The sequence below is a fragment of the Solanum dulcamara genome, chromosome 2 (assembly GCF_947179165.1).
Source record: "Solanum dulcamara chromosome 2, daSolDulc1.2, whole genome shotgun sequence".
NCBI lineage: Eukaryota > Viridiplantae > Streptophyta > Magnoliopsida > Solanales > Solanaceae > Solanum > Solanum dulcamara.
Genome location: NC_077238.1, coordinates 77647161 through 77719249, shown reverse-complemented (window position 1 = coordinate 77719249; position 72089 = coordinate 77647161). Strand labels below are relative to the sequence as shown.

General features: G+C 32.2%; 6 protein-coding genes across 8 annotated transcripts in view; 2 read left to right on the top strand and 4 right to left on the bottom strand.

Annotated features, from left to right (window-relative positions):
- Window positions 1–1046: 1046 nt before the first annotated feature.
- On the bottom strand, window positions 1047–6533 carry LOC129880831 (thiamine pathway transporter THI73-like). The gene is made up of 3 exons (XM_055955049.1): window positions 6210–6533; window positions 2631–3382; window positions 1047–1541 (listed from the first exon to the last, which is right to left on the bottom strand). Exons 1-3 carry the CDS (start codon window positions 6516–6518, stop codon window positions 1154–1156), a joined length of 1449 nt encoding a protein of 482 aa, XP_055811024.1. The 5' UTR covers window positions 6519–6533; the 3' UTR covers window positions 1047–1153.
- A 15225-nt stretch (window positions 6534–21758) lies between these two features.
- LOC129880830 (uncharacterized) lies at window positions 21759–26603 on the bottom strand. Its single transcript, XM_055955048.1, has 3 exons — window positions 26130–26603; window positions 23810–24561; window positions 21759–22431 (listed from the first exon to the last, which is right to left on the bottom strand). The coding sequence occupies exons 1-3, from the start codon at window positions 26433–26435 to the stop codon at window positions 22035–22037; spliced, it is 1455 nt and encodes a 484-aa protein (XP_055811023.1). The 5' UTR covers window positions 26436–26603; the 3' UTR covers window positions 21759–22034.
- A 4062-nt stretch (window positions 26604–30665) lies between these two features.
- LOC129877624 (NDR1/HIN1-like protein 13) lies at window positions 30666–31534 on the top strand. Its single transcript, XM_055953151.1, has one exon. The coding sequence runs from the start codon at window positions 30740–30742 to the stop codon at window positions 31532–31534; it is 795 nt and encodes a 264-aa protein (XP_055809126.1). The 5' UTR covers window positions 30666–30739.
- A 7374-nt stretch (window positions 31535–38908) lies between these two features.
- On the top strand, window positions 38909–45632 carry LOC129877602 (probable trehalose-phosphate phosphatase H). 3 transcript variants are annotated; one of them, XM_055953143.1, is made up of 11 exons: window positions 38909–39059; window positions 39223–39445; window positions 40384–40524; window positions 41204–41275; window positions 41367–41462; window positions 41893–41949; window positions 42328–42429; window positions 43279–43426; window positions 43562–43632; window positions 44294–44386; window positions 45315–45632. In XM_055953143.1, the coding sequence occupies exons 2-11, from the start codon at window positions 39236–39238 to the stop codon at window positions 45420–45422; spliced, it is 1098 nt and encodes a 365-aa protein (XP_055809118.1). In that variant the 5' UTR covers window positions 38909–39059; window positions 39223–39235; the 3' UTR covers window positions 45423–45632. The 3 variants fall into 3 exon arrangements, with proteins under 3 accessions (XP_055809118.1, XP_055809111.1, XP_055809104.1); XM_055953136.1 differs by having other exon boundaries at window positions 39180–39445; XM_055953129.1 differs by having other exon boundaries at window positions 39175–39445.
- Window positions 45633–49771: 4139 nt separating this feature from the next.
- LOC129873415 (putative ETHYLENE INSENSITIVE 3-like 4 protein) lies at window positions 49772–67611 on the bottom strand. Its single transcript, XM_055948512.1, is given in 5 exon segments — window positions 49772–50106; window positions 55768–56017; window positions 56019–56038; window positions 60075–60411; window positions 67359–67611. Coding segments are annotated over 5 exon segments (1176 nt in total). The 5' UTR covers window positions 67593–67611.
- Window positions 67612–70663: 3052 nt separating this feature from the next.
- Window positions 70664–72089, bottom strand: part of LOC129877592 (major pollen allergen Lol p 11-like) — a 3461-nt gene continuing 2035 nt past the window's right edge. Inside the window, exon 2 of the mRNA XM_055953119.1 lies at window positions 70664–71201. Within this exon, the coding sequence (XP_055809094.1) occupies window positions 70870–71201 (332 nt within the window). The 3' untranslated portion in view covers window positions 70664–70869. The remainder of the gene's footprint in view (window positions 71202–72089) is intronic.

The following is a 72089-nucleotide window of genomic DNA, read 5'->3' as shown; positions in this document are numbered from 1 at the left end:
GTTAAAATTCACACAATTTAAATTTTAATAAATGAGAAATGTCATATAATTTGAGACGGATGAATAGATTTCAGTGTTGTATCCTTACATATCCAATAGCAAAAGTCTGTTTATCTTGCACAAGAAGTAAGGGTCACCAAAGAAGTTTTGTAGTTTTTGATAATATTAAATTTGGAAATAATGAAAATTGGTAAATGGGGTTGAAAATATGGGTAACTAAGTTGAAAATTGGTCGTATTATAGAAAAGTTATTTCGATAGATCTTCGATCAAGTAAAATATTTTAAAATAGGTTTGAAAACGAAATATAATAATGCATAAGTAAATAATGTAGAAAAGAATATTAACAATAAAAAATAATATGATAAACAAGGCAAAAAAAGCAACATGTAAAATAATAATTGAAGAATAAGATAATATATAGGAGAATAATAATGAAAATCCATTTAGATATATTCTAGAACAACAACATATCCATTGAAATCCTACATGTGGGGTCTAGGGAGGGTAGAATGTACGCAAACCTTACCACTACCTCATGAAAATAAAGTTGTTTTTGAAAGACCCTCGACTCAAAAGTGTCGGTCCCAATATATATATATATATATATATATATATATATATCATAATGACAAAAACAAAAAAAATGTAAATTTTACAAGAGAAGAACAATAACAATTGCAACATACTGTGATATTCAAAAGGCAATAACAACACAACTACGATAATTAATTTGGTCCATATAAAGAGGGAAAAAGTGTTTCCAAAAAGGAAGTCTATCCAAATTTTGAATGGACTAATAATATAGAAGTATTATGCAAATATAAACTCTCTTTTTTGTGTGGTTATATCAGAAATTTAATTAATTTAGATTTGTCTAGAGCAGTTTAAAATCTAAATAGAACAGCTGCAATTGTGATAAACAAGACGGTGTGTGTGGTAAAAATTTAACCGCACTCAATATTTACATTAAATTAATTAGATGTATGACATGTGTTTGTACATAAATTTATATGAATTGATGTAAACATCTAATGCGAGTAAGTATTTAGAGGAAAATAATATTATATAGATGTTAAAAAACCATTCCGAAGTTTTGCTTCTTACACAATAACTTAACTACTGAATATGCTGAAATTTCACAACTAATTTGCTTAAAGAAGTCTCTGCTCATCGTGTCTGAGTAAGGACTGTTGTTCTTCGTATGGGAAATTGCACGTTTCATCAATCAGTTGCAACCGGACACGATCCCTATCTCGTGGATATGTGAAATACAGGAAGGAATAGATGGAGCAACAAATGACCATTGGAATGCCTATTGCAGTGTACATTGCTTTGGCAAGTGAGGAAGCATTTTGTCTATCTGTTTCAATTTCCCCTGAGCTTGAAGATCCCTCAGGGATTGGCCTAAAACCGAAAACTAGTTGAGCTAAAGTACCAACCAGCAGAGGACCAAATGATGCTAACAAGGTCTCGAAACATTTATCCAGAGCATAAATGCTCGTTCGAGCTCTCTCAGGAACTATCTCAGCATATATTGGACTACAAACACGTCAAAATAGCAAAGTATCAACGACCATCTCTAAGATCAATGCAAAAAACATAAAAAGGCATTTTAATTTGCTTTTCTTCTCCACCATTTTGAGCTTTGTGAATGTACCTGACATAACAACAACAACATACATACATACATACATAGTGTAGTTCTACAAAGTGGAGCCTAGGGAGGATAGAGTTTTCGCAGACAATACCCCTACCTTAGAGGTAGAGAGACTGTTTTCGATAGACCTCGACTCTAGAAAAATAGTCCAAAACAGTCCAAAAAAAAAGAAGTAACAAAAGTACAAGAAACAACAGATAACAGAACATAAACTACAACAAAAAATACTATAATCAAAGTACTAGTAATCACCAGATAGTAATAGAAATCAAGGTACAAGAAACTACAGGAGCAATAATACAACTACTAATATGAATGTACCTAGCATGTGCTGCTTATAACATTTCAAGTGCATACATATGTCTATGTGTATATGCAAGAGGAAGGAGTGAATAAGGTGGTATAAAGAGAAAGAAGTACGCTGGAGTGGTCTCTTATTGATCTATACAAGGTATGAGTTTGGCTATAATTGGAGACAAACAGGGAAAACAAACTGGAAAAATCTGTTGAGTGGAGAATGTTTTCACAGACAATACCCCTACCTTATAGGTAGAGAGACTGTTTTCGATAGACCTCGACTCTAGAAAAATAGTCCAAAACAGTCCAGAAAAAGAAGTAACAGATAACAGAACAGAAACTACAACAAACAATACGATAACCGAGGTACTAGGAATCAGATAGTAATAAAAATCGAGGTACAAGAAACTACAGGAGCAATAATACAACTACTAATATGAATTTACCTAACATATGCTGCTTATAACATTTCAAGTGCATACATATGTCTGTGTATATGCAAGAGGAAGGAGTGAATAAGGTGGTATAAAGAGAAAGAAGTACGCTGGAGTGGTCTCTTATTGATCTATACAAGGTATGAGTTTGGCTATAATTGGAGACAAACAGGGAAAACAAACTGGAAAAATTTGTTAAGTGTTCGAAACAAATGATATATTGGTTGAGAGTAGATATACCTGTTTGTTGCTGGACCGCTCCATGATGCGCAAAATCCCAATATAAACAGGAATAAACCATGCAACAAAGCTGTTTTAGGATCATTAGGCAATAGCAGCAGCAGAATTGCAGCTAAGGGAATAGCTGAACCAGTGCTTATCTGAGAAAGCACGATCCTACCAGAATTAGGAAAGTGCTTGGCCCAGACATCCCCCATGAATCCTCCAAAAACCGCACCAAATGACAGAGAAACTACAAGCAAACTAGTGATGAGTGCTGTTGTCTTGTGGGAGAATCCAACAAGCTCCAACCACATAGTGGTAAAGGACAGTGATGTCCCAAGGAATGACCCGAAAACCCCTTGTGCAACAATTATCTTGAAGGAAGGTACTTTAATAACTGTTTTTGCTTCTTTTAGCAATTCTATCACTTGTTCTTGAAATGGTTTCGGGGGAGGCTGATCATTTGCATTGACATCTCTGTCAAGAAAGCGGGGATCTTTGGCGAAGAGATAAACTAAAAGACCAACAAGAACACTTATAATACCAACCAGGTGAAAGGAGATTCTCCATCCAGGGATTCCCATGAATGATGTTTCAGCAATTAGCACAGACATAGTCCCACCAATGATTGCACCAAGACTTCCTGTTAGTGCTAAACATCCAAAAGCAGTACCACGATTACTATCCTCAGTTGAATCAGCAACCAGAGATAGAATTGCTGGTGTGACAATTGCAAGTCCTATTCCATTCAATCCTCTAGAAATTGCTATCTGTAAAACGACATCATAAGGTGCTAAAACAAATCTTACAGCCCAAATTCAAGAAGATAACACTTTCATTCTTGTCATAGTTTAAGAGTAGGACAGCTTTGAGGGTAAAAAAAATGCAACAAATACAAAAACAACATAGCCAATGGAGTGTAATCCCACAAGTGGGATCTGGGGAGAGTGGTGTGTACGCAATCTTACCTCTACCTTGTGAAGGGAGAGATCTTATTTCCGATAGACCCCCGGTTCAAGTAAAGCATAATAAAGTCATGTAGGGAAAGGAAAATATGGTAACACAAACAACAACATATAATACTATAACCGAAGTAAAGATAAACAACATGTAATAATAAAATCAGACAACAAGATAGTATGTGAGTAATAATAACAACCCTAATAGGGGAGACTAGATATCACTCGGTTACCTACTAACCTTCTATCTAATCTCTAACCCCATATCTTTTTATCTAGGGTCATGTCCTCGGTAAGCTACAAGTGTGGCGTGTCATGTCTAATCACCTCTCCCTAATACTTTTTCGGCTTATCTCTACCTCTTCTTATACCCATGATCATCAACCTATGGCACCTCTTCTTTGGGGCGACTGTGCATCTTTTTTTTCATATGTACGAATTCTCTTAGTCTCGCCTCCCTCATCTTGTCCACCACAAGGACTACTCCCATCTTATCTCGAATAACTCCATTCCTGATCTTATCTATCCTACTATGCTCACACATCCATCTCAACATCCTCATTTCCCCTTTATATGAAATTACTTTAAAATGAAATGTATGTTTCTCCTTACTATATATGCTAAGGTGAAATCATTTTCATCATATATCCTATGAAGAGAGCAATGCTTGATCAGAAAAAACAACAAGAACTACCTTCTCAAGAAAAAAATAAAAACAAGAACTTCTTATATAAATTCAGAGATCAGTATATACTTTAGACCATTCCTCAATGATAAATAATATAACAAGTCCACACTTGAAATGCAACTTGGTAGCAACTATGTTCCTCCACTTCTATCTCAATCATCTATAGCAATCACAGAGTGCCCACGGCCATTCTAATTCCTTTTATTCTTTGGAATGTTTGGAAAACAAGGAATAATAAACTCTTCAGGCCCAATACACCTACTACTATATCCAAGACTATCCATACAATCTCCTTTCAAGCACTAGAGTATTACCATCTAGTGTACATACCCGCACATAACCCCCAAGACACACGATACCTGTTGCTTGGCAAAAACCTCCGGATGGCCATTTTAAGCTTAACAGAGATGGGTCTTTTGAACCAAATACAACTAATGGTGGCTCTGGAGGAGTAATAAGAAATCACCTATGGGAGTGGATAGCAGGTTTTGCATGTAATATAAAAGCTGACAGCACTATCCATGCTGAACTACTAGCCCTATTACATGGACTGAAACTAAGCTTTTAATGGTGGAAACTGACTCGCGGGTATTACTAAACACCTTTCATGGAAATAATTCTCTATACTCACACATTCTTACGATTGCAGGTCATTGCTCCAACAAATGGAAGAGCCAACACTGAAATATATCCCGAGGGAGACTAATCGGGTAGCTGATACTCTAGCAGGCTACGGGAGGAAATCAAAGGATCCTACAATGAGTAGAAACAAACTCTATGTTTTTGATGCATCTCCTTCCTTTGTTACACATGCTCTGGAAAGAGATACTAATGGAACTGTTTCATATAGAGCAGTTCCCTTCTGTATGAATGATCCTTAATTATAAATAAAATCCTTCCGTTTTTAAGAAGAAGAAAAAACTCAACAAAGATAACTACAGTAATATTCAAAAAGATAAATTCCTGAAGGCTAAGAATTCTTTTTCTTCCTAAAGGCTTGATTCTGAAGTCTTCTTGTCATTAGCTTCTACTAATAAACAAGAGACAATATTTAGCACAAGACAAATAACACAAAATCAAACTTTCTATAATCCAATTGATATCAAGTTATCACACACTCCACCCATAACCCTTAAGAAAACATAGGGTTACAACCTCTTGCATCAAACTTCTAAAGAAAGCAGAGTCCATTTCTTCAATTCCACAACTTCCTTTTTTTTTATAAAGGTGATGTCCAGGCCAGTTTCACGCACCTCGACTAAGAGCCTGTTTGGATTGACTTATAAGTTTTTTTGAGTGTTTGACTTACCATCTTGAAAGTCATTTTATGCTTAAAATAAGCCCAAAAAATTATTGGGTATAATTGGCTTAACTTATGTAAGGTAGCTTATAAGCTGAAAACACCTCATTAAGTTAAAAAAAAAAAAAAGTTGGGCTACCTGACTTATTTTTTTTTTAGCTTATAAAAAGCTTAAAATAAATTAAGCCAAATAGGCACAAATTTCACTAAATACCTCTCACCAACAATAGGTATCAGGATGTTCTGTCTACTGAGTCTATGATAGATGATTAGAAATAACTTAGTATATTTTCTCTATGCTTGAATTTGAACCTGAGACCTCATTTTGTTTTTCTCTTAAAACCCACTTCTTCAATTCAATACTATTAATTTATGTCCAAGGGCAGAGCTATAAGGGATAAAGGGTTCATCCGAACCCTCTTCCTCTGAAAATCACACTATATATACAAGTTCAATTTTTTTTTTGTACATATAAATAGATATTAGTGAAATTTCCGTATCCGCCACTACACAGATATACACAAATAAACCAAGAAAACCACAAAACAACACTAATTTCATGAAATGACATTTGGGGTTCAACACATTTCTCTATTTGGAAAACACACACACACACACAGTATCTATCTACAGAGGGATGAAGCAGATACCTCAGCAAAGGTAGAGGATATGGCAACAAGGAAAGTGGCAGCAGACCAAAGGAAAGCACCAAGAGCAATGACATTAGCTCGATTATGATGAGCAGCAAGAAATGCAGCAAGAGGGTAACAAATACATTGAATTAATGATCTATAGAGACTAAGTGAACCAAGACCAGCAGGATTAATGTTCAAATCCTTGCCAACTTCTCTGTAAACTCCAGGTAACACAGTTTCATCAGCCATTTCCATTACAGAAGCAAGATTTATCAATACAAGTGTTAATGTATCTGATCTCAAGTAGTTTTTGAGCTTCATCATGACCAACAAATTGCTACTACCACAACTTTTTCTTTTGTTTGTTTGAAAGACAACCTTAACATTTATAGATATTTCAACTGTGGCCAAACACACAAGACAACTAATGAATTTATCACGTTTTTTCAACTGAGGGGCTAATATTATTATTGCATCGATAGATTCAATTCAATTTTATTTATTGGTTTTTAATTTTTAAACACCCTATATTGATAATTAGCTCAATAAGATTTTTTTTATCGATTTACGATTTATCGATTTTTGATGTTTAACGGTTCAGTTTTCGATTTAACCCATAAGAAAATACTCATAAAATAATTATATGACATCTTTAATAATTTGATGACAAGACAATAATATAACTTTATAAAATACTCATAAAATAGAAACAATAGTAACTAACATGAAAAGAACTATACTAATACAACATAAATAAAAGAACTAGGACAAATATATATATATATATATATATATATATATATATATATATATATATATATATATATATATATATATATGTGTAGGGGTAAAGTATAGTAGTAAATTATTATTATTTTAATGAGTTATTCATTTATCTAGTAACTCAATATTAAAAATCAATATTAATTCAATAAAAAAAAATTAAAACTCATTAACCCAATCATAATAATCCAATAATATTTTTTTCAATTTGATTTATTGGTTAATTCAATTTTTAGGTTGGGGATGATCTAACTACAAGGGTTCTAACTATATATATTTAAAAAAAATCCACGTGAAGCTTCTTTTAATGGATCTTCCCAAGAAAATTCAATTTTAAAAAAATAAAAAAGACTTTTAAATTATGTGGTCTAAAGATATATTACCAAAATATTTTTTAATTTTATGATCATAAACATGTTGTAAAAAATTAAAATTCAAAAGTTAAAAAATAGATCAAACAAATTAAAACCGAAGAAATATTTATTAACTACTCGACACCTTCCACCATCCACCACGTACTACTCCTTCTGTTTTCCTCCAAAACATGCCGGAGAAAATGGTGTAAGGTTATTTAAGATACTTTACAATAAAAACATGAAATTTATAATATTTAAAAAAAATTAAATGTACAATCATCAATTACTAGACCACGTTGTAATCATTTACAATTTATTGAATATAAATTTGTAGAATGGTTCAATTTATATTAAATTCAAGATATATTAGTCCAAATAAATATTTTGGATTAATAAAATTGGGTCAATTATTTAAGCCTAATAAATGTGGATTTGATTAAAAAAACTAAATCCATTGATTTGGGCTATAAAGATGACTCCACTTTGTTAAGCCCAATATCATCTCATCCTAGAGGCCCATTTTTATGCCACATATCAAGGTTATGTGGCAATCCAAGTTAAATTAAATAAGCCACTAGAATTATGCCATGTGCCAAAGTTAGGTGGCAATCCAAGTCAAATTAAATAAGCCACTAGAATCATGCCATGTGCCAAAGTTAGGTGGCAATCCAAGTCAAATTAAATAAGCCACTAAAATCATGCCACGTGTCAAAGTTAGGTGACAATCCAGGTTAAATTAAATAAACCACTAAAATCATGTCACATGTCAAAGTTATGTGGCAATCTAAGTCAAATTAAATGAGCCACTAGAATAATGTCACGTGTCTATGTGACATGTTCTGACCAATCAAATTAAAACTGTTCAACAAAGAAATCTGATTGGTCAGTTCAAATCAACCAATCAAATCACACCCTCATACCACTCCCTACAACTATAAATAGGGGTCCTCATTATTCTGAAAGGGGGGGGGGGGGTTGGAAGAACAAGAAGCAAGAAGAGAGCTCGTGGATTAAAGGCCGCAAATTCTCTACAAAGCTACAAAGTTCAAGCAATCAAATTCAAGATCAAGAACGAAGACAAATATCAAAAAGTTCGAGATCAAGTTACTTGTTCATATTTATTGTTCGTCATAACCATACAAGTGTTCGTGATGAATAATTCAAATCCAAATTTGAAGACGAAGATTCAAGATCAAGCTATTCAAGCCCTTGACTCTAAATCAAATTCAAATTCAAGTTCAACGTGTTTCATATTATTTGAAGAATCAAAAGATTATTATAGAGATTGTAACCGCATTACATTTTGAAATCAAATATTATACTTTGTTACTCCAATTTTCCGATCTTGATTATTTATTTTTCTCGGCTCGAAAATTTGTTGTTTACAAATTTTGGCACGCCCAGTGGGACTATCTCTACCTTGAATCTCTTCACATCGATCATCAAACTTCAAGAACACTTAAATGACATCTAAGAAGTTTGACTCCAGGACTATTATTGCTAAGGCTACTGATTCCAAGTTTTCCTCTGAGGTGGAGAACATACTGGATGCTACTATGGGAAGTTTGGGACCCATCACTAGGAACAGAGCAAACTTGCTAGGACAACAAACACTTCAAGTGCTGTCCGCATCAGTTCCTATTTTTGATCTTCCATCTTCAAAGGGGGCAAGATTCTTTCCGAATGAATTGGAAGAAGGAGCGAATATAGCTGATATTGTTGAAAAGACGTTGGCTCAACTTAGTCCTTTTAACACGAGGAATTGCACTATTCAAGATGAAGATGATGTCTTGATCACTAAATCTGCCTCAGTCACTCCACGTAACTTGTTTCAAATAGATTTCAGTTTGAGGGAAAATCCATGCTTTGCTCCATCATCCATAACGGCCATCCAAGCGATGATGACTAACACCTCAACTGTTGAAGAACAACTGGCGAGTTTGACGAAGGCAATTGAAGGTCTAACAAAATATGTGCAAGATCAGGATAATCGAATTGTCAAGTTGACGGACAGAGTTGAGAATGTTATGGAGGGGGACTCAAGTCATGCACCTGGAAAAACGTCCAATGATATAAGAAAAGGGAGATTCAGTTACAAAGCAAATAAATATGGGTGATGAGCTGCAAGTATCTGCTGAAGGAGGAATTCCCATTCATCAACTGAAGGACTTTATTATGGGAACTATCAAAGATAAGTATGACGTGTCTTCAAAGTCATCATTCACATATGCAAAGCCATACACTTCAAGAATCGATGTTTTGAAGATGCCTGCAGGTTATCAACCTCCAAAATTTCAACAATTTGATGGAAAGGGAAATCCAAAACAACACATTGCCCATTTTGTTGAAACCTGCAATAACGCTGGAACATATGGAGATTATCTGGTGAAACAATTTGTGCGCTCCTTACAAGGAAATGCTTTTGACTGGTATACGGATCTCGAGGCAGGCTCTATTGATAGTTGGGAACAACTTGAGCATGAATTTCTTAATCGCTTCTATAGCACAAGGCGTACTGTGAGCATGGTTGAACTCACAAATACACGTCAATGGGAAGATGAACCCGTCATTGAGTTCATCAACAGATGGAGAAATGCAAGCCTCAATTGTAAGGATAGGCTTAGTAAACTTCCGAAATAGAAATGTGTATTCAAGGAATGCGTTGGGGACTTCGTTATATCCTACAGGGTATTAAACCCAAACCATTTGAAGGACTAGCCACACGTGCTCATGATATGGAGTTGAGCATGTCTGCAAGCGGGATTGAAGGACCAATTATTTATGGGCCTCGCAAGAGAAAAGACAAAATGGAGGTAGAAAAAGGGGGAAAATCGGCACCTAAGTTTGGAAATAAGGAGTCGATGAGTGTTAATGCCGTACCTTTAAAAGTGGCTATAAATCTAAGCAAGAATCAAAGGGTGAAGACCACAACTTTTCAGAATAACGCTGGTAGAAAACTGACTTTGAAGGACATGCAGGCAAAAGAGTATCCTTTCTTGGACTCAGATGTTCCAGCAATTTTCGAAGAGCTTCTGGCGTTAAAACTCTTTGAGCTACCTGAAATGAAGCGTCCAGATGAGGCTGGGAGGACTAATGATCCAAATTACTGCAAATATCACCGTTTGATGGGCCATCCTATTGAAAAGTGTTTTATCTTTAAGGAAAAGATTATGGACTTGGCCCGTGAAGGAAATATATTGCTTGAAGATGAGAAGGAGAGTTCAAATCAAGTCTCTGTCACTTTTGGTTCACTTGACCCCATAGTTCTTTGCAACTTTGTCGAAATACATGATAGTGGTGATGACCTAGCCACATCACCATCAAAGATGATTAAATTTGATGACTTCAAACCAATAAATGTTAACGTATCATCGCTTGTTCCTTTGATGAATAAAGTAATATGGGAAGATAAATCTCTAGAGGAAAACCAATCTTGCGGTGCTAATACTGATGATGAAAGATGGATTTTAGTGACACGACGAAGACGTCGTAAAATGAGCTTGCAAAGAGAACCAAATAAGCAAGTGACTAGAGCGAAGATAAGAACAAAGTGGTGGCATCCACCTACCCCTAAAACTCAAAGGGTAAAGAAGAATGTGAAGAAGTCAAGAGTCGAGGGAAATTACTATCAAAAGCAACGTCCTCCGGTAACATTAGAGGAATTCTTGCCGAGTTGGTTTCGTGTAAAGATTTCTCATCGTGATACCAAAGCCTCGTGTTGTAACATTGATAGAGAAGAGACGATGGTAGAAATCTCATTACCATCATTACCTCCATCACATGAAGTCCCTATAAAGCCTCACTCTGAAGAAGTGGACACTTGTGATGCGAAGTTTACATTCACTAATGATGATCTTTTATTGGGTGAAGTGTTGCATAATCGTCCTTTATATATGGTAGGTTTTGTGCGTGGACATAAATTAAATAGGATCATGGTGGATGATGGATCTGGTGTCAATATTCTCCCTATTCGTACTGTGAAAGAACTTGGAATACCGATAAATGAACTGTCTGAAAGTCGTCTGATGATTCAAGGTTTTAACCAAGGAGGGCAGAGAGCCATTGGTGCTGTCAAATTAGATATAACGATGGGGGATATGCGTTCGAGTGCATGGATGCATATTATTGACTCAAAGACCTCGTATAACATCTTGTTAGGAAGACCATGGATACATGAGAACAAAGTAGTACCGTCCACCTACCATCAATGTTTCAAATACTTTGAAGATGGGGTTCAAAAGAAGATAGTTGCTGATGATGAATCTTTCACCGAGATGGAGGCGCACTTTGCTGATGCAAAATTCTACTTAAAGAATCATGTTTCAAAAGAAGTTAAAGTTGATAACGTGATACCTGCTGATATCACGAAAAGGGTATGATGTCAAGCAATTGCGCGAAGGCCTGGGTTACAAACAACCGTCACCAATCTGAATCTCTATAAAAAGGATGAGCATCAACTACATTACCCCTGTAGAAGAATCGATGATGTTCAACAAAAAGCCCTCTGTGTTTGATCGACTTAGTGGCATGACTCTTAACGTTTCTGCATCTGATCGACTAATAGAATCAACTCAAAAAATTTCAGTATTTGATTGATTGGGACCAATGAAGAAGAAATACAAGCGCCAAGGAGATTATAGAACAATGGAAGAACGGGTATATGCTCGGGAGCATAATTCACCCAAGAATTGGCCCAGTTTGATCCTTTCTAGAATGAGGCGAGAAACAAAACTTGTAGTTTCATGTGGAGATGTTCTGAGAGCAAAAACTCATACCATAGTTCACACTAGGGAGCGAAATGAAGATGAAGAAAGTGTGGGATCATCAAATCACATCACAATTTGTGACGAAGAAAGTACTCCACTATATGCAAAAATTGATGACGGGTTTGTTGATATTCATGCATGTCATCACATATCTTTTAATGATGGTGATCCTCAAAAAGATGAGGATGCTGAAGATGCGCCACCTGAACTCAAGAAAGGGATAAAAAATACTGTTGATGCATTGAAGGAAGTAAATCTTGGAGTTGATGATGATATAAGGCCTACATATGTGAGTGCTTCACTGGATGGCGATGAAGAGAAGAAATATATTGAGCTGCTTATGGAATTTAGGGATGTATTTGCTTGGAGTTACAAAGAGATGCCAGGGTTAGACACTAAAGTTGCAGTTCATCGTCTTGCTGTAAAACGAGGTACTCATCTTGTTAAACAAGCACAACGTTGCTTTAGACCTGAATTGGTTCCTTTGATCGAAACTGAAGTTAACAAGCTCATTGAAGCAGGTTTTATTCGTGAAGTCAAATATCCTACATGGATTTCAAGCATTGTACCTGTAAGAAAGAAGAATGGCCAAATACGAGTTTGTGTTGTCTTTAGAGATCTTAATAATGCATGCCCTAAGGATGAATTTCCTCTTCCAATCCATGAGCTTATGATTGATGCTACAACTGGATACGAGGCAATGTCCTTCATGGATGGTTCATCTGGATACAATCAAATTCGCATGGCACCAAAGGATGAAGAACTTACTGCATTTCGCTCTCCTAAAAGTATATATTGCTACAAAGTGATGTCTTTTGGTTTAAAAAATACTGGAGCCACTTATCAACGAGCCATGCAGAATATTTTTGATGACATGCTTCATAAAAATGTTGAGTGTTATGTCGATGACTTAGTAGTAAAATCAAAGAAGAGTGATGACCACTTGAAAGATCTGAGAATGGTGTTTGAACGGCTTCGAAGATACCAACTCAAAATGAATCCTTTAAAATGTGCCTTTGGAGTTACTTCGGGAAAGTTTCTCGGTTTTATTGTTCGATATCGAGGAATTGAGATTGATCAAGATAAGATAAATGCTATTTTGAAGATGCCTGAGCCAAAAAATATTCATGAGTTGAAAAGCTTACAAGGAAAATTAGCATATCTTAGGAGGTTTATCTCAAATCTGGCTGGGAGATGTCAACCATTCAGTCGCCTTATGAAGAAAGATGTTCCTTTTGAATGGGACCAAGCTTGTACCAATGCTTTTGAGAACATAAAGTCTTATCTAATGAAACCTCCAGTACTTGTAGCTCCTATACCTGGAAAATCATTGATTTTATACATTGCAGCACAAGAAAGGTCAGTAGGAGCACTTCTCGCACAAGAAAATGATGAAGGGAAAGAAAATGCCCTATATTACTTGAGTAGGATGATGACACAAAATGAGATCAAGTATTCACCTATTGAGAAGTTATGTCTGACACTCATGTTCTCAATTCAGAAGATGAAGCATTACTTCCAGGCTCATATTATACAACTTGTCTTTAAAGCGAATCCTATTAAGTTTGTCATGTCCAAGCCTGTCTTAAGTGATAGGCTAGCAAGGTGGTACCTCCAGTTTCAACAATTTGAGATTGTGTATATATCTCAAAAGGCAGTGAAAGGACAAGTGCTAGCAGATTTCTTGGCCAATCATCCAATTCCGAATGATTGGGAGTTATCTGATGAATTACCTGATGAAGACGCAATGCTAGTAGAAATTCAGCCACTTTGGAAGATGTATTTTGATGGTGCTGCACATCGTGAAGGAGCCGGTGCTGGAGTGGTATTTGTCACTTCCCATGGAGAAGTTTTGCCATACTCCTTCACTCTAACACAAAACTGCTCCAATAATGTTGCTGAATATCAAGCACTCTTACTTGGGCTTGAGATGGCCATTGATATGAAACAATTGCAACTACAAGTTTTTGGGGATTCTAAGTTGGTGATCAATCAAGTCTTGGGTAATTATGAAGTAAAGAAGCCTGAGTTAATCCCATACTGCAATTACGCTCAAAAAATGATAGGGTGGCTTGGAGAGGTGACTATTCAACATGTCCCAAGAAAGGAAAATAAAAAGGCTGATGCATTGGCAACTTTAGCTTCTGCATTAGTATCTCCTGATGAAATACAAGTTGTGGTTTGCCAAAGATGGATAACTCCATCTCCAAATAAGCATGAAGAAGAATTTCAACAAGTTATCGCCACTTCGGAAGCTGAAATTGACGATTGGCGACAACCAATAATAGATTATTTGTGTTATAGAATATTACCAGAAAACCTTCGAAGAAGAACGGAAATACGACGACGAGCCCCTTATTTTCTTTATTATAAAAATACACTTTATAGGCGGTCGTTCGATGGAGTTCTCTTACGATGTTTGGGGGCAAATGAATCTACTCAAGCTATGCAAAAAGCGCATTCTAGAGTATGTGGAGCGCATCAGTCTGGACCAAAACTTCATTTTCACATAAAAAGGATGGGATATTACTGGCAAACCATGGTGAAAGATTGCTTGGATTACGTCTGAAGATGTAAAGCTTGCCAATTCCATGTGAATTTTATACATCAACCCCTAGAAGTATTGCACCCAACTATTGCCTCATGGCCATTTGAAGCTTGGGGTTTGGATGTTGTTGGACCATTGCCTAAGTCCTCTGGTGGACATCTGTACATCCTGGATGCAACTGACTACTTCTCAAAATGGGCAGAAGCTGTTTCTCTTAGAGAAGTAAAGAAAGAGAATGTCACCAACTTCATTCGAGTAAATATTATCTACCATTTTGGTATTCCTCGATACATATTGACAGATAATGGCAAGCCATTTGATAACAAGTTAATGAAAAAGATTTGTGATCTTTTTGGTTTCAAGCAACGTAATTCCTCTATGTATTATGCGGCTGCTAATGGTCTCGCTGAAGCATTTAACAAGACACTCTGCAACTTGTTGAAAAAAGTTGTTTCCAAGTCTAAGAGAAATTGGCATGAAAGAATGGAAGAGGCTATTTGGGCATATAGGACTACGTATCGCACGCCAACACAAGCGACTCCCTACTCTTTTATTTATGGAGTTGAAGCAGTTCTTCCACTTGAACGTCAAATACCGTCATTGCGCCTTGCCATTCAAGAAGGGCTCACTGATGAAGAAAATGCTCGGTTGCGCCTTGAAGAATTGGAGGCTCTTGATGAAAAAAGATTATAGGCCCAACAAAGTCTGCAATGTTATCAAGCTCGTCTAGCTCGATCTTTTAATAAGAAGGTTCGTCTTAGATGCTTCCAAGTGGGTGATCAAGTTCTTGTTGTAAGAAGGCCCATTATTACTTCTCGTCGGTCTGGAAGCAAGTTCTCCGCCAAATGGGATGGACCATATGTGGTACAAAAAGTATACTCAAGTGGCGCTTACAAACTGGTTGACTCAGAAGGATTGCGCATTGGCCCCATTAACGGAAAGTTCATAAAGAGATACTATCTTTGAAGAAAAGAAACACACTCCTTAAGGTACGAGTATAAACTGCATGTTACTCCTGGCCCGCAAGAGTATAAACTGTGCACGGCACCCCATAAAAAAAATATCCGCTAGGTTGAAAATCTCAAAAAAGGCGGCCTAGGCAAAAGTTAGGACCAAAAAAAAAATCATTCTCTCAGAACTACGTTATGACTTGATCCTCTTCACTGAGGTACGTAGGCGCTTAGAATTACATTCTGAGTTCAGTCGCATGAGTGTCCAAAGAACCCATAGTCTCTCTTGACCCTCTCCACCCGTGATCCGTGAGTTACATCCTAATTTTAGTCTCATAAGCTCAAAAGAAATAGGGCACACTATTATTTGAGCATCACAATGTTCTTGTATATTGTCATATATGACGTGTGAATTAAAGAGGGCCAATCAAAACAGAATTTGAATTGACTTCAAAGAAATATTCGTACAAATTCATAAAGCTATTAGCTGTGATTATTATACATGTTGTAATTTTTTAGATTCTCTACGCTAAGATACAAATATTTTCTTCATGCGAATGTGAATCTATCAGTTTTTCTGTATGTGAAATTCATTTTTGAAGTTTGCTTAGAACTATCCTGCCAGACTTAAACTATAAATTTTGGATATGTTAAGAAGTTTGGTTTCTGATAAATTGAACCTCTCCTGGATTTGGTGCTCTCATACAATGATATATCTCTTGTACTATTGAAACACAAAAGGTATCGCAACTCTGAAGAAGAGAAAGTCAAATCTCTAAGGTAAACCATGATTCAATTTGTAAAAAAAAAAGTGTTAGTGCTTAAATTAGTAATTTAATAATCATGGTAATGAATCTCAATAATGAACTATTATATTCTTTGAGCAAAACCTATGTCTGACTCAGACGGTGTAAAGTCTTTACCACAAATCATGTAAAGTCTTTGCCTTAGACGGTGTAAAGTCTTTAGCTCGGACTATGGAATGCCTTTTCTTTGCCACAAATCATGTAAAGTCTTTGCCTTAGACGGTGTAAAGTCATTAGCTCAGACTATGGAATGTCTTTTCTTTGCCACAAATCATGTGAAGTCTTTGCCTCAGACGGTGTAAAGTCTTTAGCTTGGACTATGAAATGCCTCTGACTCAGACGATGTAAACTCTTTGCCACAAATCATGTAAAGTCTTTGCCTTAGACGGTGTAAAGTCTTTAGCTTGGACTATGGAATGCCTCTAACTCAGACGGTGTAAAGTCTTTGCCACAAATCATGTAAAGTCTTTGCCTTAGACGGTGTAAAGTCTTTAGCTCGGACTATGGAATGCTTCTGACTCAGACAGTGTAAAGTCTTTGCCACAAATCATGTAAAGTCTTTGCCTTAGACAGTGTAAAGTCTTTAGCTCAGACTATGGAATGCCTCTGACTCAGACGGTGTAAAGTCTTTGCCACAAATCATGTAAAGTCTTTGCCTTAGACGGTGTAAAGTCTTTAGCTCGGACTATGAAATGTCTTTTCTTTGCCACAAATCATGTAAAGTCTTTGCCTCAGACGGTGTAAAGTCTTTGCCACAAATCATGTAAAGTCTTTGCCTTAGACGGTGTAAAGTCTTTAGCTCAGACTATGGAATGCCTTTTCTTTGCCACAAATCATGTAAAGTCTTTGCCTCAGACGGTGTAAAGTCTTTAGCTTGGACCATGGAATGCCTCTGACTCAGACGGTGTAAAGTCTTTGCCATAAATCATGTAAAGTCTTTGCCTTAGACGGTGTAAAGTCTTTAGCTTGGACTATGGATTGCCTTTTCCTTGCCACAAATTATGTAAAGTCTTTATCTCAGACGGTGTAAAGTCTTTGACTTGGACCAATAGAATAAAAGTTTATTGCATATGAAGTAATATTTTCATTTAAAATAATAATAATAATAATAATATATATATATATATATATATATATATTAAAAAAAATGTACCTCATATGTTGATGAACTCAAGAGGATGTGCAAAAAGGAGTATCAAAACTGTCAATACCAATGATGAAAATAAATAGAAGGAGAGAGTCTATTTATAGACAAATAGTGATGGTAAGAGAGTCCTTCTTCCAAAGTAATTGTAATTACTTTTTTGGTAGAACTCTAGTAAAATGATACAAATTTATTCTCTCCAAATTCTAATTGGATGTGAAATTGTGAAAATTTGAGCTATCCATATTTTAAAAGAAGTGTGTCATTTCAGAATTCTAATTGGATTTGGAAGACAGAATAAAGGGTAGGCATTTGCAAAAAAAAAACGTGAAAAAAAAACGTGAAAAAAATAAATAAATAAATTATCTAGAACGGTCATGAAAGTATTAAATTCTCAATTTTGGATATGTTGTAAATCGAGAAGTCTAGTTTCTAGAAAATCACACCGTTCATGATTCTTACGTATCTACAATAAGATATGAATTTTCTACGACAGACATGTCAAGATGAGGAAAAGGTTGTTGAAAATCAAAGAAAAGAAAGAAGAAAGTACCACGGCGCTGATCGTCAAGCCACATTGCTGCAAAACAATGAAGGTCAGACATCTATTTATAAAGGTTTATTAGCACCTATTATAATTAGATTCAAACTTGAATTAGGCTTCTACAAAATTGACTCCTAATCGGATTCCAATTAGTGGTGGAATCTTGCATGACAAGTAAACACCCAAAAAAAAAAGGCAAAAAAAAAACGTGAAAAAAAATGTGAGAAAAAAAAATCATTTTTTTCTTCTCTTTCCTAATCATCATTGGATATAACTAATTTGCTACATTCCGACAAGTGAGGATTGCTCAGTTGGTTAAGCACCTCCACCCACGACTAATAGGTCCTGGGTTCGAGTCACACTGGAGGAGAAGTGTGGAAACACTATAAATCCTCCAAAATGGGAAAAAAAAAGAAAAAAAAAATTTGCTACATTCCTACTCCAACAATGATGAAGGGGTGCATCAATAAAGTATGAATTAACGGTACATCTCAAAATAAATGGCATGTCATTATCCTGCAAGTAATATTTCAAGCCTAGTCTTCAAAAGATAAAATATCTCGACAAGACTTGAAGCAGGGGGCATTTGTAATCATTTACAATTTATTGAATATAAATTTGTAGAATGGTTCAATTTATATTAAATTCAAGATATATTAGTCCAAATAAATATTTTGGATTAATAAAATTGGGTCAATTATTTAAGCCCAATAAATGTGGATTTAATTAAAAAAACTAAATTCATTGATTTGGGCTATAAAGATGACTCCACTTTGTTAAACCCAATATCATCTCATCCTAGAGGCCCATTTTTATGCCACATATCAAAGTTATGTGGCAATCCAAGTTAAATTAAATAAGCCACTAGAATTATGCCATGTGCCAAAGTTAGGTGGCAATCCAAGTCAAATTAAATAAGCCACTAGAATTATGCCATGTGCCAAAGTTAGGTGGCAATCCAAGTCAAATTAAATAAGCCACTAAAATCATGCCACGTGTCAAAGTTAGGTGACAATCCAGGTCAAATTAAATAAACCACTAAAATCGTGTCACATGTCAAAGTTATGTGGCAATCTAAGTCAAATTAAATGAGCCACTAGAATAATGTCACGTGTCTATGTGACATGTTCTGACCAATCAAATTAAAATTGTTCAACAAAGAAATCTGATTGGTCAGTTCAAATCAACCAATCAAATCACACCCTCATACCAGTCCCTACAACTATAAATAGGGGTCCTCATTATTCTGAAAGGGGGGGGGGGGTTGGAAGAACAAGAAGCAAGAAGAGAGCTCGTGGATCAAAGGCCGCAAATTCTCTACAAAGCTACAAAGTTCAAGCAATCAAATTCAAGATCAAGAACGAAGACAAATATCAAAAAGTTCGAGATCAAGTTACTTGTTCATATTTATTGTTCGTCATAACCATACAAGTGTTCGTGACGAATAATTCAAATCCAAATTTGAAGACGAAGATTCAAGATCAAGCTATTCAAGCCCTTGACTCTAAATCAAATTCAAATTCAAGTTCAACGTGTTTCATATTATTTGAAGAATCAGAAGATTATTATAGAGATTGTAACCGCATTACATTTTGAAATCAAATATTATACTTTGTTACTCCAATTTTCCGGTCTTGATTATTTATTTTTCTCGGCTCGAAAATTTGTTGTTTACACACGTTGTGAGATTTCAATGGGTTGTTGTTGTTGTAGTCATCAATTAATGTTCATTTACTTTACATACATTAGAAAAGGTTGATATCATTTTTTAAGTAATTGCAAACGTTAGTCTTCAATTTCTAAAACAATAATTATTTTAGGGTAAACTTTTGAGCTAAAACAATGATTAAAATAGAACGGATAAAATATATATGAGTGTATTATCTATGAAGCAATAATATAAATTTAAGGCTTAAGACATTTACGGCCCTTTAAAGTTGGTACTTGAACCTAGACTTATACCTATTAAACACCTTTATCCTTCTGAATTTAAATCTTTTGAATATTTTTTTGCCTACATAACACATTATTTGTGATACTTTTTTTTTTGGCCTCATTGTTTTTAGGGTTGGTAGCACCGCTACAATCGTTCTTGTTTTGATCATCACTGTCATTTTGCTGTCTTTGCCATTCTCGCCACCCTTTTGAGCAGATTTTTTGGAAAGTTTCACATTGAGGGATAAAGCGTCCTAACAAAGGCGATTTCGTATCATGAGAGACTCAAACTCGAGACCTTTGATTGAGAATGAAGCAGTACTTACCACTCCGTCGTAACTTTTGTTGGTCATTTTTTTTTTCTCACCATGTTAATTTGTACGGAGCTTGAAGTTCAAAATTTATTGCTCTGTTGTTAATGTAGTATTTTGGTGTTAGATTGATGAATATTTGTGTGAATGTATGAACTTTCAATTTATTAAATTAATCATTTCTTTTGAGAGAGGTTGGGCATGAGTTTAAAATGGAATGGGTCATTTAAAAGAAATTGGGTTAATTTCGGTTGATTTGGGGATTTCCGTCAATGCAAAGGTATGGGTATAAAGTTTATTAACGGTGATGGTTCAATAACTTAAAAATCTAAGTAAGGGTAAAGTCAATGAATAAATGAAAGTTGAGGGATATTTTTGATCATTTTCCCTAAATTAAATCATATTTTTCACTATCATCCTTTTGTTTATTCCTAAGTAGTGCAACTTATCTCGTAGAAATATAAAACTTCATTGGAAAAAACAATTGTGAATTTTTTTTAAATATTTATCTTGAACTTTAAAAAATTCAATTATTTTGAACAATGAAAAAACTCCCAAAAATTTACTTAATATGGAATAGACGAAGTAGTTTTATTCACATATATATATATATATATATCCTTTATGCATTAATTGTTATGAAATTTAGTGATTTTTCTACTTAATTAATATATCGCTTATGAAAAATCAACTATATATTGGCGACCATTTATTTACAAAAGTAATTATTTTTTGGGGTAAACAACATAAATTTCACTAGTTTAGGACATTTATATATCTTTTTGTGAGTTTTCGAAACTACCATTCGTGGCAGATTAATTTGTTCCATATACATGTATCTCAGATACATGGTGTCAAAATCCACATGGATTCGCATGTATCTGACTCTCTCACTCGCCTCTCTCTCTCTCCCCCTATGTATCTGTATTTTCAGAATGTATCTGGTCTCAAATACATGTATCTAGTGTAATTTGCATATATTTGGAATACACAAACTTTCTCGCTCGCCTCCCTCCTACCTTGCTCGTCTTTCTCTTTTCTTGTGCACTTTTCTTTCCTATGTATATATATTTTAAAGTGTATATGGTAGTAAAAATACATGTATCTACCATCTGACTTTAAATATGGTATAAAATTATTAATTAGTAAGATAATATGTAATTATTTCAACCATAGGAAGAATTAGTAAATATAGTAGGAATATTATGTAATTAGGTAGTTTTTTCCTTTTTTATTGGCTTCCAACCTTGAAAGTTAGTTTACTATTTTGCTAACTTTCACTATTTTGCTCCACCAGTACATCATCATATCACATATGTCCTCCATGAATTAAATAAATTAGTTCCTCATAAATTACTATATTTAATCAAATTTATGAGAGCCAACCTCTTCCTAAAAGCATAATGGTAGAATTCTAAAAATTGTAAAAGTAATTAATATATGATTAATCCTATTTATTTAGGAGTATTATACAACTCATATGTCTCTTGTAATTTCCACTTGAAATTAATAAGCATATACATTTCACAACACAAAATCATATCCTTGAATAAAGAATTCAACATTTTTTTTTGCCAATTCAGCATTTGAAGTATCTGTAGTAATACAATACTACTGGCAATAAGTCAACAAACATAGAAGCGAATTTTGTGCCTGTTGGATTCCATGTACATATGTCTGATATCTTGTTGGAAGATTCAACTAACCGAAAGAAGTCTTTCCTCATCGTTCTCAAGCAAGGCTTGTCGTTCTTCAGATGGAGCATTGCCTGTTTCTTCGGTCTGTTGCAACCTGGCACGATCCCTGTCTCGTGGATATGTGCAATAGAGGAAGGAGTAGAAGAAGCAGCAAATCGCAATTGGGATGCCTATTGCTGTGTACAGTGCCTTAGCTAGTGAGGCAGCATTGTGTCTATCTGTTACAATTTCCTCTGAGCCTGTTGATCCCTTTGGAATTGGTTTAAAACCAAAAACGTGTTGAGCTAAAATGCCAACCAGTGGAGGAGCAAATGATGATATAATTGACTCAAAAGAACGATCCAGAGCATAAATGCTTGTTCGAGCTCTCTCTGGAACAATCTCTGCAAATATTGGACTGCATACATATCAAGGATGAGTACTTTTAGTGAATCTGTCGGGTAAAATTTCCCAACAGATATTAATGATGTAAATTAAGAAAGTCAAACTAAGATGTCAAAGATTAAATCATAAGTGCATAGTCATGTTTGCTGTTAGTAATATAAGTATTGTGATTTGTGAATGCACCTACAAGTACTCCTTAGCACCTCTGATGGGCACACAGATGTCTAAAATTGTCTATACGAGAGAACATAATCAGGAAACGAAGACAGAACGTGGCATTTTCAAAAGGGCACAAAGAAGAAGAAGTGGTAATGGCTTGACTAAATAGATGAATAAACAATGTTTAGCTGAAAACTTGTAAAACCACAAATGGCTAGTCCAGCAATCCTCGAAACAAAAGATTTCAATATTAAGAAGAAACAAATATTTGAACTTGATTCAAATCCAAACTGCGGTCGGGCCCTTCCCCGGATCCTGCGCATAGCGGGAGCTTAAGTGCACCGGGCTGCCCTTTTATTCAAATCCAAACTGTAACCGTAATTTCCCCAGGCCAGGAGATCCATATCTGCTAGATTTAGAAATAACTCAATCTTAAGTTTCATTTCAGGTCATTTTCCCCCAATATTACGAGTATAGCACTCAGAGAGACCATCTCCTCTGAAACGAAGATCAAGAGAAGGAAAATGATTTTTCTCTTCTTCTAGATACAAAATCTTGTATATTCCAATTAGCGTCATAGCGTGTCACCTTAGAGTTGGCAATGTCTATCTAATATATTGTTGTTAAATATTTCCCTTGGTTCCTAAACAAACATTAATGTAATAATATTTGATAAAATATGATAATGGCCAAAGATTGCACGACTAGGTGAATTCGATGTCCATAACTTAGACACAACCTAAAACACTGAATCTTTCAGTGCACATGAAAATGATCTGCAATGAGTAATTCTTTTGGAGCAGATAAAGATAGAGCCAAAGATATTTGAAAGAACAGAAAAACAGGTTGGAAGAGGAGATAAGTAGCAAGGAGGGAGCATTCCCACTGGTGTCATCTATCAACTAGTTTAGAATTTGGAGTCACAACTTCACAAGGGTTATTTAAGTAAAGCAACTCCCAGATTTAATTCAGCTGTAGAGCATGTCACGAAATTATACGACTATGTGAAGTCAGTTCATAGTTTGTTTAGATACTAGTGTTAGTAATACACTATTTATTTAGTTACTAGTTTCATGTTATGTGCCATTCCCATATTTTCAGCCTTCAAAGGGCAGCTCCACCTTCCTACTTCACTTCACTGAACCCCACCCCACCCCATCTGCATGCAAAAGGGAAGAGAACAATCTGCTAAGTATTCTAACAGATGATACAGTGGACACAAGGAGACATACTTGTTAGTTGCTGGGGCATTCCACGATACGCATAATCCCATGATAAACATGACTGAACCATGCATCAGAGCTGTTGAAGGATCATAAGGCAATAGCAGAAGCAGAATTGCAGCTAAAGGAACTGCTGAACCAGAGCTTATCTGAGCTAGAATAATTCTACCAGAATTAGGCAAGTTCTTGGCTAGGACATCCCCCATTGTACCTCCAAACAATGCACCAAGTGACTGAGCAACATTAAACAAAGTCCAGAGGAGGGCTGTTGCCTTGTGAGAGAAGCCAATAAGCTCCAACCACATAGGGGCAAATGACAATGCCGACCACGGGAATGACCCCGAAATCCCTTGGGCAATAAGTAATTGAAAGGAGGGTACTTTCATAACGTCTTTTGCTTCTTTTAGCAGTTGTCTCACTTCTTCTTGAAATGGTGGCGGTAGAGGTTGATCTTTTGCATTGCCATCACTGTCAACAAAACGGGGATCGTTGGCTAAGAGACAGACCAAAATTCCAACAGCAACACTTATCATACCAACCAAATGGAAGGAGATTCTCCAGCCTGGTATCCCCATGAATGATGTTTCGGCTAACAGCACAGATATAAGCCCTCCAAGGGAGGAACCAAAATTTGTTGTTAGTTGTAGCCATCCAAAAGCTGTACCCCGGTTACTTTCATTAGTTGAGTCAGCAACTAGAGATTGGATTGCTGGAGTGACTATTGCAAGTCCTATTCCATTCAAACCTCTAGAAATTGCTATCTGTCAAACAACATGAGATTGCTAGAGTGTAACCATACAACTCAAATTCAAGATAGATAACACTTCTATCATCGTTCTTCAATTAAGAGCAGCAAAACTATAAGGGCAACAAAATGTTAATATTTTCCCCTTCAAGAGGTGGAGACTCTAATCATCTGAAGTATAACAAAGTGATAATCATCAGCAATAAATTAAATCTGCTTGTCCCATTACTAGGTCAATGTGCATCATATATTGTATGAAGAGAACAGCAACAAGAAACTTATGGACTGACTGATATAGTTATGTCCTAATCCACTTTTTCCCACAGTCCACTACAAGGCCAGACAAACAAGAAGATCGAGAGAGACAGAAGCACAAATGCTTGACCAAAACAAACAACAACTGCTTATATATATATATATAAATAATTTCAGATCAGTATTATATACTTTAGACCATTCCTCAATGATAACTAATATAACAACTACACACTTGAAATTTAACATGGTACCATTTTACATGGTACTTTGACAAAGATAACTGATGTTCAAAAGTATAAATTCCTAAAGGCTACTGATCAGAAATAGAAACAATCATAAGCCATTCCAAGGAAAGCAATAGAATCCTTCACACCCCTCTCACCACCACCCCCACCCCAAACATCAAACTTTACGTTCCTAACTAAAGCAGAGTCCATTTCTGCAATTCCCGGAAATTTAATTCAATCCAATCAAACTTCTACTTCCCAACCACATCAGTCTGCAAAAAAAAAAAAAAAAACCTTAAATTTTGAGTTCCCCGTTTTCAAGTCTCTTAAAACTCACTTCTTGAATTCAACAGTCGTGTTGTCATTAGCTCCACTAATAAGCCAGACACAAAATTGAGAACATGACAAATAATGCAAACCAAAGTTTCTATCATCCAATTAATATCATGTTATCAAATCACTCCAAGCATAGAATCCCTTACATCCCTCACATTTACCCCCTCCCCACAAACTTTCCAACAACAACAACCCAGTGTAGTCCTACAAAATGGGGTCTAAAGAGGATAGAGAGCGTCCACAGACCTTCCCCTACCTCAGAGGTAGACAAGTGTTTCCGATAGACTTTTGGCTCAAGGAAAAACAGTCCAAACCAATCTAGAAAAATAAGTAACGAAGTGCAAAAAACAACAGATAATAACAAAAAACAGCATATAGTAACGGAACAGAAACTATAATAAAACAATACAATAGTCGAGATACAAATAATCCTCACCAACTTTCCAGTTCTAAATAAAATAGACCCTGTTTCTGTAATTCCCCAAATTCAATGTCATCAGGTTTTTAACTCCCAGTCACACCAGTCTGCATAAATCCCACCTTATTCTTTTCCAGTTTATTGACTACCTGAATTTTCACCTCGTTGGTGAGACTTTGATACCCCACCTTGTAATCCCCTCTCCCATTTCCCCTTCCCCTGCCCCAAATTTTTCAAAAAAAAACAAGAAAACCCCCAAAACAGCACCAAATTCATGAATTATCAACTGGGTTTCGACTCATTTCTCTAATTAAACACGATATAAAAAGGGATTGAAGCAGAAACCTCAGTAAAGTTAGCGGAGATGGCAACAAGGAAAGTAGCAGCAGACCAAAGAAAAGCACCAAGAGCAATGACATGAGCTCTATTGTAACGAGCTGAAAGATAGGCAGCTAATGGGTAACAAATACATTGAACTAATGATCTGAAGAGAGTAAGAGAACCAAGACTAGTTGGGTCAGCATGCAAGTCCTCTCCAACTTCTTTATAAACACCAGGCAACAATGTCTCATCAGCTTTCTCCATTATACCAGCAATATTCACCAATACAAGAGTCAACGTATTTGATCTTAGGTTCTTGAGCTCCACCATTTTTTCCGGCGAGTTTGTGTAGATAATGATGGCCGGTGCAGGTTGTTTGACTAGTTTTAGAAACCAAAAAGGCGTCAAGTTTTAGAAAATCTGGGAAAAGAGACTCCACGTGTAAATTTATGAAATGGATATGTAGGACCCGGGGCGGAGCTAGCAAGATCGAGAGGATTATCTTGTCATAAAAATTCAATATGTGTGTACTCTACTTTCCAAAAAAGTCTATATAGTTGACAAAGTGGACAATTTGTACGTACTATCTTGTCAAAATTTTATTTGAAACCTATCTTAATAAAATAATGATTGATATAATAAATTTATTATTTTATTTTTATTAATTAATTGAGTTTTGAATATATTTACTCACTACAGTTTTTAAAGATATTAACTTAATGTTCATAAATTGAGAATATAATAAAAAGAAAAAAATTATCCTTTCTTGATTTGTTAAAATTGACAAGTAAAAAGAAAAATTAAATTAGGAAATATTTGATAAGTAAATAGAAAACGAAAGAAGTATTGAATATCTCTACCTCTTCGAATTCAAACTATTTGAATATTTTTTTGACAATCTGCTAACAATACAAAATGAGTGAACTATATTGACAGTGACATGATAATTTGATTCTGAATTCTTTAATCCAGATTAAAGGGGCTCGCTTTTTCCGTTAAGAGTAAGTAACCCGTTTTCTGTCTTTGTTTCTATTGTATTCTATCTCATTGCATCACATTCTGTTCTGCGAGATTAGAAAATGCTTTTTTATACCATTATTTTTCTGCCAAACCAACTAGTTCGATCCAACCCAGCGGACTAGTGAAACACTGGATTTCTTATCTCATGTCTGTTTTTCGTGAAAAAATACCAATTGAAGTGGAGGGTTTCTTCAAACAACAAGGGGTTGGGTCAACTATTCAATCAAATGATATTGAGCATGTTTCCCATCTCTTCTTGAGAAACAAGTGGGCAATTTCTTTGTAAAACTGTGTTCAATTTCATTTGTGGCAATTCCGTCAAGATCTCTTCGTTATCACCTGTTTCTGGAAGAAATCGAAGAATTTCTTGGGAATCATATAAGACCCGTTCGTTCTTTTTTTCTCTGATAGATAGTTAGAACTTCATTTGGGTTCGAATCCTACTGAGAGGTCTACTAGAGATCAGAAATTGTTGAAGAAACAACAAGATCTTTCTTTTGTCCCTTTCAGAGAATTGAAAAATAAAAAAATGGTTAATATATTTAGGATAATTACGTATTTACAAAATACCTTCTCAATTCATCCTATTTCATCAGATCTGGATGTGATATGATTCTGAATGATCAACCGGATATGTTTCCTCATTTCAGATTATGTAAAGTACCTAAGGGCATAAGCCTTTCAGCTGGTTTAAGATGCTGAGAAAGAAATGAAAGGGATCCCGTAAAAACGTCTTTCAAGGGTCTGATACTATCACTTGGATCTGGAACCTACATGTTGTTGCTCACAATTTCGATAGCTATACCAGTGATTTGGAGGAGATCTCTCCAAAAGTATTTAATGCACATTTCGATCAACTCTCCGTCATCTTTCTTTGGCTAATATGTGTTATTTGAGTTCAAAATATTATTTAAAAATATATTATAGAATAATAATTAATAAAGAAAAATATTTTTAAAGTAAAAAAAAATGTAACTCACCCCCGCCCTCAAACACTCCCCTTGCTGAGCACAGAACCCATCATCCCCTTCCCCTTTGTTTTTTCTTCATTATACGCAACAATCAAATATAAACATGAAAATCCTCCAACAAAGAGAAATAAAATCAAGGAAAAACTATAGCATGTAGAAAATATTAATATATATTTAATATAAATAATTATAGTTTATTTTTTTATATTTTATGGATATAATTAAATATTAAATAACAAAATTAATTATACACAAGTAATTATTTCTTTTTAATTGTATATGTAATTAAGCAAATGTTTAATAGCAAAACAATTAATGCACACCTAATCAATTAATGAATTTAAATTTATTGGGTTGTCTAGTGTATCAATTTTTTGTTTAACAATAGGGGTATTCACATATATATGATATAGGTGTATTCATAAGGCTAATGTATTTAAATTATTGTGTTCATATGCTAGATTGACATACTTTACCTTGTTTGATATGTTAAAATATTAACTATATGTACCCTTGATATATTAATACATTAAGCTATATAAATACTTGTTTTCATTTGAAATCAAAGTATTCATATGTTAGTATATTTGAACACAACTGGACACTATTTTGTGTTATGTTCTATTTTTTTTCTTTTTTTGGGTTGTCCAATGTATCAATTTTTTTTATCTAATATCAAGGGTATTCATATGTACAATGTATTGCTGTATTCTTAAGGGTATTTAAATTGTCGCATTGTACATTAATATATTAAGTTTCTATAATGGGTTGCATCCTTGATATTTTAATCGGATATGGCAAATTTTAATAAGAACAATTGAGACAATAGAAGAAGAGATGTATCCCAAATTTTTCGTTAATCTATTTAGATTTCAATCGGATATGCCTTCAATAGGTGAATAATAGTTGTTAATTTAATAATGAAAGTTGAGAGTTTTAGAGACGTAAATAATGGAGTGTCAGTTATTTAGTGCATTATATTTATGACTGTATTACTGTATAAATAAATAAAAAAATATATTTATACAAATATACAGGTAGTTATAGAGAAAAACTATATTCATTCTTGGTAAATTACAGAGAGACCGTTTGGATTGACTTATAAGTTGTTTTCAGCTTTTTTTGAATGTTTGACTGGTTAATTTAAAGTCATTTTATACTTAAAATAAGACCCAATAAATAGTTTGGTTTATTTGGATGAACTTATTTTAATCAGTTTATAAGTTGAAAACAGCTTATAAGTCAAAAAAAAGTTGGTCTGCACCTACTTTTTTTTTTATAACTTATAAGCAGTTTTCAATTTATAAGCTGCTTAAAAACAAGTCAATACAAACAGGCTAATACTTATATCTATTCAAATTCAATAACCCTATAACTATAGCTATTTATGTAAGTTGCTCTATTTTTTTAAACTTATAAACAACTTTTAACTTATAAGTTACTTAAAATAAGTCCATCCAAACAGGCTACTAGTCTTGCAAGATGATCTTCGCTAATTCACACGAAATTCCATGTGCCCAATACATATTACTTGAATCAGAGTCTAAGCTAGTTATGCTTTCGGTATATATATATATATATATGGAATATGAAAGTGCAGCCCCTGCATCCATGTGTATGATATTCACAACATTTCGATTTGAATTTACACCAACCAAATGAGAGATTGAGTCAAGATGGCTTCCTTCTTTGGTCTATAGTACTATAAAGTATAACTTTAATTAGAGCAAAAATTAAGTTTTAATCAATCAACAGAGATCAAGACATTATTCTTCTTAAGACAAGATATAAACATGATACGTTTCATGCTAATATTCACACTAAATCACCATAACTTGTTGTTAAGGTAAGTCTCGACCAATATCAAATAAGAAAATCTGAAATTGATAAACTTTTGCTTCGAAATCCCTCGAATCACCATAAGTCATCTTGACAACCGTCAGGAGCATGCTTTCAATTTCTACTGTAGAGGCCATTTTCCCAAAAGTTAAATTTCTTAACGAGTTCAAAATTTAAATAATGGCACCAAAAGATCCTATTTGTGCAAATCACCCAAAACTCAAATGACAACTCTTGGTCTTAACACCTCCACCTTAATTTTTAGTAATAATGGGTCCAAATAAAAGATTCATCAGATAATATGGAGTACACTGCAATAAATAAAGGATTTAGCATCAATTATTTAGTAACAATAACATAATTATCTCTATATAGATTATATTTAGCGGAAATAATAATAAATATGAATATTTATAGCCAATACTCTATATAAATACCACTAAAGACTTTAGCGACTCTAAATATAATAACATTAACTCAATTACCATTTAATGCTTGTAAATATTGCCGCTAAATTTTTCTTTTATCGTAGTGATAGACATTGCTGACTCAATAAAGTTCAAAACAATAGGATAAGAAAAATATGAGGCACAATTAACCTTTTCTCTTTCCTCCTATAATAACAACAGCAACATCAATAAAAAAAATGTTTCTTCAAAGAACCACCAAATCATCTCAAGCGACCTTCTTCTATCACAATGGCCAACTCCAAATTTCCATGCATGTAACCATACACTATTGTTATATCATCACATTTCTTTTTGTTCTTCGATTTCTGTTACGTCCACCCCTCCTTTTTTTCGGATGGAAGGGCGGACCCCACCTACCGAGAATAGGAAAAACAGCATTAAACTTTCTTCGGCAACATCCCTCCGGTTAGCTTCCCCTCCCGGCCGATCATCAGATACATTCGTTGTCCAAATCCCTAAAGATCAAGTTTATCGTGTGCCACCACCAGAAAATGCAAAAATTGTGGAAAATCATACCCCTAATGATAATGTTCAAAGCAAGAGAAAAATTGGACGTCGTTGTTGTTGGATCTTATTAGGGCTATTAATATTTGGTATCATTATAGGTGTTACCATCGCGATTATTCACATGTTGTATATCCCTAAATGTCCTAATTTTTCCATCGTTGGTGTCAATTTCAAGAATGTAACGGACCCTAATAGTCGCGGCCATGGCCAAAAAAATCAACAACAAGAACATCCAAAATTCGAGTTTGATTTGAAAGTCAGTAATGTAAATGAAAGAATGGATGTTTCATTTGGTGATGGGAAGACTAATTTTGTTTTCAAGAAACAAGATATAGGACAAGGGAAATATCCCTCAAATTCACAAAGAGCGTCGGGTTCAAATAATGTTCATTTTAATCTTGATGTTGGCTCAAATGGGAAATTGCCTAGTGATTTGTTGAAGACACTTGAAGATGACAAGAAGAAAATAGTAATAATGTCATTGATGATTCATGTGCCAATGGAAATCAAAAGTTGGGTTAAAAATTTGAAGAAAGATTTGACAATTACTTGTGATTTTGATGTGGAAGATTTGACAAAGAAAGCCAAGATTATGCCTAATGAGTGTATAACGGATTTCTAATACCTTAAAAGGAGACAGGTTAATCCATGGAAATTTAATTAATACCTAGTAATTAAATTTCTTAATTCATGGTTAATAAGAATGGATTTTAATTATCATGCAATAATATATATTACTATCATTGTTATAACTTGTATCCTTTTTAATTATTCTTTATTTGTTATCACTTTTTGTCTCATCTCCGCATAATTTTCCTCATCCTTTCCAAGTTTGGTTTCATTTCTTGTTGGCAAGTCAAATAAGGAAAGGTTTGTTTACTTATTTGTCTAGAAATAAGTTTTCGGCCTATCTATCGATTGAATCAGAGATTGAGTTTTTATCAACTGACATAAAAAATGGGTAATGTATCTCACTTGATTTCTAGATTCACTAGATAATGTTAATTGCTTTTGAAGCATATAGTATTTTTCTTCGTCAAAGAATTGATCATTTGACAATAGGATCGTCGAATTAGGGGCACAAGGAGGTTCATCTGATGAACTCCTTATACCTTTTATTGTATATAAGATTAAAATTATATTTTATGTGTATATATAATGAATGTTGAATTTCTTTGATTTCTTATGTGTTTATTTCTTTATATTTTGAATTCCATTGAAAATTCTGGCTCCATTACTATTTGGCAATATCTTTAAATTGTAAGATTGTGCATGCATATGCTTTCTTTCATTGCATTGTTTAATTTCTTGTAACAAAAGCTTACTCTTTGAATGGTATTTCTCTAAATCAATCTTTTGAATGGCTTTTGGACATACATGTTAATAAAGTTTTGGGCCAACAATAATAGTGTGCTAGATTAAAAGATAAAGAGAGTTTAGCTATTTCTTTACTTGTTGTCCAGCTATTGTTGCTAGTGTATTATCTTGATTTTTCAAAAATGATAAGTAAAAATAAAAATAAAAATTAAAAAATATTTAACAAATAAAAAGAAACAAAGGGAGTATTTCATTAAGTAAAATATTTTAAAAATTAATGAGATTAGACAACCAATTCATTGACAATCATCCATTGTCCTTGGTGGTCATTGGAATCAACCCTCTTTAGGCTGCTCCATAGGTTAAATGTGTGGGCTTCTTACGTATGTTAGATTCTTCTTTTATTTTTTAATTTTTCACTTATATTAGAGTCTGACTAAATTTGAAATTATGCATTGTCCACAAAATACTTTTTTGAGAGGTAACATTCTCAACGATTTTTTTTTTAATTTCTAATGACTCAAATCTAAAACCTCTAATTAAGGATATTTTTATTTTATTGTTCCCCATGATTCAAAATGTGAATCATTTTGATTAAATAATTTGATATTAAATATTTAATATTTTCTTAAATTTTGTATCAAGTGGAACATGCTCAATAGACAAATACGATTGGAATAAATGCTTACATACATAAACACAAACACATAGGTAGCATAAGAATTAATACTCATTCATTGAATGTTTGAAAATTCCTTGTCATTATAGTCGATTATCTACCACTCTTTTTCCTTAAAGGATCTAGGGCACTTTGAGCTGCCTTTTTATTTTTTCTTTCCAATTGATTCACTTTAGACTTCAACTTTATTTAATCTTTTGTTTTGCCAACTAGCTAGTTCTAACTGCCAAACTACCTGAATTTCCTCAAAAGAAAGTTCAAAGAGGGATCTAAATTAAGTTTGAAATTCTAGGTTGAGTGTGAAGCTCATGACGAAGGACGGGTTGAAAAGATGGATTATCAGACTTTTAGGCTGACAAACTTTCACGTGATATGTGTGCTTTAAAATTAACTTCTGTAAAATTAACTTTTAGGCAGAATCCCACATTGTTTCTTTTCACTATAATTCTACTATGGATATATTGATCAGATTTGCTCAAAATGGTGCATTCAATATTTTGAGGATCCCATATCAACCAAATTCTCCCCTTTGTTGAATATTCATAATTTGCTTCCCTTTTCTATCATTGTGCTAATTTTGAGACTATTCTGCTTGCTAATTGCTCCTTAACTAAACATCTTTAGTTCTTTTTGTTTATGAAGTTTATTTATTCCCCTTGTTTTCCAAGTAACCAGCTTCACGTAATTAGTGTTTGACTACTGACTCCACTCCCTTCATCTCTCTATTTCCACTTGTAATGCCTTGCTCTAGTATTCTTAGTGGTTTAAAACCATTTTCACCCTCATATCTTGTGTCCTGCTGTATGCCAGTTATGCTCTTTTAGTTGATGCTCTAGGAGCTAATTGCTGTCATGTCTCTACATCACTTTGCTTGCCTTGTGTGTTATCATTATTTTCATTTCCAGCTTCTATGTATTTTCCCACTATAGTAGTCACTTGTTTTTGAATCCATTTACTTCCCATTTTAGGTATTACTCTAGGTCTATTGAGCATCAGTATGGCATGATAACTGGATGGAAATGGAGAACTTGTACATCATTACAGGAAAAGACTATGAATGGGAAGATAATTACAAAAGAGTTGATGAATTAGTGAAGGGGAGAAAATGGGACATAGAAGTTTTGAATGATATACTGCCACAGAAGCTAGTAGAGTATATTAGTCATAATATTCAACCTCTTAAACAAATCATTGAGTCAGATAAGCCAGTATGGATGATGAAGAATAAAGAATTTTTTTTTGTGAAATCAGCTTGGCAGTATATAAGGCATAAAGAAAGAGAAAATAAAATTTATAAGTGGATCTGGACCAAATACATCCCTTTTAAAGTGGCATTTATAATGTGGAGATTATGGAAATTCAAACTACCTATAGATGATAGAGTGAGAAGATGGAGACTGGAAGGTCCATCTAAGTGCTGGTGTTGTGAAAAACCTACTCAGGAGACACTTGCTCATGTGTTCCTGAGATCTTTTTTAGATAACAGGACTTGGTCTTATTTTTGTTCTTTTGCAGGTTTTAACATTAAAGGACTGCACTTGAGGGAAGTGATAATGCTATGGTGGGAGACAACTGTTAAAAAAGGAATGAGACCATACTATAGAGTTATCCCTAGCTTTATAATATGGGAACTTTGGAGAAGGAGGAATAGAATGAAGTATGAGGGAAAAAAGACATCAATTCAGAGAGTTATTCATAATATTACCAGAAACATTTTCATGATGATACAAATGTGGAAGCCTAATATGAAATGTCCTAGTAATTGGCCAAATATGATTAAAGAATTGGAAGGTTACATTTTCAAGATGAAGGTAACAAGAGTATTATGAAATTTTCCATCAGTAGGCTGGCTAAAATACAATACACATGGGGCTTCGAAGGAAAATTCATGTATAAGCTCTTATGTCTTTTGTTTGAGAAATGAAAGAAGAGATTTATTGTATGCAGAGGAAGCTACTATTGAAAATACCACTAACACTGTAACAGATGCGAAAGCGATTCTAGAAACATATAAACATAGCAGGCAAGAACAATACTATAATATAATCATTCAAACAGACTCTATGATATTATACAAGATTCTAGAAGGAAAATTGTCATGTCTCTGGATAATCAGAGAGATGGTGATAGAAATCAAAATATCCTTACAGGACAAACAACATACATTCCAGCACATTCTTAGGGAAGAAAATCAACTAGCAGATTACTTGACAAATATTGCAATCGATAAAGGAGGTACAACTACCAATATTTCAATAGTTTGGAAGTAGCAGGATGAAAAATCATTAATAGTGATAAACTAAAATGTCACTATGAGTAACTCCAGCAAAGGGATAGAGGGGATAGGGATGTTCAAAGTGTTAGGTGTTTTGTTTTTGGTTGTTTGTTTATTTCTTTCCTAGTCAATTGGGACATGTAGGGAATAAACTTTACCCGAGGTGGTGTAAGGTGATGTTTATACTTATTACTTCATCAATAAAATACAAAAATTTAACAACAACAAAAAGAAACCTCCTTAGCTTGACATTTGTGTCCTACCTGCATGCATTTAGTACAAATTTCTGGCACCCATTCATAATATACTGCTTGTTTAAAAGCTCTTCCATTTGGATCTTCCACTTTGAGTTTCTTAGGTAGTTCCCTAGCTACATCCATTTCCACTAAAACTCTAGCATAGGATATTCTATCAACCTTAGTAGTGTATTCATCTGCATACAAATGAACCCCTAGGCCACTACTAATTCTACTCAATGAGTCCATACTCTAACAATTAAGAGGCAGATTTGGGTATTTCACCCAAATTGGGACTGTCTGCAGAACCTCTTTATTGAAATCAAAATCAGCACTCTATATCTTCACTATAATAGAACTGTTATTCAGCATATGAGGCCCCGAGTACAACACTTCATTTCCATCATCTAGATTGGCAAACCTAACTAGAAAATAACCATTATTGTGATAGTATACCTTAGGTTTGCTTAGAGCATGTATAGCGATGTATCGTTCAATTGTAGCGATTGTAGGAGAATCCCCAATCATATACAGAATTAGGGCTTGCTTCCACATCTCAGTTGCTTTGTCAATTTCATCCCTTTTCAATTCAATGACCTTCTCACCATTATTCATTACTGGATTTATATAGCTCAAACTCATTCCCTTTACTGATAATCTGTTAGTATCAAAGAAATTCGCTCATATCTAGCTTTCTTTGTGCAGTGCCTCGTGTGATATTCTCCTTCTCTTGAATCTCCACTAGATTCATGCTAGGTCCTGTGAGAGGCTTACTACCAAAGCTAAATTTGGTTGTACTATTCCATTAGTGTGAGGGGTCACCTGTGAATTCTCCAGATCCATGCTTTCCATCCCTAGGGGTGTCATCGCCGGCTTACTGACTTCCTTTTTCTTCCTTTCTCGTGCCATTCTGATGAGAAGGTGCACGTTAGCAATTTACGCAATCATGCACCGAGAAAAAACTATAATAGGCTAGTTATAAATATACATATTATATTATTATCGAAAGAAAAATTATAATATTACCGCTAAATAATTTCTGAAGAAAATCCTCCAGTTGTAGTCAACTGAAGTTAATTGCTTAAAGCTACTACTTTAAGATAATTAACTAAATTGTATGTGTCCTTATCTCAATAACTACTTTAAGATAATTAACTTAATTGTATGTGTCCTTATCTCAATCCCCCTTCAGTCTACTTGGTTAAAAAAGAACATTCAAAAGAAATTCTAGTGAAATGAATTTTTATTTTTTTAATTTGTTCATCTGATTTTAATTTGATATAAATTTTTTTTAAAAAATAATTTTAAATTAAAGATGCAAAATGCAACGGACTCACCAACATGGAATAAAAAATAATTCATTTTTTTATGACAAATCTGGCTAAGTGATTTTGTAAGAGAAAAGTCATAAGTTGAATGATTTTATTGATACAAAACTAAATTAAGTGACTTTGCTTCATAATTTTTCATAATTGAATGATCTTTTGAGAAATTTACTCGCAATTTGACTAATTTTCGAAGTTAAATTAAAATTTGATAAACTCGATATTTTAGAAACTAAAATTAAAATATTCAAAAGTTATACAGAAACTATTATAAATTGTCATTCTTATCATATCATATGAAAATAAATTTTAAAATATTGATCAAAATTTAATAATTTGAATCTCCAAAAGCAAAAATTGACATATAATTTGGTACAAAAAAATATAATTTTATTGAATATTCCAAAGAGTTATGTCCAATTATTTTTTGGGGGAGGGGAAGCTTGACTATCACAATTTCGAGTATCAATTTGGGAATTTTAGAATAAACACGTAGCTTTTTTTTTTCTTCATATAATATAATTTTTGCATATATTCCTTTCTATTAAAAAAATGATTCATTACAACGAATAAAAATTACGAGAGCCATGAGAGCGAAATGTGACGCAATATAAGTAGTAACTAACTTAAGTGGTAAGAAGTAGACAATATAATGTGAATAATTTTTAAACTCCGATTTATTATATTATAATAAAATAATAGTTTTAACATTAACTTATATATGGTAACATGGTAAAGAATTTTTATATTATTAAGGTGTTTTAATTTATCGTAGATAGAAGTCAGAAGATATATATTTTAGGTTATCAATTTGATATGAGAAGTTTTCAAGCTGCACTGAATCTGATAAAAATAAATTTTTTTACCTAGGATTACACAAATCCTATACTATTAAGACTTAATTACATTCTATTCTATTCTACTCTTTTTCAAATTACAAAATTCCTGGAATTCATATATTTCACATAAAGTGATGTATCCGATCGAAAGATCGCGTAAAGTGATATATTCGATCGATATATCGCGTACATTAATATATCAGAGAATATGAGAGAGTAGAAATTTTTGTAATATTTTCAAATAATAGAGAATCTTAGAGAATATGATAAAATAAGTTATGTATTTAGGTATTTTTTCAATTTTTTATCTGGGGATGAGCTTATTGTGTTTTGGGCTAAAGATTTATTGTAAGTTATGAACTATAATTTTGCAATATAAATTAGGTTATTATATTTTTCTGAATTTTTTTCTTTTATTAATACTCAGTTAAGATTTAATTTTCTTTTTATTACTTTTTCTCTCTTAATTTATATGACAACGTTTGAATTTTAAAAGTCAAATTTATTAATTTTAATTATGAATTTAGATTTTTTTTTTGAATATATCGTCATGTATTCGTGTGACTCATTACAAAAATATTAAATGGGACCACTTAACCCTATGAAGTGGAGCCCACTCCAAGACATTGAACCATGGTGGTCCCTTCAAATTTATAGCAATAAATAATTTTTATGATTTATTTAGATACGATAATAAATTTTATTTTTTTCTTTTAAAATTATGTGGTCAATCTAACATGCTCACGTAAATTGAAATAGAGGATATTTGTTTTTCTTCAATGCGTCTCTAAAACTTTTCTTTCATAGTTCTTTTCAAAAAGACAAAGGAAAAATTGAAAATAAAAATTTATCCCAATTTATTCAATTTAAATTAATCAAATGTTATAAATTATACTTTCTCGTATAGTCTTTTTTTTTTCAGTTCAATAAGCCAAACATTTACCAATAACAATATATTCACTAAATAATTATGTTATTATTTAATTCACGTATTATAATAATCATTATAATATGAGATATCTTATTCTCACCCAAAAAACCCACGGATGGTAGCTAGTAAAAATAATAATTTATTCATGCATTTATTTATGTATAAATTATACAATATTTGGTAGATAGTTAGGATATAAGTTATTTATATATAAAATTAATATAATATTTAATTTTATAATTTAAAAATCAACATAATTAATATATGTGTAAATTATGAGGAAATTAGTATATTATCTTCTACTAGGTAGAAAATAAAATAAATAATATTTACATCATTAATATTTATATTACTGATACTCGCATAATTCTAATGAAAACGGCCCCATAATGTCTGGTTCCAACTATAAAATAACTAAAAACCACCCCAAATCTCTCTCTCACACACTCTTTCTCTCACCTCTTTGCTATTCTTGTTCAAGAATCACAATTGCTCTGAAGTTCCACTCTTCTTTGGTTCAAGATTTTACACTATTACAAATTTAGGTAAAAAAAATTGTATCTTTTCTTTGTTTTGCGTAATGGATATTTGAGAATTTTTATTTATTTATTTTGCAAAAGAAATTGACCCTTTTTTCATTGATTTTTTTTTTATGTCTAGTTAAGTTATAACAATGACTAAACAGAATTTGTCCGATCCTAAATTCAGTATCGACCCTGCCATGTTCTCGGTGGAAGTGACGAAACCGCCTCCGCCTCCGCCACCGCCACCGCCGCCGGGAAGTTGCATCAATAATTATTCAAGAAAGACACTTGTTGAAATAAATGGTGATCCAAGAATAATTAAATCTTGGGTTGATACAATGAGAGCTTCTTCTCCTACTCATAATCAAATGTCCAAAAATCTCTATGAAGACAAGACTTCTTGGATGGTGAGGATTCATATTATCTGTCAGTTGTCGTGATTTCTAAAAATAGTTATTTCAAATTATTTGTTATTTTAGAAGTTTAAAGTATACATTTTTCATACTTTCTCCGTTTCATATTATATGGACATCTTACTAAAAATGTTTGTCCCATATTACTTGATATCTTAGTAAATTAAGATATAATTAATTAAATTTTTTCTATTTTACCCCTACAATTAATATGACCTTTTGAATGTAAACAATTCTCAATACTAGTTATTTCTCTACTCTATGTATATTGCATTGATATAAACAAAGGAAAAAATAGTAAATATAATCAATCTATTAATGATTTTTTAATCACTCTGTAAAATAGAAAATGTCAATCTAATATGAAATAGAGGGAGTACTTTTTTCATATTAACCTTAGTATAGTAATTATTTTTGAATACTAGGAATCCCTCAATTATAAGGCGATGTTATGATTGTTCAAATATCAATGAAGGTTAAAATACACTTTCTAATTAATATTTTTTAAAGAGAATGTAAAAGGAAAACTCCACAGGTAATTAATTTCAGACTGAGTGAGTTTTATGTTAAAACACATGATTGATAGCGTAAAAATTAGAGACGAAGCTAGAGTTTTAGCTCGGATTTGGCGGAATTATTCATTTATTCACCGAATATGTATGTACATATGATTCATCTATAATTCAATAAGCTATCATTTCTTTAATTTAGAATTTATAAACTCAAAATTTTGTATCCGTCGCTCTGATAAAAACTAATTCTGGCATTTTAAATACTAAAAGAAATTTATGACTACTATATGTATTTTAATTTTTATATTTGTTTTCTTACATTATGTTGTTTTATTGCCCAATGATGTAATAGATGTCGACATTTTGAGATCATCAAGATTAAAAGAAATTAAATTATTCATGTGTTGATAAATGAAACAGGTGCATCATCCATCAGCAGTTGACATGTTTGAAGATATAATAAGTGTTTCTAAAGGGAAGAAAATTGTAATTTTTTTAGACTATGATGGAACCCTTTCTCCCATTGTTGATGATCCTGATCAAGCTTTTATGTCTGATCCTGTAAGTATATATTATTAACTTTTTATTAGTAGGTTGTTTAATATATATTTGAAAATTGACATGGTGGATTCAGGATTTTTATGGGGGTTCGAAAAATAAAAATGTAGTGTTTGAGATTTGAATTTAGAACCTCAAGGTTATGATGTTCGGACTCTTAAAAAATGTCATCAGTTGTGTTGGATCCTTCAAAAATAGTGCATTTTTGAAGGATCTGATACGGTTGCGGCAACAGTTTTGGAGAGTCCTAGCAACTTACCCTCAAGGTAAATTTTGAACCCCTCAACCACTTAGTCAACCTTAAATCTTATGTTTAGGAGGTTCAAAATTTATATATAATTTTTTTTTTAAATACTTTATATATACCGTGTAATTTTATGGCGATGGAGTTCATCGGTATATCTCTAAATCCGTCCTTGCATGAACTAAGCACATTAAATTCCCTTTTGATAATGGATAGTGAAAGATTCGAATGCATGGACTTTTTCTGTTACGATATCATATTGAAGTGTGAGAGTGACTATTTCATTTAAAAATTTAAATCGTTAGAAATTGCATTTTTATTTATTCAATTATATTTTAAAAAAATTGTGCACACAACTTAAAAGTCTTCATTTTCTTCTATCTAAGTATTTTGATTATTTATTCCAACTCCCAATAATCCATTCTTTATGTGTAACAGATGAGAGGAACAGTAAGAAAGCTTGCTAGATATTTCCCTACTGCTATAGTTAGTGGGAGGTGTAGAGACAAGGTACATTTATTTTTATTTTTTTGAAGGTTTATATAGTGGTTTTATTTATTTATGTATTTTCTTTCTCATTTTGAGTTTTGAATAATTATAGGTATACAATTTTGTACAATTGGCAGAGTTGTACTATGCTGGAAGCCATGGGATGGATATAGAAGGACCATCAAAAGGTTCTAAATATAGTAAGAAAGTGAGTGAACTTGATTGATTTTTTCTTTGTTGGTGATTCAATCAAAATATCCGTAAAAATAACCATTGAATATTTTTTTGTAGGAAATATATTTCAATAGGAAAATAGTGATATTTTAGTAGTGTTAGAGTCGGTTATGGTTCACGTAAACCTAATAAAGTTTACCATATATATATGTATTAAGAAATCTATTAAATATCTATAAATATTTGATTATAAATCTAACCGTAAATAACATTAATTTTAAATCGATATAAAAACTCATAAATTTCAAATTGTAATTCTCTTGTTGTAATGGACTATTAATACTTATTATTATTTTTAGGTATATCCTGATTGTATAAATTATTTTTTATACCATCGAAATATTAATATATAAAAATCAAACTTTGGTTAATATATATTTTCATTTTCATGTTTAAAATTTCAGGGAGCTCAAGCTGTTCTTTTCCAACCAGCAAGTAAATTTCTTCCAATGATTTTTGAGGTCAGTCCCGTCAAAGATTTCATGAATTGATACGAAGTAAATGGGGCGTTTGGCCATGTTTCATTATAAAATTTGAAGAAAAAAATTGTTTTCAAAGTGAAAAAAATATGATATTTGAAAATTAAGTTGTTTTTTTAATCATGAATACAAATTAGAGTTGTTTTTTGACTTGTGAGTAATTTGGAGCGAAAAAAAACCCTACAAAAAAGTGAAAAAATTTCATAGCCGAATGCAGGCATTTGGTCATACAACAATAATAAAACATCCAATGAGATTCTCAAATATTTTCTAATTTATTCGGAATTTATGAAAATAAAATTACATTTGATTATATTTTTTTCATAGCCAAATAATGTTAATTTACAATGAATTTTTCAGGTTTACAAAGAATTGTTGGACAAAACAAAGTCTACTGAAGGTGTTAGAGTGGAGAATAACAAGTTTTGTGTCTCTATGCATTTCCGTTGCGTTGATGAAAAGGTATAAACAAGTTTCACATATTATTTTTCAAATTTTTTTATTATGTTTCTCGTACAACTAACACAAATAAATCTCTTGATAAATATATTAGTAACGAATAACCTCGTAAAAATAATAACTTACAATTGCAAGTTAATTCGTATTGAAAAAAAAAACTGTAAAACTAGCCTCATTAACACTTTTAGACGTTGTTTGTAAAAGAAAGCCATTTTCTTGGAGATGAAACTCCATGACTCTATATATCTTACTTGTAGAAATTAAAACATCAATAAAATAACTATTTTTCAATTATATAAGCTAAAAGACAACTATTTGTGAATTTTCCTCAAAAAATCATTGCATTCTGTATATATATTAATAAGGGATAATTACAGGCCATTCATTCAAAGTAATTATCAAAAAATGGTCATTCGTTGTATATGCATGCATAGTCAAGCTATATGCAGTTTTTGAGTGTATCATAATATATATTCAGTGTATAACTCATGTATAAGTAATCTATATTGTATAGTCAATGTATACTTTCTATCACTTTTGGCAAACTATATTGTATAGTCATTGTATATTTTCTATGACTTTTGACTATTTTTTGTGTAAATAAAACATGACTATATTGGTTGTAAACTAATTAGTTTATTGTATGTATTTGAAATTGTCCCAAAATAATCCGGCCCATTTAAAAGTATAATTAAATAAAAATAAGCATCATCTTTTTATAGTTTAGACAAAGCACAAAAATGTTATGGCTTTTTTTTAAAAAAAAAAAAAGACTTGCAACTTTAAAAAAGTTTAAGAAAATATTTCATTTGATTTTATAATGAGTTATTTACTATTATTATTATGTAACAGAAATGGGGTGAATTAGCACAAGAAGTAAGGTCAGTGCTAAAAGAATATCCAAAGCTTAAATTATGCCTAGGAAGAAAAGTATTAGAGATCCGTCCTATTATTAAATGGGACAAAGGAAAAGCTATTGAATTTTTGCTTCAATCACTTGGTAAGAATATTCTAGTTTTTGAATATTAATAATTTTTTTTTATTTTTTTATTATCACTAAAATAAAATATTGAGAAGAAATTACATTAATTATTTAATGCTAATAATTTGATGATTATTAATCTTAATTCAACAGGATATGCTAAATGTAATGATGTCTTTCCTATTTATATTGGTGATGACCAAACAGATGAAGATGCTTTCAAGGTTTTATATATTTTTCTTTACCCTTTTTTTTATTATAAAAAATTACTAGTATATTTTATTTGTCCCAAAAGGTTATCTGCCTTGATTTTTTAGGTTACTATAAGATGACTATTTATAAGGATTTAAGTTATACCACTACTAAAAAATTATGAAACAAGATTCTTTCATCGAATCAAGTTTACTGAAAAAATCCATGGCGAAAAATAGATTCTCGCTGAAATATTGTGAAACTTTCTAATTTTTTCATATGAAAATACTACTATTCCCCCCCCCCCCCTCCATTAGATTCAATCAAAATATATGTGGAAACAGACACTGAACGTTTTTTCCGTGGAAAATTTTAATGGAAAAATAGTTTTAGTAGTATACATACTAACAATGTAATGATTTATTTATATTATCAGTAAATTTTAATTTGTGATAGTAGATTCATTTACTATTTTTATAATACTACTAATTAGTGTTTATCAAAAGATTTATTATTTGTAATAACCTAAAAAATTACATGCTTGCATAAATATATATGTTTCATTAGAAAATATAACTTAAATTCTAGTTATAATATCTTTTAGATAGATTTGATTATATACAATTATTTTATACTTATGAGAAATTAAACTATTTCTTAATTATTAAACCAATTATATATGTTGTATAATAGGTGCTTAGAGAAAGAGGGCAAGGTTTAGGCATTCTTGTCTCAAAAACTCCAAAAGACACACATGCATCTTATTCTTTACAAGAACCTTCTGAGGTGAGAATCTTTAAACATTAAGTTTCTTTAATTTTTGGAACATTAACCAAAGTACATTAGATCTTGTACAAACTATTAATAAAGGGGGTCTATACTCATTTTGTTTTTGATTAAAGGTAAACATTTTTGCAACTTATGGATATTGGATAAAGTGATCATTAATAATATTTCTTTAACTCTTAAGAAAGTACTAGTTCTGATACCTAAAATATTGTCTAAACTTCTTGTATATCTTTTCCTAATTAAATTGGATAAGACTCTAGATGTTGATTTTAATTGAAGTGGATTAATCATCTCATTTAAAAGTTTAAATTGTTTGAGAGAGAACATTTTTACTTTTTCTTAATTATTTTTTAACACGCCCCTCAATGTTGTTTGAGAGAGAATACTTTTATTTTTTCTTAATTATGTCTTTATCGTGCCTCTTTCCATGCGAGCCTGAAGAATAGACAAGCATATAAGTAGATGGTCTTGTTGATAATGGATGGCACTAAGACTCTAACCTAGGACCTCTTTGTCTACTCTAATACTATATTAAAATGTGTGATCATCTCATGTAAAAGCTAAACGGTTAGAAAAAGCATACCTTTTTTTCCTTCTTAATTATGCCTTATAACAGTTTCTCCGCAACTCTCCCCCCTCACCCACCCAAAAATAAAAAAGAAGAAGAAAAGAAAAGAAGCATGGATTTATGTGGTCTCAATAAATTCTTGTATAGAACATTATTCTCTTGTAAAACAAATCCAATTGTTTATTTTTTTCTCACTTATTTCCATTTGTTATGTTGTTATTATACTATAAAATTAAACTTTGATAACGTTTTCTTATATATATATATAATTATCTTGAAATGTGATCATTCTCCAAATCCTGCTAACACCAAATGTTTTGTGCATTTACCTGTCTTTTTTTTCTTTTACTTTGGCAGGTTATGAAATTTCTACTACTCTTAGTAGAGTGGAGAAGATTGTCTTTAAGGAGACATTCTAGGATCCAAAAACAACTTGAGGACAAAAAAGCATCTCTAAATTACTGAGAATTGTCCAACTAGTGCATATGGTATATGCCTTTGTTGTATATAAATAACTAACAAGGTTAGAGAAAGATTAAAAAAAAAAGAGTAGATGGAATAGAAAAGAAGTATTAGTCTTTTCTCATTAGCTTTAAAGTTGGCAATTTCAGGCCATATTTATAAAACCAGTCTATTTAATCCATGTATTTGGAATAGAAAAGAAGTATGTCTTTAAGGCCTTGTACATGTATTGGAAGTTCTCCATTACTCTCTATCATATCATATCTATATATTTAACGTTTTTATGTAGTCGATGAAAAAATATTTTCACTCACTTAACTATATAGTTTATAATCGTTGATAGTGTATGTTTATATATTTAGTGTAACGAGTATACAATGTTTTTATTTTATGTTCATAACTTTATTTCTCAAAAAGGAAACACACATCGGTAATTAACCAAGGAACATAAAGGAATTAGATGAAATGATCTCTCTAACTATAGCTATGATCATCACAATCCAAATTACAAATAGAAATTGCAACATCTTGTGATGGAGTTTTATTTGATGAGTCCATGTCTCCATTAGTTGTTGTATCATAATTCAACTCTTCAATGACATTTTCTGTTAGGAGGAGGAAGCACCGCAATTAAAGTTTGATATGACAATTAATATGAAAATAAATTGGACACGAGAATTTTACGTGGAAACCCCTCTAACTGATAGAGGGGAAAAACCACGGGGTAGAAGGATCTCACTATTAAAATATGGAGTACACTGCTCTCAAATACAAGGAGAAAACAACAATTAACACTTCTCTCTTGTAAAAGAAACAACTACTAAAGAGGACACTCAAGACTAAAATATTTATCTTGGTGTATAACTCTCTTTGTATTCTTACTTGTCACGCCCCGAGAGGGTACCCTAGATGTGACCGGCACTCAGAAACCATTTCTGACTCTCAAGTGAACCACATAGCCTGATCACACATCCGTTCATTCACTCAATCAGCGGAAAGTTTAAAATAAAGGATAATTTGGCGGGCAACTCCAATCGCCAATCTAACTCAAAGAATAAAGACCATGGGCCAACAAATCAACTCCAATATTTGTCATAAAAAAATATATAGTTTGACAAGAATAATTCAAGGAAAGAAATACTCAATCGACCCATCACTATCTAGTCTATGAAGTCTCTATCACTACTATCTAATTGGTGCCAATGACATGTTCATGGCTACCTCAAATAAAATGGAAAGGGCTAACTCAATGCAAGATTACATAGCAGTGTCCTCCGAATGTAGGAAATGACTCACCAATACGCTGAGTGTGTATAGATCCTCCATGGTGCTCCTATTGACGATCTCTTAAACCTGTCTCTGCATCATGAAATGATGCAGGTCCAAATAGACGTCAGTACGTGAAATGTACGAGTATGTAATATGGCAGAATGAAACATACCTCAAGGAAGAATAATGTCGATTCAAATATCTCAAATCAGCAAGGTAGGAGAGACTCACATAAGGCGTCATAAGTCTAAAGTAAGAATACATTTCTAGACAAAGACCAATCACACATCATACAATCCAATCCAATCATACATCTTTCCATTCAACCCAATCAACATATCATCTAATCCAATCCAGTCCAATCGTACACTATCAAATCACAATTCATCTAATTCAATCCGATCATACACAATTAACTCAACAATCACCTCAAAGGAATCAACTCAATAAATATGCAAATTAAATTATGCAATGTTTTACCATTCAACTCAATTCTCTACAATCACAATCAAACCAGTCATATCAAGCACAATCCATTCAATTGGGAGTTTCTCTAACCGACAACCATCACCATATAAGCGAGTGATAGTACAACAAGCCGACGTTGTTTCCACGTCCGTTCATACCTTGTCAGGGTATGAACGAATCAACCAATCATGGATTCAATCCAACCAAGTCCTATAATGTCAGGACAATAAAATGGGAAACATCCGACTTTAACGATTCAATTCCCTCCTACGTTTGGCGACGTAGTTTATTGGTTCGAGTATGGACTATACTCTTACCCAATTCGGTGCTCGATACTCCTCCCAAGACTCAATATGCTCATATCTATCAAGTGAGTAAAATACTCAAAATACTCATTTAGTCTCACTGGACTCTTTCAAATCAACTCATTTAGTCTCATTGGACTCTTTTCAAATCGACTCATCTCGAATCATCAAACTCTTTTCTTTAAAATTTATAAAATCTCAACTCAATCTCAAAAAAATCAACATTTTAAAGTAACAATACTCAACTCACTTATACTCAAAATACTTGTGTTCAAAAATAATTAAAAGACTTCTCAACTCAACTCATGCTTAAATTCTTTTTAAATCATAGATGAAAATAATTACTCTTTAAACTCAAAATAGTGTATAAATAGTTTATGCAAAAATATTTTCACAATTATTTATTTTCAAAATGTTCATAAGACTCCAACCACATCAAATTAGGAAAATCACATATCACATAATCATATTAGACTCCAAACCATTTCATCACACAACCTCCTCATCAACATAATCTCTTCATCAATCATTCTACATATATTAAATAATCACCGTTCACATCATCATTCACACCATCATCAAAACATCATCATTCACATCATCACTCACACTATCATCAAAACATCATTATCAATTATTATCATCACCTCATTGTCAAATATCATCATCACATCAATATCAAACGTCTACTCCACAAATCTTTATTTTAGTCCTATGTTCAATTTATAGAAGCAAAAGGACATTCTTAACTATCCAATTCATTCTTTTCATTCCAATCAATACATATAAACACAAAACCATCCATCTCAACCTCAAGACAATTATGACAAAGAAATCTCATCTTGGGTTCATGTGAATGAAACATAAATCCATACTCCCAACAAAACTCAACTCAAGAATACCGTTAATACCTATAAATCTATATACAAAATACATTTGTAGTCAATAATATGAAATTTGACTATTTAAGAATCAAGTCATGAAATCATCCATCGATTTCTAGTATATAAAGATATCCTAGGGTTTAGGAATAATTTCAAGAAAACCTTTCTAGAAGGTTCAAATCTTTCACAACTCCTATTCAACACATACATGGACATATGAAAGAACCCAATTCATATTTTAGGGTATCCTTACATATCTTGTGAAGACTTTGAAGAGACTTTGATGTTAGGCCTTTAATGGGAGGCTTGAATCCTTGAAACTCTTTAAGGCACCATTTGTTGGAGATGGATTTGGAGAAGAAGAAGAAGAAGAGAGGAAAATCTCTAGGGCTTTTTAGAGAGAGAGGGAGGACAGAAAAATGGTCCAAAAACATCCAAGGATGGTGTATATATAATTAGGAAAAAGTCCAAGTTGCCCCTCTTCAAAAATCTGGAAAACTAGGCAAAAATCTTGCTGGCGCTATAGTGGCGCCTCTTGAAGCCAAAATAGGCTTAAAACCCTGCACATCTAATAGTGGTACATCGCGCCAAGGCCCAAACTACTGAGGCTGTTTTCTGGCGCTATAGTGGCGTCGGGCGCCACTGGAGCGCCAAGCCTATATTTCGCCCAGGTCTGAAATTTCTACAGTACTAGTCTGTAGTAAAATAGTCATAACGTTTGACTAAGAACTCCAACAATTGCAATCTTAGTGGATTTGGAAAGAAGACTCAAAGACCTTTAATTTGGTAGGTCGTGGTTCACCCAGTTCATTATATTCTAGGAGATATGGTCGTTTGAAGTTGACCCTTATACTAACTCGTCCGAAAACTTAATCGATTGGAGTTCTTTGGACTCGACTTGGTGTTAGAGATTCCTTATGACCCCTAAACACATCTAACATACTTCAAATACTTAGGAATTAATCCTAACTCATGTGTAAAATTAAAAATCCCTCGGTTCGAGTCTACACACACGTGAAGAAATGTTTGAGTTTTTGCGAAAAAATTTTCGGGGTGTTACATTACTCTCTCTTTCTGCGATGGGATAAAATAAGGGCACGAGGCCCTCTATTTATAGGTGGGTGAAAAATGCATAAGAAATTACGCGTTTAATTTTCTACGCATTTTCTGTCAACTTTTTGCTTTTCAAATGCATATGCATTTTTCCTTCTTTTCACCTTTTTGACTTTTGCATTACAATTGCTGCTTTCCCTTTGGTGCAGCTTTTGTTGAATTGTTGAAATGCTCCCTTTGTTGACTTTTCATTTTTCATTTTCATCATCCCAAAAGTTTCCAAATTTTTCCACCACTCCATGATGAGATAATATTTGTGCATGGTAGTTTTCAAAATCTTGTTGGATAGTGATCTCCATTCCTTCTTGTGGCTTCATTTGTCTAGAAAAGTTGCCATAGGTACTTTCTTGGTAATCTTGATCACTTTTTTTTTACCATAAGGACAACTTGATTCATGTTCAATTCTTGAATTCTTGTCCATAAATCCCAAGCCTAATTCACTTTGTGGGCAATTCAAGTTTTGGCATGCATACAATACATCCTCCATGTTAACATCATTCTCAAAGATGGACTTCCTCTTGTCATTTTTTTTCAACATTTGTTGAACAAAAGCAAGATCTAATTCATTATCCTTATTTTCTTCTTCTTTGGATGTTGTAATCTTGAGAGCCCAAGTGAACTTGAGAAGGGCTTCTTCTTGGTTAACAGCTGTTATATCGAAAAAAGACGGTTTAAAATTAATTTCAACTTTTTAGAGAAAAAAATCAATTTTAGAAAAAAGGAGTCGCCACTTAATTTTTTAAAGAAATTAAGAAAACTTAATTTAAAAGACCCTAACAGATTTAAGTCTTAAAAATTCAGAGAAAAAGGTACGAGGTTCTTATTTCCACTTTGAGAAGGTGTTAAGCATTCAAAGTGGCCGCTAACGCGCGGTTATCCGACGATTTGAAAATTATTTGACTAACTTTTGAAAATATTAATTTAAAATAAAAATGAAGATTTAGAATTATTTTTTTTTTTTTTGAAGAAAAAAAAAAGATTAAACTTAAACATTGAAAATAATATAAATGTATATATAAAAAGTAAAAGTTTATCAAATAACTAAGTAAAGGTAGAAAATCATTTAAAGGGTAAAATTAACATGAATTGGTTTATCTTTTGGGGAATCTAATTAGGTTAAAACAAATTAAAATTAATATCTAAGAAAGTATAACTAACATAAGTAACTAAATTATTACAACCCGAATCAATATAAATACAATAAATAATACATGAACAATAATAATAATAACAACAATAATAATAATAAGAACACCAATAATAATAACAAGAACAACAACAACAACAATAATAAGAACAATAATAAGAACAACAACAAGAACAATAACAATAATAATAATAATATTAATAATAATAATAATAATAATAATAATAATAATAATAATAATAATAATAATAATAATAAGAACAACAACAAGAACAATAATAATAATAATAATAACAATAATAACAATAATAATAATAATAACAATAATAACAATAATAATAACAACAATAACAACAACAACAACAATAATAATAATAATAATAATAATAATAAGAACAACAACAACAATAATAAGAACAACAATAATAATAACAAGAACAACAACAACAATAATAAGAAAAATAATAATAATAATAATAATAATAATAGTAATAGTAATAGTAATCAACAACAACAGTAAAAAGTTTATCAAATAACTAAGTAAAGATATAAAATCATTTAAAGAGTAAAATTAACATGAAATGGTTTATCTTTAGGGGAATCTAATTAGGTTAAAATAAATTAAAATTAATATCTAAGAAAGTATAACTAACATAAGTAACTAAATTATTACAACCCGAATCAATATAAATACAATAAATAATACATGAACAACAATAATAATAATAAGAACAACAATAATAATAACAAGAACAACAACAACAATAATAAGAACAATAATAATAATAAGAACACCAATAATAATAACAAGAACAACAACAACAATAATAAGAACAATAATAAGGACAACAACAAGAACAATAATAATAATAATAATAATAATAATAATAATAATAATAATAATAATAATAATAAGAACAACACCAAGAACAATAATAATAATAATAACAATAATAATAATAATAACAATAATAACAATAATGATAATAACAATAACAACAACAACAACAACAACAACAACAATAATAATAATAATAATAATAATAATAATAATAATAATAATAAGAACAACAACAATAATAAGAACAACAATAATAATAACAAGAACAACAACAACAATAATAAGAATAATAATAATAATAATAATAATAATAATAATAATAATAATAATAATAATAATAGTAATCAACAACAACAATAAAAACAACAATAATAATAACAACAACAATAATAATAGGAACAAACAATAATAGTAATAATAGTAATAACAATAATATCAAACTACTTAGAAAAATAATGGACAAAACTAAGTGCTTTCATGAAATAATCCTAACATATTCTAGATAATTAACTCTAACACATGCTAGCTAATTAATCCTAACACATGCTAACTATAACAAATTTATATCATTAATCTAATTATTCTTATATACATACTAACTAAAAAAAATAAGACTATGAATCAACTAAATATAAAACATGAAATAATTAAATAAAATAAAACTGAAAAAAATATTTTACCTCTTTCAGAGCCAAGATTGAAAACGATTAGCAGGACAACTTCACCATCACCCAATAGCTTGATGAAACTCCAATCTACAAAACAAAGAAAAAAGATTTTTAAAAAAAAGTTTAGACTCGAACCTTCGTGGGTTCTTAGCCTAAATTTCAACTTCAATCTCCTATTTTCCGTGAAGAAAAATATAGATTGAAAGCTAGAAATTTTCACAACTTTTAGGCTGGGGACAAAAGTCCAAAATCCTAGCCAAGTTAAGAAAATTTCTAACTTTAGGGTGGTTAAAAAACCTCCTCCTTCTTCTTCTTCCTAATGAGAATATGAGTCTTTATATAGGCTCCAAAAACCCCAAATTTCCCATGTATTTTCGATGTGGGAGAAGTGCATTTTTTTTTTTTTTATTTATTTATTTTTTTTTTTTTAGAAAAAACTAAAAATTTCAAAAATACAAACCATAATTAAACTAGCCTAACTAAAATTGTATTTAATAAAAATAAAATCTTTTAAGATAATTTTTGAATAATCACATAAATAGTAATTAAAAATATAGTTATATAGAAATATGTATATTATACTAAAATTTATAAAAAGATAAAAATAGTTAAGAATAATATGAAAATATTTTATTTTTTTTATAAAAGCTAATTGTTTCAAAATGTTCGAATTCAAAGAAACTCGATAGCTAATTTGCGTTGTGGATGGTCAAAATTGGGTGTCAACAGCTGTCCCTTTCTTTGAATATGATTGATAAAAGAGATCATGGACAAAGAAAATTGACAAATCCAATTTTGGCCCACTCCATTTTCATCTTTCTGAAAAAGGGTTGGTACGAGTTTTGAATTATGAATGAACCCCGAAATAACCACACGCCTTCCGATAGAAATGTAGTTTATTGTGGTGGAAGTCGTTTCCTTAGCTCATGTCCTATGAGTTTGACATTATTCTTTGGACTGTGTTCCAGTTCGCTGCTAAAAGGATTCTACGTTGTGCTGCATCCTTTTTGATGTCGTTCGCACTTTCTTTCATCCTCTTTGCATGTTGGAAAAATCCTCATTGATTCGTTGGTAGGATAATGCTGCACTATCGGTAGGATGGTGATCCATTGATAGGATACTTGAAAAAATAACTATCTGTCCATCGGTAGGACAAATGAAGATCCATTGGTAGGATATGTTGCATGTCCATTGGTAGGACGAATGAAAATCCATTGGTAGGATATATGCAATGACCTTCTTGGCAATGAATATGCAATGACCCTTTTGGCAAATGAAAATGCAATGGCCCTTTTGGCAAATTGAAATGCAATGACCCTTTTGGCAATGAATATGCAATGGCCCTCTTGGCAATGATGAATGCAATGGCCCTCTTGGCAATGATATTACCACCTCCGGTAATATAATATGAGTAAAATAAAATATGAATGGCCCTCTTGGCAGATGAAAATGCAATGGCCCTCTTGGCAATGATGAATGCAATGGCCCTCTTGGCAATGATGAATGCAATGGCCCTCTTGGCAATGATATTACCACCTCCGGCAATATAATATGAATGCAATAAAATATGAATGGCCCTCTTGGCAAATGAAAATGCAATGGCCCTCTTGGCAATGAAAATGCAATGGCCCTCTTGGCAATGATGAATGCAATGGCCCTCTTGGCAATGATATTACCACCTCCGGTAATATAATATGAATGCAATGGCCCTCTTGGCAATGATATTACCACCTCCGGTAATATAATATGAATAAAATAAAATATGAATGGCCTTCTTGGCAAATGATATTACCACCTCCGATAATATAATATGAATGCAATGGCCCTCTTGGCAATGATATTACCACCTCCGATAATATAATATGAATGCAATGGAATATGAATGGCCTCTTGGCAAATGATATTACCACATCCGATAATATAATATGAATAAAATAAAATATGAATGGCCCTCTTGGCAATGATGAATGCAATGGCCCTCTTGGCAATGATATTACCACCTCCGGCAATATAATATGAATGCAATAAAATATGAATGGCCTTCTTGGCAAATGATATTACCACCTCCGGTAATAATTATTCTTATTATTGTTGTTGTTGTTCTTGTTATTATTATTGTTGTTCTTATTATTGTTGTTGTTCTTATTATTATTATTATTATTATTATTATTATTATTATTATTGTTGTTGTTGTTATTGTTATTATCATTATTGTTATTATTGTTATTATTATTATTATTGTTATTATTATTATTATTGTTCTTGGTGTTGTTCTTATTATTATTATTATTATTATTATTATTATTATTATTATTGTTCTTGTTGTTGTCCTTATTATTGTTCTTATTATTGTTGTTGTTGTTCTTGTTATTATTATTGGTGTTCTTATTATTATTATTGTTCTTATTATTGTTGTTGTTGTTCTTGTTATTATTATTGTTGTTCTTATTATTATTATTGTTGTTCATGTATTATTTATTGTATTTATATTGATTCGGGTTGTAATAATTTAGTTACTTATGTTAGTTATACTTTCTTAGATATTAATTTTAATTTATTTTAACCTAATTAGATTCCCCTAAAGATAAACCATTTCATGTTAATTTTACTCTTTAAATGATTTTATATCTTTACTTAGTTATTTGATAAACTTTTTACTGTTGTTGTTGATTACTATTACTATTACTATTATTATTATTATTATTATTATTATTATTTTTCTTATTATTGTTGTTGTTGTTCTTGTTATTATTATTGTTGTTCTTATTATTGTTGTTGTTGTTCTTATTATTATTATTATTATTATTATTATTGTTGTTGTTGTTGTTATTGTTGTTATTATTATTGTTATTATTGTTATTATTATTATTATTGTTATTATTGTTATTATTATTATTATTATTGTTCTTGTTGTTGTTCTTATTATTATTATTATTATTATTATTATTATTATTATTATTATTATTATTATTATTATTATTATTATTATTATTGTTATTGTTCTTGTTGTTGTTCTTATTATTGTTCTTATTATTGTTGTTGTTGTTGTTCTTGTTATTATTATTGGTGTTCTTATTATTATTATTGTTGTTATTATTATTATTGTTCATGTATTATTTATTGTATTTATATTGATTCGGGTTGTAATAATTTAGTTACTTATGTTAGTTATACTTTCTTAGATATTAATTTTAATTTGTTTTAACCTAATTAGATTCCCCAAAAGATAAACCAATTCATGTTAATTTTACCCTTTAAATGATTTTCTACCTTTACTTAGTTATTTGATAAACTTTTACTTTTTATATATACATTTATATTATTTTCAATGTTTAAGTTTAATCTTTTTTTTTTCTTCAAAAAAAAAAATAAATAATTCTAAATCTTCATTTTTATTTTAAATTAATATTTTCAAAAGTTAGTCAAATAATTTTCAAATCGTCGGATAACCGCGCGTTAGCGGCCACTTTGAATGCTTAACACCTTCTCAAAGTGGAAATAAGAACCTCGTACCTTTTTCTCTGAATTTTTAAGACTTAAATCTGTTAGGGTCTTTTAAATTAAGTTTTCTTAATTTCTTTAAAAAATTAAGTGGCGACTCCTTTTTTCTAAAATTGATTTTTTTCTCTAAAAAGTTGAAATTAATTTTAAACCGTCTTTTTTCGATATAACAACAGCTTTAGACCAAACAGATGTTTCTTTAGCTGTCATCTTGTTTTGCAAGTTCTTGGATTGCTTTACTAATCTCCTCATCCTGCCTAAATCAGGAGACATATGTTTGACAATTGCAGCCAAAACACTTACTTTCCATGCCTTCTTCAAACCATGGGCCTTCCTATAAGGTGGTGGACCTTGTTCTTGGGCCAACCCTTGATCAAATTCCAAAATCCATTTCGTCGTCGCTACCCCACCAAAGTTCATTTCCTGTCACGATAGATTCAGAATTTTAATTTGATGATTTGGTTATTAAAGTTATGAATTTTTTCAAAATCATGAGTTCAAAACTAATATTTATATAGTACTACTCATTTGTCCCAATTTATGTAATGCATTTCACTTTTAAGTTTGTCTCTATATTTTTAGCAATAATTTCAATTTTAAATTTTCTATGTTATTCTTAATGAAATTATTTATAACTATACAAATATCTATAAGTATTTTAGTCCATAAATTTCAAAAGTTTTTATTTCCTTTTTAAACTCTTTATACATATTTAAATATTTTCATTGTTTCAATTTGTATATCTTACTTTTCCTTTTAAATCTATTTCAAAAAAAAAATATCACTCTCCACATTTAATACCTCTTTAGCTCCAATATTCTACATGGTTAATACCACGGTATTCAATGACATTTCTTTATACATTACACATATTTTTAATTAATTTAAGACCACAAATTTGAAAAGGCATTTCTTACTTATTTACTTAAACACTGTGCTCATTTAAACTAAGACATATAAATTGAAACGGAAAGAGAGTGTGTGTGTGTGTGTGTATATATAGTGGCGGAGCCAAAATTTTTATGAAGGAGGTTCAAAAAAAATTAAACACGCTAATCATATCCATATATAAACGGGTCGGGTCAAATATACCTGTTTTGCAAGAAGCAGGGGTCTTTCTACAAGTTTTTCAGTTTCTTTTGAATTCTCTTTAACTCCTGAAAGTGCAAATGAAGAGAAAACATAAACTTTTACATTTAAAAAGACTTAAAATAAACACCAACTCAAAGTAAAAGCACTCTTCCTCCACAAAAATATTGACATAAAATAGCTTCAAAACAATACAAAAACACCCTGAACAATAGAAATTATTATATCTTGATATGTATTACAAAACATAGTGATAATTACACCACCTTGCCATTGAAGGGGGATTAAGAAACCAAACACACGAATAAGCCTATCAAAACATTGTTTTACAATTGAAATTCAACTACATACACTATTACAATTGTATTCTACGAGGTTTCATATCTTGAAATGTCTTAATAATAGCATCATTAGAAATACTATCAAATACATTTTTTTAAAATAAGGAACCAAACAACCACTAAAAAAATCATCACTCATTTGACTCTGCAACTCATTCTTGATAAACTTCATTGTCGAAAAAGCTCTTTCAACGGAGACAGTGGCAACTGATAGAAGTAGAGCAAGTTTCACTAAGCGGAGTACCAAAGGATAAGTATAATGTTTCTTTGTCTGAACTAATATTTTGGAAAGATCACAAAGCCCATTTAGATCGGAGAACCTTTCATCAACATTACGAACATCAACAACATAACTTGCAAGTTGATTGTCAAGAGCACTCATATTAGATTCATCAAAGTCATCCGGATATAATTTCGCCATTCTCATTACTTTTTTGATGTCAAAACTTTAAAATGAGTTAATTGGATTTAAACAAGCAATTCCATGGAGCAAATTGGTAGTCATCTCATCAAAACGATCATTAAGTTCTTGAAGTTGCCAATTAATAATATTGCAAAAGACTTCAACTCGATAATGATGTAAGATTGTATAGTTAGCAATCTTTCGTCGTGATCTTAAAGAGCTAACATATGGCTCCTCAAAGTTAAGTATCAAAACATCATGTTTGATACAAAATGTAGATACCTTAGCATTAAGAGAGTCCCATTCATCATCCCTAAAAACTTGCAACCTTTTCTTTGTTACTTCAACAAGTAGCATGACATTTGCAATATCTTGCTCCTTTTTTTGTAAGCATTTATTAAGCTCATTTGTAATTGCTAAGACATCTCTCATCAAATGCAACATGAACGCAACCTCATATGTTCGGCAAGCTTCAAGATGTCCCATTGCCTTAGCTCTTTCATCCAAATTTTGTGCATCAAGAACAAGTAATTCAAGAACATCAAGAATAGAGCCAAATATAATAATAAAATTATTAAAGGATTTATAATGAGATCCCCAATGAGTGTCACAAGCTCTTGAAAGATCAAGTTGTTGATTCAAGCTCCTACCGGTTATAAGTTTACCCATATCTAATGCCTCTTTAATTATTTCTTTTTGAGAATCACGTAATTCATCCATACGTTTAAAAGAAGATCCAATATATTTAAAATATTTGAGACCAATATTACAAGTTTTCCCACTTCAACACACTTTTTAGAGACCCCAACAAGAGTTAGTTGAAGTTGATGAGCAAAACAATGAATGGATGAGCCGATCTACTTTCTTTCCTAATCAATATTTTAAGGCCATTGATCTCACCTTGCATATTGCTTGCCTCATCATAACATTATCCACGCACACTTGATGGACTCAAAGAATGTTGAGCAAGTAAATTAACAATTGTCTCCTTTAGAGATGAAGCACTAGTATCTTGAACGTGAACAATGTGATCAATAAGTCGCTCCATCACAAATTCCTTTCTATCAATATATCAAAATACAATAGCCATTTGTGCCTTGCGTGACACATCAAATAATTCATCAACTAGCAAGGCAAAGTAATCACCATTTAATTCCTCAAGAATAACTTTAACGGTCTTTATTTTACATATACTCACAATATATTTTTGAATCATTGGAGAAATCATTTGATCATTTTGAGGAGCATGTTCTAGTACATAATCATAAATTTTATCACATTTTTTTGCATACCATGAGAGAATTTCAAGAAAGTTACCCCTACTAAGTGATGATTTAGATTCATCGTGACCTTGAAATGAAAATCCTTGAGTTATGAGAAGTCTTACTACATCAACCGAAGTACTTAAGCGAATCCAATATCCATACTTGAGTTTATTAGATTGCCTCTCAAATGTAAATTGAATAGACTGCCGTTGTCGTAATAAATCTTGACATTTCTTTTTTGATTGATTATGTATGCTATTTGGTAGACCAATATATTTGTCAAGACTACTCTTTTTATTCCAACTCTTAAACCCAACACTTGAAAATACTTCACCTCCTCCTTGATAAATGTTATGGTCTTTAAATAGATAACAATACAAATAATAGACTGCATCTTTACTAACACTATACTCCAACCAATCATGATATACATCATCAAACCATTCATGATTAAAATGACGTATTGATCCAGAAATATTTATTTGAGGATACTCATGCACCGCTAGACGAGGTTGGCAAGGACCTTTCAAAAGCTATGCTCTTCTAATAATATCACGATGATTTGGATGATAGTTCAATATTGAGATTCTTTCACCAAGATCAAACATTAAAGAACCCAAATCAAATTCTTGAGAAGAATATAATGATACTTTCGAATAATTAACATTTTCTTCTTGGTTAGATTGACTATGACTATGAGAGACTAAAATTGATTTCTAAACTTTGATGAAATACTTCTTCATTGAAGCTTGAAACTGAATCGTAAAGAGCACATAAATAAAACAATAAATACCATTATACCAAAGCCAAAGACATATAGAATTTTGAAAATTTTTAGAATAAAAAAAAAAGCAATGGGCAGCGGCAATGGAGAACAGACAGCAGCCAGAGCCAGCAGCAAAGAGCAGCAAACAGTCAATTGGAGAAGAGAAGAGTTGGGGAAAAAATAAAATAATGAAATCCCTAGAAATTAGAAAAAAAAGGTTTTTTTTAATTTGTTGACTTTTCAATTAAAGATTTAAAATTTTAAAAAATTAATATGTTAAGAAGTCATTTTTTAATTACCATTTAATTCAAAAAACGCCAAAACTAAGCCTAAAAACGTACCTAAAATCAGAAAAAAGCGTAGTTATTCGGATTCGAACCCGCCAGCTGAGACAAGCTAAGGCGAAATATTGAACCCTCTTTGCGACTGAGCTAGTCATTTGGCTTATGCTCAGGAGGTTCAATATTAAATATATACATATAAATTAAAAAATATATTTTATATATACATTGTAATTTTTTAACGAAGGGAATTCGGATGAACCCCTGAAGCCAATGTAGATCCACCCCTATATATATATATATGATGTAGCTACCTGTTGGCCACCAAGGTGGGACTAAACCTCTCTCCAAAGGGAACCTCCTTTGTGGAGGGATACAATGTTGCATTAGAGCTGAAAGAATTGAGCCAAAAGTAGTGTCTTGCAATTCTTCAAGAAGACATAGATATGAGGAATTAGGATCCAAGATGGTCTCATCCTCTACTAGTTTGGGTAAGGTTTCAGCAATGGCAATAGGGGCATTTTGGTCATATCTCACTTTCTCCTTCCACCATTCTTTCAAGCTATCTAAAGAGCCACTCACCAACTTCCCCTTCTTTGATACAATACCATACACAAACCCTTGACCTTTGCAAACCTCCATGATTTTTACCTGTTAATCAAACAAGAAAAGGCTTTGAGGTGTAAAAACGAGCTATAAATTTTCATTTTAGTGGTAATATTTATTGTCGTGAAAAACATTCAGTGACAATTGAGTTAATGTCATCACATCCAGAGTTGTTAAAGCTTTTAGCAGTATTTATATAAAGTGTTGGTTATAAATACTCATATATATATATATATATATGATATAACAACAGCTAATTATTGTCACAATTTTTTATTTGTAGTAGTAACTAGTGTCTAGTAGGGTTGTACAGGGCAAACTGATAAACCGCACCAAACCGACAAACCAAACCAAATCGGAAAAAAAACCCGACTAGTGGTTTGGTTTGATTTGGTTTGGTGTTCGAAAAAAAAAACCCGACCATTATAGGGTTGGTTTGGTTTTAACTAAAAAAAGTCAAACTGAACCCAAATTGATCCAAGCGAAAAAAAAGGAGCAGGAATAAGAGGTTGTTCTCTCCAACCAGTCAAGTGGCTTTCCGCTGCAGCAAAAAAATATTTAACCCAACAAGTGCTCTCGAGCCCTTTTTTTGATTTGGAAGACGGGCATTGCGTTCAGTTCGAAAGGGTTTTTCGAGCAAGTTTTGAATGACTTTCTAGTCAGATCGTTCTTGCCCGAGCTTGGATGGAACTAAACAAGATTGGGCCCTCTAACTTCCAGCTATGTGCTGTGCAGCTCCCGCAAAGCGAATGAAGGGAAGCTCTTCGAGCTTCCGCAAGCCCCTCCCCGGCCGGAGAGCCTCCAGGACAAGGAGGCGGCGATCAACCACCCGATCGACCCGACTTTCCCAAATGCCAGATAAGGGAAAAAGGCTCGAGAAAGCGTTCTTGGAAGGGTCGCCATTTCCGGACCTATCAGCAGACAGGCGGGCCGTGCCTGAATTTAGACCGGACGGTTTGGTCCTCCGGGAAGAAACTCGGCCGGTATACACCCCACAAATGATCAAAAGAAAAGTATCATTTCTCTTTCTGCCCAAAGAGAAAAGTTGGCTTGATGAGCGCAGATGAGGAAGCGGGAGCAACAAAGATAGGCGTGTCAGGAAATAATGTGAAGTCACCTCTATTTCGCTGTCTAGGGAGCGATTCCCGAGAAACTCGGTGATCTCGAAGTTTTTCGAAGCCTGGTCAGCTCTTTACCCTCAAATTCAAACATGTGGGCGCAAAATACACCGTTAGGGAAAGGTGAAAAGAACCCTATTTAGGGAGTGCACCGCCCTTTTAAGGCGGAAGCTGCGGGTTCGAGCCCCGTCAGTCTCGATAGCAGCTTGCCAAGTGGGAGAATGAGGACCGTCGGATCAACCTGCACCCAAGGAAAAGTACTACCATACCTTATCAGCATATTGACTCTGGTGTGCTTCCTGCTCGCAAGGAAAGAAAGAAGAGCGACAGGGTTCAGTTCAGTCTCTGACTTGGTCTTCGAATCCTAAGTCTCAGCCCCTTCCCGGTTTGCCTCGCTCTCAGGTTGGTGTCCAAGGACTTTTTTTCTTCTTGGCATCTGTTATTTTGGCAGTTAACTGATCTGATTCAGTTTTCGCATCCCGTTAACGCCAGACTCCCTGTGCTGTGATGGGTTCTGCCATGTGAAAGTTCCTTGCGGAACTTTACCAAAACCAACCCTCACTAGAAGTCAGTTTTCCCACGTCTGTTAGACTTTCTTTCAAAAACCTTGACTAATTGAATAGTGAGAGATTATTGGTTTTCTTGCTCCCGCTTCCTCATCTGCGCTCATCACCCTCCACTTCAATTGGTATTTTTTTACGAAAAGCATGAGACGAGGGCTATTCCCCACTCCATGGCATGACACCTTTCGCTCATCCATTCCTCTTATAGATATATTATTTTTAAATTATATTATACATAAAAGTATTTATTAAAATATAATTAATAAATATTATTTTTAAGTTTCTTTCATAATTTCTGTCTAGATTTGGACTTGAGCCCAACTAATTAATATGTAAAACAGGCCCAAAAGAAAATGAAGGTGAAGCCCAAAATCTTCTCCAAAAGACCAAAACAATCAGATATGCATATGCTCCTCTTTCACAACCCTAGTTTCCTTTCCCTTTTTCTTTCCTCTCTCAACACAATATTCCTTGACCCTTTTTTGCTTTCCTCTCAAATTAGCAACAATCAGATATTTTGTACTTTTTGGCTCGTGGGTGTGTAGAGATCTTGTTGTCTCTTTTATGAATGTAGGTATATATCTCCTTCATCGTTTGTCTGCTCAGTTCTTTTGGTTCTTCGTTTAATCGGTCGAATTCATTTTCTTTTTGTGCATCTTCTGTATGTTTTCATATTTGAGCGAACTGAATTTGGAGGATTTTTGGTTCTTTGTAGGCGCTTATTTATTGGGGCCTAAAGCCACTGCTGATTAGAAGCTAGGGTTTTAGATCGTTCAGTCTCAAATCTCAGAAGCAAAAATGTTTTCAGGAATGTTCATGCGTAAGCCTGATAAGGCAGCTGCTTTGAAGCAGTTGAAGACCCACATCGTTCTTTTCGATACTTGGGTCGCTATGATTAGGGTCACCCTATACATCAGCCACTATTTATCCGATCAGAAAGAAGAACACAAGCTGGAATTCTAGATTACAAATTCTCATTGCTCCTCTTTTTCTCAGTTTATCTCGATGAATGGAAGAGGAGCAAATACTTCTTGCTTGTCCTTTCATTACCATATATGTCCGTGCTTTGAAATTTGTTGACATATATTTGGAGAATGGTCCCTAGTTGTTTGAGATAAAACTTGCAGTTAGTGTGCTGTTGTTATTGCTAAGTTGTTTGAAATCTGGCATGATGAAACCTGCAGCATTCCTTATATACTAAGTTGTTATTGTGCTGTTACTTTATTTGTTGTGTTGCCTTATTATCTGTTGTAATATCTTAGAAACAGTTCCATTCATCTATGTTAGTTGTATCTTAAACATTTATTACAAATTATAACCTTTTTTTATTATATACATAAATTGTCTTTCTCGATGGAAGGTACAACTTCTGGAATTAAATCAATAGTGATTGACAACCACCATCCGATTGTGCCAACAGAATCTACACAACAAGAAGGTAAGAACATTCCTCATCTACGCACTCCTAAAAAGCAAAAAAGAACCTCTCCTAAAGAACCTTCTAAATCTGGGAATAGTGGTAGAGAGACTTCTGAGATTTGGGATCACTTTTCCAAATTTAAAGCTAAAGGAGGTAAAATTAGGGCAAAATGTAATTACTGTCCAAAAACATTTGCTGCCGAAAGCAAGAATGGGACTACTACATTATGGTCACATCTAACAGTTAAATGTAACAAATCTCCCTTTAGAATCGTTGATAAGAGACAAACAATGTTAAAATCTATTAAAGAAGGGTGGACAGAAGGTCTTTTGGATTCTAATGAAAGGGTAGTGTATAATGTGGATGAAATTAGAAGGGCCATTGCTGAATTTATAATTATTGATGAGCAGCCATTTAGAGTTGTAGAGGGAGAAGGCTTTAGGAAATTAATGACTAAAGCCTTACCAAATTTTGAACTACCTTCTCGTGTTATTGTTGCAAGACATTGCTTGAGGATTTATCAAGAAGAAAAAGATAAGCTTAAATATCTTATCAAGGACCAACGTATTTGCCTTACTAGTGACACGTGGACATCACTCCAAAATTTGAGTTATATGATTGTCACTGCACATTGGATTGATGACCGATGGAATTTACAAAAGAAAATTCTGAATTTTTTTACAACACCAGATCACAAAGGCGAGACTATTGTTAAGGGAATTAAGGAATGCTTATTGGGTTGGGGCATTGATAACTTGTTTACAGTAACCTTAGACAATGCGACTGCCAATGATGCTGCCATTAAGCATTTGAAGGTGCTAATGGATGATTAGAATGTGGTAATACTTGGAAATGAATTTTTACATGTTAGGTATAGTGCTCACATATTGAACTTGATTGTAAAAGAAGGGTTAGATGAACAAATTGAACCCATTTCTCGTGTAAGGAATGCGGTAAAATATGTTAGATCTTCTCCTTCAAGGTTTGCTTCTTTTAAGTCATTTGTTGAAAAAACTAAGATAGACACTCATGGTCTTGTGAGTTTTGATGTTGAAACTAGATGGAACTCGACATATACAATGTTAGATACAACTTTAAAATTTGAAAAAACCTTTACAAGAATGTATCTGGATAACCATAAATACCAAAAGTATTGTTGGGAAATAGGTGCATTAAGAGGAAATCCATCAGCAACTGACTGGAAGAATGTGAGAGTTTTTGTCAAGTTTCTTGATCTTTTCTACTAGACCACTTTAAAATTTTCAGGGACTTCGTATGTAACTTTCAACTGTTTCTTTTGTGAATTTTTTAGTCTTCGATGTTCTATTAAAAAGTATTCTAAATGTGAAGATCTTATTTTGGTTGATATGGCCGACAGGATGAAAAGTAAATTTGAGAAGTATTGGAGAAATTTTGAGAATATGAATATGTTATTGCTTGTTGCTGTTGTGTTAGACCCTAGATTTAAGATGAAGTATGTAAACTTCACTCTTTCCAAAGCATATGGTCCTTTGTTAGGAAGATTAAAGTCGGAAGATGTGGCAAGTGTTTTAACGCGTTTGTATGATTCTTACAAAAACTCTGTCGTTGATGCTTCTTTTAATGACAATATTGGAGGTGATACTAGCATGCATGAAATCGATGATTTGTTGGAATCTGAGTGGGAGAAACATTTGGCAGACGAGGGAAATATTTCCAAAAGATCTGATCTTCAGATATACTTGATGGATGATGTGGTGAAGAATAAAGATTTTGATATATTGTCTTGGTGGAAAGTTTCGTCTAGTAAATATTCAGTTGTTTTAAAAATTGCGAGAGATGTTTTTGCTATTCCTATTTCTACTGTTGCATCTGAGTCGGCATTTAGCACAAGTGGTCGAATTCTTAATTCTTACCGGAGTTCTTTATTGCCAAAAAGAGTAGAAGCTCTAATTTGTACTCAACAATGGCTACGATCACCTTTTAAAGAATACAATTTTTACGACAGTTTAGAAGAAGTCCAGAACATCGAGCAAGTTGATGAATGTATTGTTAATTGATTTATTGTTTATTCTATAACTTTGGCATTGCTTAGTATAAAATCAACAAACTGCTGACTAACCTTTCAGCATCAACAAATTTATTGCAAGACTGCTGATTTTGGGGAATACAAAACCAGCAGTTCCATATTGGTACAGCTTTGATGATACACAATTTCAGCAGTGAAAAGTACTTCTACAGATAATCATAAATAACATTAGGAATGTAAGTACACAGATTTGGATCTTACCCGACATCACACCGTGTGTAGAAGATGTTATAAGCCCATGTTCCATGGGTTCACCACTCTCTTTCAATAATTCTTCAGGAAGCACAGACTAGGAACTAGTTCCATGTAGAAGATTTTTTTGTTTTTGTTATTAAAGTGCTACTTACAGGGGATGAACATATATTCAATTTTTGTTATTTCCACTTGAACATATATTCAATTTTTTAGAATCTAGATATATTTTTATATTATTTATCCAATATATTAATTTATTTATTTTTCTTGCAGAGTATCGAGACTCACCTTTGAGCATTAATTAGCCAGTTTCGTTCACGATGCACTATCTGTATGAGAATTGGTATGTTAATTGATTACACTATTCTTTTACAAAAATTACAGACTTCTTCTACAAAAAGTTATTTTGTAAAGCTCATTTTTTTATAGTTATGAATTGATTGGCAGTTGTGAAGTTTCAGTTATGAGAAATCTCAGGCCTTCCATTTATCTTCATTTATACTGGGTTGCTTTTCTTGAATGAATTGTTTTGTGCTGGTCAAGAATGACTGCCTTGACCATCTTTCTAAATTGTTGAATTTTTCCTCTGTTTTTTCCCCAGTTTGAAAAGGGTTATAGGGAACTATTGAATTTTCGAAAACAAGTTAGCTTTAAATTGTTTATTTCTCATGTAAACTCATTTCTGGTGTGTTTATTTTCTTGCAGTGCGGGTCTGGAAGATCAGTTGCTCCTATCAAGTCTGGTTTCGTTGCTCGTGTTGGACGTCGGAAAGTTGGGACCTGATACGGCTTGGGAATTGTTTTCTCGTAATAGAGTATGTTGGAGTTTTGTATGTCTTGCTTTGTGTTTAACCTGAGGAAACATTGACGTTTGGTGCAACTTTTCTTATGAAAAGAGTCTGTTTAGATTTAATTTGGTGGGAGATGTCATCTTGTGTATTTCTATAAAAGTTGTAGTTGCTTAATTTTATGGAAGAAACTATATTAGTTTTTGTTTATGTGTGATTAAGTTAATTGGCAGAAGTGCAAAAAATTTGATTTCATTATGACTATTTGACATTTTAGTTATATTATAAAGTTAAAACTTCAAATAATGTTTTGCCTCCATCTATGAAAAACCCGAGAAACTCGAGAAACCCGAAAAACCCGACTTGTATTGGTTTGGTTTGGTTTATAGATTTAATAACCCGACACAAATGGTTTGGTTTGGTTCGTAACAAATCCGAACCAACCCGGTCTATGTACACCCCTAGTGTCTAGTGACATCACTTGATCGAATATTTTTACTATTTATAAATAAAATGTAAGAACAAATATATGCATAAGTGAGCCGAGAATATAAAAAAAAGTGTCATTCTAGGACGACTAAAAAGGAAAAGAGTGAAGATAGGGACAAAAATGGAGTGTTCAACCGACACGGTGGATATCTCATGGACATTCCATGCTGATGACATAGCACATAAGATCATTTTATAAGTTGAAATGTTTAATTGACATAATGAAGATTATAAGCTGAGGTATCGAAATGTGCATATTTAAAATTAGAATGTTTATTTGTCAGCTAAGAACAATATTGAATGTTATTATACATATAACATAGTAGCAAACCATAATATATGTCAAGATTACAATGTACTTGAGAATAGAATCTTGAAATTTGGACATCTTTTTCCTTAGACATAAATATTGTTCTTGAGCTTTGTACTCATGATCAATCTCTTCTTCTTCTAATAATAATAATAATAATAATTTGCTGCCTCCCTTCTTGAAGTTGTGCAACCTCATTCGGTCCTTCCACATTCTCTTCTCGAGTTCATCATAGCTTAGTTCTTCTTCCTCCTTATATTCATCAAATTCCACCATATTTAATTTTTCATACAAAGAAAAAGAGGAGTATGGTTATTGGTGAGAGTAACGAGGAACATATTTATATATATAGTGGTGGGTGGGTATATGTGTATGGATATACATATTAACCGAAAATGCACCAACAAAGAATATGGTGTAATGGAGCAGATTGTTCCTTCCTTAATTAGAGGTCTCGAGTTTGAGCCCTTAATCCGAATTGAAATGAATCTCAATAACAATGATCAAGAATTAACAATTGGTAACGTAAGTAAATATAGAATACATGTAATCCCAGAGAAAGATTTCTTTTTTTAAAAAAATTGTTCAAAAGAAAGAAATTTTAAAAAATGGAAATGCTTATATATATATATATTAGTCTAAATTGGCGGTGAGAAATGTACAAAATTTAGTGGCTGTATAGTCTTCCCAAGGGTGAATGATGATTTTGGAGGTAACCTCTGTAGTTCTACGTCGATGCTTTATCTTCACTCTACATGCAATTCATTTATTAATTCAATTAATTTTAGTCCTAACTCATTTTAATTCATTAAAAATATTTATTTATCAACCTATTCTTCTAGAATTTAAACGTTAACGTAGATTATCTGTCAGTATAAAGTTATCTTATTTTAATTTTGATTCAAGTGATTTAGTATTTGTTATAAAAAAGTGAAGAAAAATAACAGCACTTTTTGAAATACACTAATATAATATAAATATATATGAAGCCGAATCTCATTCTTTGGACCAAGCTATGACCGAAGAAAAATGAGTTCGTCACTTTTTTTCACATACACCGGGAGAAAGGGTTATAATAGCAAATTTATTTAGTATGAAATAAATTTATTTGTATAAAGTATGATTTTTAGTTTTTATACCATAAATAATAATATATTTGAGACGTAATATTTATTTATATTATATTTAAATAAAAATTATTTATTTTAATATTAATTATTATTTTTTATATTAACTGTATTTTTTATATAATTTTGTTGATTAATATGTGAAACATATGAAAAATGTATGATAAATTCATGTGACTGGTCCAATTTCAAATGAAATTATTGAGCTAAAGGTCGAAATTAGTAATTGGTCCAATACCAATTACTCACGTAAAGGCCAAATTGTAGGATGGGTAAAAGTCGAACCGATTTGTTTAGTGTTATTGGTTTATTGTTATTGGATTAACGATTATTTAATGATTTTATAAAAATAATTATTGGGTTATTGATCCGGTATTGATTTTATAATATTGAGTTATTGGATAAACCGATAACCCATTAAGACTATAATAGTTTACTAATTTAATTTTTACTTTTTTACTCATAAACAAATATCAAACAAAAAATACTAATATAAATTAATAATCAGTTAATCACTATATAATACTATTTAGTATTTAGTATTTTAATATTTATCCTTTAGGCTTTGTAATTTTAGGTTCAACGGTAAGGGTTTGCAACTTGCTACGACGGCGGCTCTAGGATTTGTATATTTGTTTAAAAAGTTTTTCTTATTGGGTAAACCGAAAATCAAACCGTTAAAGACCAAAAACCAATAAATCGAAAATCGATAACAAATATCTTATTGATTTGATTATCGATTTAGTGTACTTAGAAATCGAAAATCGATAAACCAAATGGATAATACTTAAAACCGAACTGACCGATACACACTCCTACCAAATTGTGGACATCTAAAGTGGGATAAAATTCATAAATACAAAAATACTCAATATCATAAATTTAATTTTAACAAATAAAAATCTAAGACATTATCATGAAGTTATACGAGTGAAATTTACAATTATATGTAGGCTGTTCAAAATTGAATCAAAATTGATAAATCGAATCGAAAAAAGGGTTATTGATTTATCGGAAATGAATTATTGATTTAGCGATTTCGATAATAGTTTTAATTTTTTTTATTATCGGGTTATCGGTTCTTAACGGATTAATGTTTTATATTTGCTTTTGAGCAAAATTAAATTTATCAACTCATGTGCATGGTTCATTTGGTTTGTCACATTATTTCTAAGTCATTTTCAATGGGATATTTTTGTATCAAATCTTAACTGTTAAACTGATAACTAAACTGATAATGATCAATAACCGATAAACTGATAATTGATAACCCAATACCTTAAAGATTTTATAACAATTTGACATGTCTATAAACCAATAGCCAATAAATTAAATCAATAAATCTTAAAATTGAATCGAATCGAACCGATCGATATGCGCATTCCTAATTATATGTATATTTCAATTGCTGGACCAAAAGGTAGCTGGTAAACGTTGTTTCTACTCTTTTAATTCCCTATGAAGCCGTTTTAAGACATGTTGATAATTGATTTTTGTGGCCGCCCATTATTTCTTTTTAGAATTTTTTTATATATTGTTTTAAAAAAAATAAAAATTGAAATCAATCAAAATAATGGATCAAGAATATCTCTCTAGTGTAATTTGAAACACTAATAACATTGACATTTCAACTAAAATACACTTCACATTTAGAAAAATAAACATTAACATGAATATCTTAACGAGCCAAGCCATTAACAATAACTCTTTTAACACTAGAAAATGTTTTTCAATTTTTCCACCTTTAATTGATCAAAATATTTGGAAAACATATTTTTAAAGAAAATAAGTTTTTTAAAAATTATAAAAATGAATTTTCTTGTATAAATAGGAAAAATAAGTTACACAAGTGGTATTTCATATTGATTATGCCCTTCACATCCTTCAACACACCTCATCTTCACCCCACCCTTCAAATAAAGGGCGGATCTAGGAGAAGGTGAGTGTGTTCACTCAAACCCCCTCGATAAAAAATTATACTCTATATATATGTTAGGTTTTTTATTTTAGTGTGTATATATAGACTTTTCGAATCCCCTAAACACAAAATCTGAAGTTGGCTTAACAATTTAGGGGTTTCGAAATTCTCCTTTAAGATTCCAAGTTCAAATCTCAAACACTCTATTTTTAATTTTTCGAACTCCCTTAATAAAAATCTTGAATTTCTAAACACAAAAAAATAAGTTTAAAAATCACTTATTTCATAAAAAAAAAAAACAATTTTCATGAAAAACATTTTCTTTGTTCCAAACACACCCTTAAAAGGATTCATTACACAAAACACATCTAGAAAATCAAACACAAACATGCATAAATTTTGACAATATACTCATCAGTTTAATTTAACCTAACATCATCTGCAATTAAAAACAATGCTGCTGCTTCTTCCTCTTCTTCATCATCATCATCATCATAATAATAATTTTTTAAAACCGTTCTTCTGAAAATTCGTATTGCTGGAGAATTTTTGTGCAACTAGCAAGTGGCTCATTAGAAAGGAATCCCATAGAATTAGCGAAGCGAGTATTAGAAACCATGCCATTGTTGCGAGTGAGGACAACACGGGCGCGATCGCGACCCGTGTTGGGTTCCGCACACGTAGGATCGGAGCTTCTAATAAGGACCACATCGCAAAATTCATCGTTACGGTCACTGTTCACAAGGATCTTGTATTCTCCTTTAGAGTTTGTCACACCTTCAACTGTGTATGCCAAGTCGTTAGTGTCCCTCTTCTTGCACTCAATTCTAATCCACGACCCTACAAACTCATTCAATATTAATATTATTAAGTAAATAAAAGTATATTGTATAATAATTTTTAAATTAGATACTCACACGGCTCTTACATACCAAAATAAAAAGGCTTGATGTGTCACCTTTTTTAAAAAAAGAAAAATTGAAAATAACGTAAAGTTCCACTGTAAAGATATATTAATTAATCAATGTGTTTTAAGGGTGAAAAATACACTTAAAATATTCTTATTTTTTGAGTTTTATACTTGAACTATCATGTAAGTGATTTTTCTACCTATACTATCACCAAATAATGTTTATAAAAATACACCTAACTATCAATTGTTCACTTTTTCTACCTGAAATAATTTCAAGTATGAAACTCAAACAAATGATAGTTAGGGTATGTTTCAATAAATAATTGATGATAGTTCAAATATAAAACTCACTAATTCAAATAGAAAACTCAAAGCAATGAGGATATTTAAGTGTATTTTTAACTATTCATTCTTAATCAAATAAAGAATACGTCACGAATAAAGATTAAGCCTATGCATAAGATGGCCATACATCATACTTGCATTCAACGGTTAGCCTAGTGATCAATAAAACAGAAAAATCATGAGTTTTGAGGTTTGAATCTTCAAAATTAGGTTATTTTTTATTCCATATACCCAAATTTTAATATTTCCTCCATCCAATAATAGTTATCCACTATTGTCTTGACATACACCTTAAAAAATATTAAATGATAGTGATAATATTATTTGTATTATCCTTTGAGTATTTAAATTTAATGCTTCAAAAATATATGTTAGATATGAACAACAATATCTAATAGTAAAAGTACAATAGATATAAATAAATAAATAATTTATTAATTTTTCAATTTGAATAAATATTAGTGAATATC

Coding starts and splice junctions, on each gene's coding strand:
- LOC129880831 (XM_055955049.1), bottom strand. CDS start 6,518: ATGATGAAGCTCAAAAACTACTTGAGATCAGATACATTAACACTTGTA. Junction 3,383..6,209: donor TATCCTCTACCTTTGCTGAG/GTATCTGCTTCA, acceptor GTCGTTTTACAG/ATAGCAATTTCTAGAGGATT. Junction 1,542..2,630: donor AGCGGTCCAGCAACAAACAG/GTATATCTACTC, acceptor ACGTGTTTGTAG/TCCAATATATGCTGAGATAG.
- LOC129880830 (XM_055955048.1), bottom strand. CDS start 26,435: ATGGTGGAGCTCAAGAACCTAAGATCAAATACGTTGACTCTTGTATTG. Junction 24,562..26,129: donor TCTCCGCTAACTTTACTGAG/GTTTCTGCTTCA, acceptor GTTGTTTGACAG/ATAGCAATTTCTAGAGGTTT. Junction 22,432..23,809: donor AATGCCCCAGCAACTAACAA/GTATGTCTCCTT, acceptor ATATGTATGCAG/TCCAATATTTGCAGAGATTG.
- LOC129877624 (XM_055953151.1), top strand. CDS start 30,740: ATGGAAGGGCGGACCCCACCTACCGAGAATAGGAAAAACAGCATTAAA.
- LOC129877602 (XM_055953136.1), top strand. CDS start 39,188: ATGACTAAACAGAATTTGTCCGATCCTAAATTCAGTATCGACCCTGCC. Junction 39,446..40,383: donor AAGACAAGACTTCTTGGATG/GTGAGGATTCAT, acceptor TAAATGAAACAG/GTGCATCATCCATCAGCAGT. Junction 40,525..41,203: donor AAGCTTTTATGTCTGATCCT/GTAAGTATATAT, acceptor TATGTGTAACAG/ATGAGAGGAACAGTAAGAAA.